Below are 72,089 nucleotides of genomic sequence, written 5' to 3'. Positions count from 1 at the left end.
ACCTGCTGTAGGGGGTTGGCAGGTATGTTGCATACTTTTTACTGTATTTTATTGCTATTAATTAATCTGCACAGTTAAACTAAAATCATCTGCCTTACAGGGCCTGATATATAGGTTTTTACTGTCACACTGTTTGTAAAGCTGTTTAGCTAGTTTCACTGTGTGAAAGGTATTAAGAGGAAATTTTACCTACTTGTTAAGCACCTATTTGTTTGTTCTGATTTCCTGCCAAGGAGTGTATCATATAACTGATTTGTTTGCAGTTAAAAGCATTCCATAGAGTCTCCTTGCTCCTTTATCTGTTTAAAACTTTAATTTTGTGGCTACCTGCTGTTCTTCTGCTGTGATAAATATTTCTATAGTATTTACTGTCTAAAAGAGTGTAGGCTAGTAGCTTTAGTATTGTCCCAGTTCAGATTTGCTGTCTCTGGGCCTGTTTGCTTTTGCAGTGGTTGTTCTGAGCACATGACCAGGCCATCTTGCATTAGCAGAAGCCTTTATTTACTTTCATGGCAGGATTGCGTTGATTGGCTGCTGGCTGGTGGAGATTCGATGGTCTGGGGCTTGGAGTAAGCACTCATTGGTTCTTTTGAGATTTTTTTAAAAAAGTTGTTTAACGTTGTATCTCCTGGTATTTAAGCCTTAACTTTGAGAGGATTTCTGTCTATACACACTGAGCAGAGAGGAGGAGGGACATTTACCACAACTCTGATCTGAGATATATAACAATAAGTATCCTTTTTTTTTACTTATTATTACTAGTTATTGGTTCTAGTAATTAATATATAGCACTTTTTATTGCCTGCTGCATACGTTTTACTGTATTTTATTGCTATTAACTAATCTGAATGGTTAAACTAAAATTGTCTGCCTTACAGGGCCTGATAAATGGGTTTTTACTGTCACATTGTTTGTAAAGCTTTTTAGCTAGTTTCATTCTGTGAAAGGTATTAAGGGGAACTTTTCCCCACTTGTTAAGCACCTATTTGTTCTGATTTTCTGCCAAGTGTATCATATAACTGATTTGTTTGAAGTTAAAAGCATTCTGTAGTGTCTCCTTGCTTCTTTATCTGTTTAAAACTTTCATTTTGTGGCTCACTGCTGTTCTTCTGCTGTGATAAACATTTCTGTAGTGTTTACTGTCTAAAGTAGTGTAGGCTAGTAGCTTTAGTACTGTTTGCCACCCTCCCTTCCTGTTGGTGTCTTGCTGCTATAATTGGTGGCTTTGCAGTTGCCCGCTACTAATGTAAATTTGATCTGGGACACTCCTCCCAGTCTTAGCACTCTTCAAGAAAAATCTTGATGAGGGAATGGGAAATAGGAAATACACCCCGGGGGATCACTTCTGTGGCTCTGCTTGACAGTGGCACAGGAAAATAACTTTCTTGGGTGGTGTAAGCCAGGGAACCTTGTTGGCTAGGCTTACTTAGGCCTTTGGGCCAATAGCCTAGTACCTACTTATGAACCTATGAACCTATGTTAGCCACATCAGAGACAGTCAGGGACACCTTTATAATGTCAGAACTGTTTATGTTTGACATTGGCAGGCTGAGAGGATGTGAATTATATTACATCATTTGATGTTACAGGATTGTACACCCTCACTTAGTGTCACTATATCTAAAACAGATTCCACTTGGTTTCCTACAACAGCCGACCATTGTAGGAGGGTATAACAGGGGCAGAGCTAGGATTTGACTCAAAGCAGGGACAGTTGAGAGGCATGCCTGTAGCTGTTAGACAGCAGAGTATCACCAACATGTCAATACTATAGATGTACAGCAGGTCTATTGTTGTACTCCCTATCCCCATCCCTCCATCCTCCCATCTGCATCCCATTATATGGGGACATCTATTACATGTCCAACAAAACAAGAAAGAGCCAGCACCCAACATCTCCTGTGGCTTGTTACAAAACACTTTTATTCCATGACATAATGGTCAACAATTCACCAGTATGGTTATACTGGTTTCGGCAAAAGCCTTCTTCAGCAACCAAACTTGAAAAAGTAAAAAAATGTAACTAACATTAATATCTCCCTTATATATGGTGTCTAATGACGCCCTCTAGTGCACATAAAAAATACTACCGTAGTAATAATAGTATAAATAATATGAATATAAACGATTATTATCATATTACAAACATAATCAACTAAGCAAGACAAAGAGCACTTTATATCAATACAAATATAACATTTTTTGTGAAATGATTTAAAAATTGGTCATTTAACCCAGGAGAAAAAAGGGCCCGCAATTTGATAATCCACATTTTCTCTTTGTTTGTTAACATTTCATGTAGTGTATGAGCCTCTTTGTTCCTAAACCTAATATGGTCAATGACCATAAAACTAAAGGACCCCTCGGATGTTTGAGCATATGTTTAAATAAAGAACTCAAACCTTTCTTGTTTTTGATGTCACTTAGATGTTCCCCAACACTTATTTTGAAGGGTCAGGACATTTGTCCCACATAAAATGCCCGACAACTACATTGGGCTAAGTAAATAACCCAAGTAGTATTACAATTGGCAAAAAATAAGATATTATATACATGTGGAGAGTTATGGGACGTGAAACTGTTTGACTTTAACACTCTTGGACAATAAATACAGTGGCCACATGAATAACAACCTGATATCAATTGACCAGTCATTGTCATTTGTTTAGTTAAACTCAAATCTTTGTCACAAACCCTTTTGTAATGGCTAAATAAGGATCCCAAAGACTGCCCCTTCCGAAAAGAATAGGAACATCGATCACCAATATAATTATTTAAAGTGTCATCTGATCTTAATAGATGCCAGTGTCTATGAATAATATTCATAAAACTATTGGTGTTTCTCCCATAAGTTGTAATTAATCTGAGTACCTGTGATTTTTCAGTATCCTGAACCCGATATGACAACAACTGCGATCTATCCTGTTGATTGGAAAACCGACTGGCCCTAGTGATGTCACCCACTTGATATCCCCTATTCTTAAATCTGGATGTTAAATCTCGTCGATGATGGTCGTACGTGAAAGAATTTGAACAAATTCTCTTGATCTGGAGAAATTGTGATTTGGGGATATTCTTGATGACATGTTGTCGGTGGAAGCTTGTAGTATGTAGTAGGGTGTTGAATTGTGGAAACTTCCTAAATGCTTCACTCTCCAAAGTGTCCAAATCTGTTCTCCTAACTGACACATCCAAAAAAGTGATATCTGATCTAGAATAGGTCAACTTAAATTCAACACCCCACATATTGCAATTCAAATATTCCAAAAATTCCAAAAAGAATTCCTCATCTGCTCTCCACACCAACCAACAGTCATCAAGATATCTCCTCTAAATATCCAGTTCATTTATATATATATTATGACTGGTGCCATATATCAATTGTTCCTCCACGTACGCCATGAATAGGTCCGCATAAATGGGGGCAAAAGAAGCCCCCATAACAGTACCTTGAAGTTGCTAAAAACACCTATCTTTGAAATAAAATAATATTATGGGTCAGGACCAATTTTGCCATGCAAATTAGGAGAGTATTAAAGCGTGGTTTATACATGTTAGCTCGATCTAACCAATATTGCAAGGCCATAAGTCCTGCCCAATGGGGGATGTTCTTATACAAGGAGGTGACATCTAAAGTACATAGGAGCCAGTCGGACTCCAATTGCATATCGGATATAATGGAAAGAAACTGGGTCATGTCCTGTATTCTAGACCGTATCAGTGGTAGTAATGGTTTTAAATATAAAGTAAGGAATTCCGACAAAGGCTCAGTCAAAGAGCCTCTGCCTGAAACAATCGGTCGACCGGGCAGTCTATTGGGATCCTTATGGATCTTGGGCAAAAAATAGATATACTGTTTTTTAGGATGGTCTACCTTAAGATGAAAACAAACATCCTTAGTGATAATGCCCTCATCTTCTGCAAGATTGAGGAAGTGATCAATATCCTGTTTAAACTTATTGGTTGGATCAATAACCATTTCCTGATAATGAGATTTATTATATAGTTGACGCTCACCCTCTGCTTCATAGTCCACCAAATTTTGAAAAACCACTGCTCCACCCTTGTCCGCAGACAAGATGACAATTTTCTTATTATTAACAAGATTTTCAACACATGATCTTTGCTGTTTATCCAAATTATCCTTCACCATATCTTGTTTGTTCAAATGTAAATGTAAATCCTTAAGAACTTCATTCTGAAAAATGTGTACAATGGGTACCATAGGTGGCTTAAATACTGACGACCTGAAGTGAAAGTTTCTAAATTCAGAAGAACAAATCTTACTCCCCTCAGAATTGTGAAAAAATGATTTTAAATTAAGGTTACGACAAAAATTCACAATATCTTGTGCAAAATGATACTCCTGAACAAAGAAACCTGGCACAAAGCTTAAACCTTTATTTAGCACCTCCAGTTGTTGCTCATCCAATATAACAGAAGATATATTGTGCACATTATTCATTTTAGTGTCTAAATTTTGGTCATATTTTGAAGAATCTCCCCAAGATCCATAGTATTTTTTATGCTTCCTGCCCCCTCATCTCTGAGATTTATGCCTAAAGGGATTCCCCCTGCCAAACTCTGCTCCAAATTGTTCCTCTTGGGAACAGGCAAGACTCTGGTACGGCCATCCTCCCAATCTGTGTTTGATGATGAATCTTCACCAGATGTGGCAGACTCCCTATTCATTTTTTTTAAATATACACTTGGGCCATGAGGCTCTCGATTTCTTGGGGGCTTGAACAGGCTTAACAAATTTAACCCTAGGACGCACCTCAAAGGGTTTACCCCTGTCATAATCCCCAACATCACGAGTGAACATCTTAACTTTTCTCTCTTTTAGAACAGAGTCCAATTCTAACAAATCCTTGCCTAGTTTATCAGTACAATTTTTATAACATGGCAGTGTCGAAAACTCTTCCAATGTTTTACTGGCCCCCAAAACATGAGCAGCTTGTTCCACCACCTTCCTCTCATAATAACTAGTCAATATATTCACAAAGGTCATGGAGACCTGTTGTTATGCCTCAGACCATTGGGCCAAAAGGCACTCATCTGGTTCAGCAACCATAGGCTGCAACCTAGTTCTTAATCCTCTTGGAACAATTTTGCTCCATTGGTATGCCCTGAAAAGTTTGAGGTGCCAGACATTTTTACTAAGAGTAGTCAGATTTTTGGTCAACTTGGCAAAAGCAGATCTACAATCCTGAGTGGGGTCCTGAACTCCAGAACCATTATTAGTATTACCTGACGCCAGGCCAAAAATGCTCAAATCATCAGAGTCCAAAGAAAGACCCTTGATGAGAGTTGCCAAATCCATCACTGACCAAAACTAATTCACAACAAGGAAAAACACTGCCCACAAACTACACTTGATAATTGCATCCAAAACAGCTGAGTTGCACTTTCATTAGCCAATGACATGGCACCACATTGCAATATTTAAGGCCTTCTTGTAGGCCTATACCACTTTCTTAGTCTTTCAGATGGACATTAGTGAGTTGTGGAGACTACAGCATCACATTGGGTAGATACAAATACTGCCCACTATTGTCATCTGTGAGGTATGCCCACAGTTATGCCTGATATGTCTGGCCAGTGTACCATGACATTGTGATCATCTGGTGATTTATTGATAAATATTGTGGATGGAGGTCAGTAAGGAGAAAACATGTGAGTGTCACATGTCATAACCATCAGAATACATATGCTAATGTGGTAGTTGCTACTCTATCAGCTCACTTTCTTTGTAGGGGCAAACTGTTAAATATGTCTCTATCGCTGGACCTTGCCCCACATATGGTTTTGTCTGGATCCATAGTTTTAGGGCACTGTGAGGTATAGTAGGTCTGTAGCAGCTAGCTTAACATACAACTGTGTATGCTCCAGGCTGCAGCTTGTGCTGTAGCCTAAGGCACACAGTGTGAATACTTTGGAGGCCAGCAAGCTCTACGTGTAACTGTGGCAGCAGTGGCAGCCCTGTTGTTACAGCCAATTGAGGCATATGCTTAAAGTATGTCTGTTATGCAACAGTGCCAATAACAGTGTAGTAGGCGACATATAGTTAGGCTATATGAATATGTGCAGTGTGTCCCTACCTGTGGGCCTTTGACTTTTAAAACTGTAGCAGATAATTCAGTAGCAGTAACCTCTGGGGATTAAAAGTACAAAACTCAGTCATTACTTACTCTCTTCACAACAAGGCAACTAATGTGTAACATACTGGATTCGAACCTATGATTGTGTGTGGTAAATCATCCTGCATACAAACCATTTAACAGACTGAGCTACTGCATCAGTGGCATTGGAGGTGTAATTGCCAGATATATGTGCAGACATACAGGCTGTGATACATGTCTGCATCCACCAATATGTGCATGGCTGTCAAAGGCAATTGTTCTGCAGCAGGGCCCCAGTTGAACATATGTACTGTGCCATGGATGCATTATCAGGTGTATTTAAAGATGTTGCAGACAAAATGGAACATTTACCTGCTATCCCAGGCCTCACATATTGCCATTATTAGTTATTTGGCTGTCTACTGGTGTATTTTTGCATCAGAGGCCCAGGTATACTCCCATTTTTCACATTAGGTTACTTTCAGTCTGTCAGTGGCAATCAGTATGTATTGAGGGAAGCGTTACATATTAGAAACACGAAAGATCTAAAATGTGAATGTATGTACATTGACGCATAAAGGTCGATGTACATATACAGAAAAAAACCTAAACGATGAAATTCAAAATGCCGAACATGTTTCCTAGCCAGAAGCACTGTGTTTGGGATAAGGAAATATATCCTTTACTCCACTGTAGTGCGGTCTCAGAGTTGGTATATTTAAGAAGGGGAGTGTGCAGGGGGCTTGCCCCCCTGCATAAGCATGTTAATGTATTTTTTTTTATTTTGTACTTACCTGTGTGGCATATTTTTCTGACGAAATATGTTCGGCATTTTGATTTTCGATGTTTTCCTGTTTCGCTGTGTATGTACATCGACCTTTATATGTCGATGTACATACATTCGCATTTTAGATCTTTCAGAGTTTTAATACAGACCAGATGGAAACACCTGCTTTAATCCCAATCTCTGTAGCCTAGTGGTTTAGTGAACTAGACTAAATCGACAGGGGCCTGGGTTCAAGCCTTGGCAGGCATGCTTATTTTGTACATGTGCCTAACACTGTGAGAAACACATAAGATCATTAATGCACATTAAAGAACTTTTAAGCAGGTTTGAACAACTAAGTGCTTTGCTTAGTTCCGTGCACACCTGCACTAAAAAATTAAAAAGAAAAAGGGGGTGATATGACAGTGGTGAATTAGGGCAAGCAAGGGAAAAACATTCTGAAAGGCAGGTAGGAATGTGCAGGAAAGGTGTAGGAAAGAACCATAGCTTTCCATTTCTTGTACAGCAACAGCTGTGCAGTTTGGCATATTCTGAGGATGAATTTGGACTCTCAAACCCCAGAGAGAGAGAGGTGAGGACAACATAAATGTGTTGTTAAGCCATTTGGACCAAATTAGTTGTGTCCAGTAGACACATTTGAAAAATGGAGAGCTATGAATGGGACGATATTGTTTGTGGGACAGGTGCCCTTTTGTTTTATTTTATTGTTTTAAAGAAGGAGAGAGTAGAATGTTGGGGAGGGGATGTAGATACAAGTGGGGAGGTATGTTGGGTAGGAGAGGATGCAATTGCAGACAGACAAGACAGCAGACAGGGGTGGTGTGTGACACATGAGGGGATAAACACCTTGGATGGGGAGGGTGTTGTGGAATCTGAGAAGCATGTGCCTCCAGACAACAGCAGCAGCATGACTGACATCCCCACTCAAGATGGCTGTGCTGGAAGCTGGGCACCAGGATGAGCAGGCCCACCAGGTTGTAGAGTCTGCCCTCAATCCGGTGCAGGTGTCATTCATAGCTCTTATGAACTATCCTGCACACCATGGTTGGTAGTTGATCTTGGGTGACTAGCACACCTCCACCACTGCTCTTGGGGGGATATGGGCCCTGCCCCCTGAGTCAGTTCCACCCAAAGGTGGTGCAGAGCCAGCGGAAGAAGAAAGACACGACTGGCCTGGGTCCCAGACATGCTGGTAGCCGGTGCCATAGCCGGCTGAGATAGGATAGGATGATCATCAGGAGCCAGCCTACTCTATTGTGCTATGGTGATAGAGGTATAGCAATGTGTATGGGTTAGTTATGAATAAAACAATTTGTTAGTAATAACAGCATGCAAGAAAACTGGAAATAACCCAATCACATTTCAATAGATACTGTATGGAACAAAACAATAAATATCATAACAGTCAGTATATTAACAGCATGCCAGTAACAGTTATGGCATAAGGCCAACCACATAGGTAATTCAATAAGATATGTTAATATGCAACCATTATAATACATAACAATAATAAAACACATGCCTCAAAATAAAGTTTAATGTAACAATAGATGTCAGTAATAAACCATAACCAATGGATAACTATAAAAAATAAATAAATGATGATAAGGGATTGGGAGACAGAGAAATAAACAGTCTATTAATGCCATTATAGTCTATTTTGTGGAGAAGAGTACTTCTATCTACTTTACAGGTCTGTCTTTTCTTTATGTTTACAAGTGGAGTATAGCTGCTATAGCATGTACATACCTCTCAAGCTATCCGCATGGGGCAGTATGGGCCAAGCAATATCAACTGCAGATAATACACTACACAGAACACTTGCACATCAGATAGACCTATATAATTACCATGGTGCACTGTGAGCTGATGTAGTGATACATTCCTGGTTAGATACTCATGTCGATGGTAAATGTGTGACAGAGGGATTACGCCCTACTAATTGCATTCCATGACAGAGTGACACTTGAGAGACATGTATGTGTTCAGTACCAAAACTATACTACTATCATGCCTTGCGTGACAGGCATGGGGAGAGAACCCAATAGCAGTACAGGTCTATGTCCATATTCATTGCAATACAGTCAATACTGTTTTATTTTAGTCTACAAATGTATCAGTTGTAACGGACTGCATTTAACTAGTTATGTTTCCAGCTAGCCGTAACATTTTGAAATCACACTAAATTGAATATGGACCTAATGTTTTAGTGAAGGTCTGTTAGAACCTTAGGTTTAAAGCTGTTGAGATTATTGACTGAAGCATTGCATTTGGAAATGTGAATGTAAACAGGATTGCAGTACTGTTTGACACTGAATTGCAAAGCTATCACATTGAAATGTTTGGTATCAATTTAATGAATTAATTGAAGGAGTGTTAATTAGACATTGGGTAGGGTATTTAATGAGTTGCTTTACACTTGAAACTTTGTCTGAGGAAGTCTCACTACCAGTGAGATGAAAAGCACTTTACGTTATTTTTGCTGTTTGCTGTTTTTAAATCAAGAAGTGTTCGTATTGTGGACTTAGCTACTAACTACGCCTTGGTATTTTTAAACTTGACCTTTTCATAGATAATTACATACATTTGGTTTCTATTTTTATCATGTCTGGCACATGTCACTTGCTGAGCTCTATGCCACTAATACCTGCTTTTTATGAAAAATAAAAAAATATTAATTTATATTGACAATGCAATTGGACAGTGCAGGGAGTGTGTTGCTCATTTGCGGACACAGTTAGTACCACACTCCCTTCACTGATTCAATAACCATGTTCCATGGCTATTCCTTGGCAATGCACCATGATTAATATGCATGGAATGCTGCTGAGGCAGAGCCATGTACATGGACATGGTAACAGTCCATGTAGGCTCTACACAATGCCTACACAGACTTTATTAAATCCTGGGGAAAGTCTACCTAAGCAAATTTCAGGTAAATTTGGCCTCCAAGGCCAGGGCCAACCACAAAGCATTATTTAGCTATGTATGCAACCTCAAAAGCAAGGCACAATTATTTGCAGAGCTTATTGTCAATGGAGCCACTTATAATGAGCTAGAAGATATAGCAAACCTAATGGCAGACAAATTCATCTCTAGCTTAACTCCTCTTTCCCCCTCAATTGCCCCTCAGGAAATACCATCTAATATAACTTCCCCTACTATCACTAGGGTGCAGGTCCTCAGTGCTCTCTCTCTAAGGTCATAAACACTGCATCAATGGGCCCAGGCAATAACCCAGGATGTCTTCTAAATAGCATGAAACATGACCTATTATGCCCTCTGGAATCACTATGTAATTGTAGCCTTCCAACAGCCTTTGTGCCTAACAGCAGCAGTCATTCCTCAGAACATCTATAGGTCCATAAGTCTCACTAGTGTCTTATGCAAAGCCAAGGAAAGAATTATCCTGGAAATTATCAATAATGATAGAAGAAACCACCAGACACTGGATCCAACCTGAGTTGGTTTTGTCAAAGGCAGGTAATGCCTACTTAACCTTGTGGACTTCTTTGAGACAGTCACCAAAGCAATGGATGAGAGCAAAATGATTCACACTGCCTACTTTGACATGGCCAAGGCATTTGACAGAATACCCCAGTCAGGCATTGTTGACAAACTCAAGAGGTAAGTATCAACCTTCATGTCACCTGCTGGATAGCCAGCTGACTGACAGATAGGACTCAGGAAGATAGAATTAGGGGGTCCATCTCTATAGGGAAGCCACTCAGAAACAGTGTCCCTCAGGGACTGGTCCTTGAACCAGTCCTTTTTGGTATGTACTTCTCTGAAGTCAAGGACAATGTGAAAGGCCTGTGGCTTACCAAATTTGCAGATAACTGCAAATTAGGAGCATCCATAGAATTTCCAACTGGCACTAATATTCTACAGGAAGGGCTAACACAGACAAATAACTTGTGTCAGAGCCATAGATTAAAACTAAATGGCAAGAACTGCATAATAGCATCCTTCAGGAAGTCATTCACCTCTGGTAGTAATCATATTGACAACACAACCATAAGAGTCAACTCAGTAGCTAGGGACTTGGCGATATACATAGACAGTAATCTAATCTTTGACCATCATATGTGTACACTAGTGAAGAAATCACTCTATGTTGTGCAAGATATAAACAAAGGTATGGCATTGTTCTACTGTATTCAGTATTCATCTGACCTGTGCTTGAGTACAATGCCCCTTTTGATATGTACCTAACCAGGCACATCCAAAAACTGGAACATCCACCGAGGTTCCTCAATTAAAAGAATACAAGGCATCTGTGAGTGATAAAGTTGATTTTTGTTTTACCTTCTCCATTTTGTTTTCTGTTATAAGAAATCTGCTTGGCCTGGTGTTTTTGTTCTATGTAAGAGGTAGACAGTTAAATTAGCTAAGCTGCACATTTTGCATGTTTTTTTTGTTGCTTAAATTGTTTATTGGGTGATACTTAAATACTTAGTGAATTTCTGGACCCTTGTCTTTTTCTGAAAATATTTCAAGCCTGCATAAACTAAAGCAATGCTGGTGATTCCCTGCTGGGTGAGGAAAGTAAACATTTTTTGCCTGTGAGTGATAAAGCTGCTTTCTATTTTACCTGCAGCATTTTGTTTTCTGTTTTAAGAAATCTTCTTGGCGTGGTGTTTTTGTATATGTGACAGATAGACACTTAAATTAGCTAAGCTGCACATTTCAAGTGTTTTCTTTCATTGGTTAAATTGTTTCTTGAGTGATGCTTACACACACAGCGAATTTCTGTGCCTTTATATTTTTCTGAAAAGATTTCAAGTTTCATAAACTAAAGCACTGCTGGTGAATCCCCGCTTATATTTCCCATTCACCCTCCTCTTAGTTGATTTACTTTTTAAACCTGATGATTTAAATCTGCCAATCCTTACTCTAAATTGAGATTAATAAGCTCCTCTCCTTCTACACTGATTTTTGTATCTTGAATTATTTATTTGCCTTTCCTTGTGCTTATATTGAAAAAGTGCATTTTGCCTCTCATTGTCTATTCTACTGATTTACTTTCTCTTAATTCATTATCTAGATAGCTGTTGGATAAAGTACTGTATTTTCACACTGTAGCAAGCACTTGTTTTTGTACCAGGAGATCAGTACATTTTCCATCTAGTGCACAGGGAGGTAGCCTGGTCTGTTTAGATTGGGGAAACACCTGAGATTTCTGCATGTAGTTTTATTGGATAGGAAGGCTTATTAATCAGCTTATCTTGTTTTTAGTGCCTTTATAAATTCTGCACAAATTGAGAAGCTCTTGGCTCATTTAGACAAAGCAAAGCACTTTTATTAAATAATCACACTGTTATAAGCTGTTTAAAGGACATTGCTGTATCTGCATCTTTAAGTTTGTTTGTGGTAGCATTTTGTATCTTTTAAGTTTGTTTGTGGTAGCATTTCACTCCAGGCTCTCCTTTACTGTGCTTTTATATTAGGAGGACTGTGATTATTCATCTAGTGGCAGTAGGCATTTACCTGGTCTGTTTGAGCTAGGAAGCACACAAAAGGGCTCTAAGCATTTTTTTACATTTCTCTTATATACTGTGACTGTACTTTATCAGTTTTAAAAAAAACTGCATTGTGTGCTGCTGCTTTAAGTAGTTAATTGTACTGTATTACATTATATCTGTTTGTTGTAGGGCTGTTGTAGGTAGTTTGTGTGAGCTTGTTATACTTGGTCTCCAAACCAGTTATTCTACATTAAGAAGATGTTTTTCTGCACCCTTGTGGCAGACGTGTGCTGATCTAACCTGTCTGAGTTGGGGACTGCTGGTGGAAGGCATATTGTGTGCTTTCCTGATTGGTAGTTAGCTTAAAGCTTGTTTCATTTTGTTCATATTTAAGCCTCACATTTGCATGGTGCTGCTCTTTGTGCAGAGGCAGTTAGCAGTGCCCTGCAGAGATGCAAAAGCCTAGAAGCTCATTTTTTCCTAAATAGCTGTCAGTAAATCCCATCTAAGCTTTTCTGCTGCTCTAGGAGTAACTTAGTGGCACACTGAGCAGTGTTGCCTTATTGATCAAGCTTAGCCTACAAAAAGTATATGTCCCTCTTGTAGTCTTGCTGCTACAAGTAGAGTCCTGTCAAATTAACCCATTCCTTTCCCTAATAAAACATACAGTAAGAGCCTGCTATCATGTACAGGCAGTTTCCCATCATATCACTGGCCAACCTGATAGACATGGGCATCCTAAGGCAATGTAGCAATTGTATCATATATACTGACAACCACTTACTCTTGAAACAAAGAAAATACTTTATATGAGAAATATAGTTACATTATGAAATTGGAGGCAAGACTGTCACATAAGGACAAATGGAATTACAAATAAGTTGTTAACACACCCATGCTTCCTACACTAAATAAGGACATGACCCATAAAATCATATATGTGAAGGTACTCACTAGTAACTTACCAAAACATCAGAGGCCTCTCAAATAGAAACCACTTACATACATAACAATGCAAAAAACAGCCACAACACATGATAACACACACACCAGTGTCTCAACAAATAAGGCCATAAGGTGTAACACCACAAAACCTAATGTATTGGTCGTAAGTAACTCCAGTGTGAGACACATGGATGTTCCCCCTCACCAGGCTGGTTAAGAAGTGGATTACTGTTAGCTGCTTGTCAGGTGCCAGGATCCGTCAAGTCACTCAAGCAGTCAGGTCACTTAAGCACGAGTACCGGTATGACTCAGTCATAGTCCATTTGGGGTGAATGACTTGAGATGTACCTCATTGGACTATATGAAGAGAAACAGGACTGAGCTCTCAGATTATGTGTCACAGGCAGGTATAAGCCTAGCCTTAAGCAGCATTCTACCTTGTCCAAAGACGATGCCACAATATAAACAAAAACTGATTTATTTTAACAATTGGCTTAGCTTCTGGTGTCAGTACAAGAGGATCCAATATCTGTCAACCTGGTAAGACATGTTCAATGGGCCATGCTGTTTTGTCAGGGATAGTATGCACCAGTCTCCACTAGGCTTTCTGATACTGACAACGGTATTAGCCACCTCTACTGTGCCTTTTTTAGCCAGTGTCAAAACAACCAATCTCCCAACACAACACAATCCTCTCTAGATAAACTCAAGGTACTGGTGCTTAATGCTAGGAGACTAAACAAGAAGCTACACATCATAGAAGCACTCCTCACTTTGGAAGATACTGACATCTGTGCAGTCCATGAAAAGACAAGAAGGGACTCAACCATCTAAGAAATTTATTAAAAAAGCAGATAAATTTAATAAAACAAGAAATCTTTTGAGTTACAAGAAGCACTTTATCAGTCTTAAACATATAGAAGACAGATTAATCGTCACAAAGAAATGTAAGTTGCATCAGGATATTTATAACTTTAAACACTGATATGTTTTATTTATTGGCCAAAGGAGCAAAGGCATGTGATAGCATCACCAATTAGTTCATATGATACAATGTTTCAAACCACTAATTCAGTGGCTGTAGACACTGCAACAGTTTCTAAAGCCTTGCAAAAGTGTAGCAAAGCTGTGTGTGATTTAGACTGCTTTGCTATGGTTGTTTCTGCTGGCATTTCTAGTGAGAAAAATAAATCCACCATTTCTGCTGATGATAAATGCCTTGTCCCCCTTGTGAAGAAACTAATCTAGTTTCCCATGAAGATAACAATATATTTTTTTAGGACCCCCATGAATATGCTTACAGTTACTGATACAAATACAGCAACCTCTATAAGGAGGAAGTTGGACCAGGAGAAGAAATCAGTGAAGAGAGGGAGCAGCGTTAACCACACAGACACAGATGGGATCCCACACCTTCACGGAGGTAGGACCAACAACCAGAAGCATTTATGAACAAATAACAGTTATTGGTTCTACTATACATAATTTATCGAGGTATTCCTTTTCTAAAGATGAACTGATACTTTTAGATAAAGGGCTCACCTTTATATCATTTGGTGAAAGGAATATTACTGACTCTTTAATGGACCTAAGGCTTTTTGTACAAAATGTTGAGCTAAAGTTGCTACATAAAAATTAATCAAATTTTGGTGATCAATTAAAAAGAACGAGTACCTTTATTCCTTCAAGTACATCTACTATGAAGGCTTTTCATGATATGTGTGAAGAGTTTTATAAAATTTTTTTGAAGGTCAGTGCAATCATTTTTATAATTTGAAACTTGATGAAAGGAAAGCCCGTTATAATCTTTGTGCTAATAGTAACATTATTATAAAGCAAGCAGATAAAGGGGGTAAGGTTGTAATTATGGGTAAATAACAATATTTTAACTGGATGTATGACATATTATCTGATACTAATACATTGAAGAAAATTGATAAATCATGTTTGGATAACCATATTTTTAAAGTTAATTCCTTTTTATATGATTTACTTATGGAGAATTCCATCACTCCTGATATATATAATGATTTATATACTGCCGGCCCTATTACCCAGTTGTTTATGGGCTACCTAAAATTCAGAAAAACCCAGATGTTCCACCTGTGAGACTAATAGTTTTGGGTAATCCTTGCACCACAACAGCTATTTCAAAATACTTAGATAATTAATTATGTGTATTTTTGCAGTTTAGTAAAAGTTGTATTAAAGATTCCAGTGATTTTCGCAGTACTGTTTATTCATGGTCTATTGGTTACTCACAAAACAACTTTATTTTTGCAATGTTGGATATAAAATCTTATTTACAGTAATCCCCAATGAATTTGGAATATAATCGATAAGGGAAATTTTATGTGTACATAGCAAATTTTTGGGAACTAAGACTGAACTGCTATGCTCTATGCTTGACACACTGTTTTAAGTAATAATGTATTTATATTTAATAAAGAATATTATCACCAACTTCTGACGGTAGCTATGGGCACCCCAGTAGCTAACATATATGCTAACCTAGTCCTTGGTAATTGGAAAAAAATATATATATGATTATTCCTTAGGAACATATACAAATCAACAATTCATTTATTACAAGCACTTTATTAATGATATTTTTTGTGGACAGGTAGTGTAGTTGAACTGAAAACATTTGTTACTGAATTGCAGAATACAACAAATTTTCTTATATTTGATTTGAATTATTCTGATGAGAAGATTGTTTTTTAGAAATAACTACATATAACACTTAATTAAGGAAAGATTGACACTACCGTTCATAGAAAACAATATTCTATCAGATTTCTACATTATAATAGTCTGCATCCTAGGTATGTATATAGAAGTGTGGCAAAAAGTCAATTTCTTAGAGCTAGCAAACTTAATATTAATGAAGATAGTTTTTTACTTGAAATGGCCAATATGACCAAGGATTTTAAAACAAGGGGTTATAATAGTGCATTGATTGATGAAACTGTACTGTTAGCTCTTATGGAATGTGTGAATTTTGATAAACCATTGATTTCCATTAGGGAAAAGTGTATCTGTGAGGAAGAAGCAGGTTAATAATTCAGTAATATATATTACTAAATATAACAGACACACTTTATTGATCAAATCAGTTATATATAAAAATTGAGGTATTTTTCAATCTAACCCTGAAGTCAAGAATATTGTAGGTGATTTACCATCTTTTACCTTTAAGAAAGAAAGGAATCTGAAACAACAATTGTGCTATAAAGAACTGTCATTTGATATACCACATACTTTGAAGTTAAATACTAGAGGTACTATCCCATGTCACAATTGTATTTATTGTACTGAAATTGATGTTGATACTAGTTCTAGATATCTATTACCAAACAGACATTTACTTTTATGACTTTTGCTACATGTTTTACAGAGAACATTGTTTATCTTGCCAATTGTGTTAAATGCAATAATTTTTATATTGGTAAGACCAACTAGAATTTAAAAGAATGAATAGGGTCCCATTTATCTGAAATAAGAAGAGGTATTGATAGCAATGCCCCAAGAAAAACATATTATTATTAGGGGAAAGGACTATAATTTCAAATTTAGAGTTATTCAGAGGGTATACACTAATATAAGAGGTGATGATTTGATTACAAAAACTGAGATAGCCAAATACAGATGGATACATTTTTTAGGGCTGATATGCCAGCAGGACTTAATGTTAGGAATAGTGTTAAACTCATTCTAAAACTTAAAAGGGAATACTTATGATATGTTTTTGTTTATGTGTGTATGTGTTTTATGTAATTCTTACCGGGCAGCTGATTACATATCTAGTTTAGCACTTATGTACTTTTACTTGTTTAATTGTCATGTGACTTATTTATTGTTTTTTGGTATTCAATTTTAATATAAATCAAAGAGTGGCAGAATGGTTATTTTGTACTTAGCACAAATAAAGAGTTTCTTGTAACTCAAAAGCTTTGTTTCTTTATATGTTTATCTGCTTTTTAAATAAATTGCTTAGACAGTTGAGTCCCTCTTTGTCTTTTCATGGATTGCTGTTTTTTCTGGCAGACACCTTCAGACTGGTTTGCCAGCACGATCCACTGGAACTATATCAGGTTGAACAGACAGTTGGCAAGACACCCATCTAAGTTATAGCCAGATATAGACCACCCCCCTCTATGACTCAGTATACCCATTCCTCATACTTGGATCTACCTGATTCCATTAAGGTACCCCCCTAACACCCTGATCCTTGCTGACTTCAACTACTCCACCATAGACTTGGTGAACTGTTCCTGCACTAATGCTCTCACTCAACGATCCCTTGACTTCATCAGTTCTAATGCACTAGACCAGCTTGTCTCATCCCCCACAAGGGAAGATAACATTCTGAACTTGGTTCACACCAACATGGGTGACTGCTGCACCACTCCCATAGTATGTTCTTCCCTGGAGAGATCAGATCATTGGACTGTCTCATTCGAAGTTTCTATCCCACCCAACCCCCCAACTGAAATCAAGCAAATAAAGAATTTCTAAAAAGCTGATTACAACCTCCTAAGGGAGCGTATCTGTAGCTTCACACCACCGCCCCCCTCAGAGGATGCAGACATCTATGCTAAACAGTATGCCAGTGCAGTATACAAGCACCTGTAGAAGTGCATGGATTCAGCCATACCCAATAGAACTAAAACCTGCTCCTCAAGGAAACACAAACCTGTTTGGTGGGCATCCTCTATCAACAGACTTTACAACAAAAGAAAGAAACTATTGTCCAAGGGTAAGAAGGAACATATTCCAAATTGAAAAATCTCTCTCCATAGCCTTAACAAGGAAATTAGATCGCTAGTGAAAGCCTTCAAAGCCAATTATGAATCGAAACTAGCTTCCAAAACAAAGGTTAATCACAAATCCTTCTTCACTTAAGTCAGGACCTCCATGGCAAAGCCCAGGTTTGTTCTGAATTTATACTTATCAGTATGACTTACACCGATCCTGTTGACTTAGCCAATTTGCTAGCAGATAGGTTCAGTGCACATTTCACTCCCCTGTCCACCCCAAAGGCCCTTTTGACATCTTTGATACTTGTCCCACACTTCACATCTCCATAGATCAAGTGCTAAAGGCCCTATCCAAGGCAAAAACTCAGCTACCATGGGACCTGATAGTATCCCAGGCTGTATTCTGCCCCATCTCCAGCAAGAACTGGCTTCACCACTGAGCACCCTATTCAACAACAGCCTAAATACAGGCTTCATTCCAGCAGAGTGGAGAACTGCCACTGTCATCCCCTTGCAGAAAGGTGGTGCCACTACTGATCATGAAAACTATTGCCCCATTACCTTGACAAGTCTGATCCATAAAGCCATGAAGCATACTATTATGGATGTCATTAACAAAGACATAGGCAATCTCCAACCACTTGACCCCACCCAGTTGGGATTTGTTAAGGCCAGATCTTGTCTGGTGAATCTGGTTGACTTCTTTGAGATTTTCGTTAAGACCCTGGATGAGGGAAAGTCAGTACAATCAACTTACCTTGACCTGGCCAAGACCTTTGACATAATCCCCCACCTGGGCATCATTGAAAAGCTAATACAACTTGAAGTAAATCCCTATCTCATCAAGTGGGTGGCCAACTGGATCATCGACAGGACCCTCAAAGTCAAAATTGGTGCATCCACCTCCAATAGCAGAACTGTTAGTAGTGGAGTTCCCCAGGGATCTGTCCTGGGACCCCTACTGTTTGGCATCTACTTCACAGAGGTCCAGGAAAAAACAAAAAGGCCTGTGGCTGACTAAGTTTGTGGATGACTGTAAGTTGGGTGCTGTCATTGACTCCACAAATGATGTTAACATACTGCAAGAGGGTCTCACAGCAACTAATAACTGGTGCCAAAGTCATGGCTTCAAGAAAAACACAACAAATGTATCATCATACCATTTGGCAAAAACATGGACCCTACTGATTACCACATCAATGGCAACCCCCTAAGCACACAACCTGTGGTAAGAGACCTGGGCACTCAGGTTGATAACAACCTCACACTCGATCATCATGTAGCAGCAGTGGTCAGAAAAGCCTTTTACTTTGTTCACCTCATATGTAAATGGACTGCATCCAGAAAAAAGGAGGTTATTACCTCTCTATACTCCTCCCTCATTAAACCAATAATTAAGTATAATGCCTTTTTTGGTATGTGCCGCTCCAAACATCTGCACCAACTGGAAAGGCCACTGAAATCCCTCACAAAGAGAATCCATGGCCTCCAACACCTGTTCTATGCAGACAGGCTCAAATCAGTATCATTCTATTTGGTATCATACAGATTGCTCAGGGGTGATCTGTGTCTTGCCTGCAAGGCAATCTTGGACCCTGCCCTACTAGAGATGCTCCATATCCATAAGTCTAACTCCTCACGCATTACCCACTCAAAAGGCCTGAATCTAATATGCAACATCAACAAAACCTGCTTGAGAGACAGGTTTGCCTCCCAGAAGCTGCCCAGTCTCAGGAATAGACTTCCCATACATGTCAAACAGAGCACCTCACTGACCGTTGTCAAGCGCATCCTTGATGAGTGGATGGAAAACCACAAATTTGTCCCAGGAGTTCCACCTATGTCCCTCATTGACAGGGGTTACAGGTGCTGACTGAGGATTCTTTCTGGGGATAAACTCTTGGCTATGCTTGTAAGGGCCCCAGGTCCATTAACCTAGTAACCTCCTATGATCCTATGAGAGTTTCTTTTGTTTCTGATCTCTGTGCAGTCACCGAAACATTGTTCAAATGTGTGGAATGCACTCCAGCTATGCAGGACTACAATGCCTTCCATATGTACAGACCACAAACTGGGCATGAAAGAACCAAAGGAGGAGGTGTATCCTTGTCATTAAGGACAAGTACACATCAAGACTGGTCAAACTGTATGATTCTCTTGAGCTACTCCATGTCCAGTTAACTATAGGCAACGTCCCCTACCACATCATAGCTAGCTATAGATCTGCTACTATGAAACAGGTAAAGCATATTGCATACTTAGACTTACTGGAGTTACTTGCCATACAGCCAAACACCTTACACTTGAGTGATTTTAATTATCCTACCATCAACTGGGAAACATACATGACCACAAACATGCTGACTCAGAGGGTCTTGGACTTTGTCAACGCAACTGTTCTTGAACAGCTAGTCAGCACACCCACAAGAGGCTCAAATGTTCTGGATATAGTACTATAGTACTCACTAGCATGGGAGAGCATTGCACCCCCCCCCCCCCATGTGATGTCCTGTCTGGTAAGATTGGATCATAAATATGTCTTGTTTGATGTAATAATAAAACCAGATACCGCATCAAGCTCAAAAATGCTTAAGAATTTTTCAAAGACAAATTACCTCCTACTAAGTGATGGTATAAATAGTTTAAAACCCACTTGAACACAGATAACATGGACTCCTATGCAGATGTTTACACCAATGCCCTGTATAACCACTTACGTAGTATAGAATTGCCTGTACCTGATTGGATTAAAACCACGTCTAGCCAAAACAACAAGCCACCCTGGTGGACCCCTGCTATAAAGAGGCTATACAATAAGAAAAAGAAACTAATGCCCAAGAACAAGAGAGAACTGATGCAGCAGAGGAAGAAATCTCTCTCTAGCTTAAATAAACAAATTATAAATCATGTTAAGTCTTCCAAAGCTAATTATGAAGCAAAAATAGTTAACAATAATCACATGACATTTTTTTACTGTGTCCAAAATCTAAAAGGGAATATCCAGCTATGTACTGAAGTGGTTGTGGATGGCACCAGCCATACTCATCCAGAGGTAATAGCCAACGTGCTAGCTGACAGATTTGAAGAAACCCTCACCCCCTATCTCCTCCAGACATCCCCCAAAGTATACCTGCCACCACTCCTCAGATTATTATCACAAGATGGCAAGTCATCTCAGCTCTCTCCAAGGCCAAAAACATGGCATCAATGTGACTGAACAACATCCCAGGTTGCCTTTTAAAAAAGCTTAAAACATGATCTAGTAGACCCACTTGGATCCCTGTTTAACCACATCCCTGAGAATTGGATGTGTTCCAGCAGAAGGGAGGACAGCAACAGTAATCCCTCTGCACAAAGGGGGACCCTCAAGCACTCTGGGAGGTATAGGCAGATAACCTTTACTAGTCTCACCTGCAAAATCATGGAAAGAATCATTATGGACCTTATTAACAAGGACATAGGTAATCTCCTAACTCTGGATCCAACCCAGTTCAGATTTGTTAAAGGTAGATCATGCCTGTTAAGCATGGTTGACTTCTTCGAGAAAGTCACCAAAGCCCTGGACAAGGGGGAGATAGTGCATACCACATATCTTGACCTAGCCAAGGCATTTGACACAATCCCCCACTCAGGTATTACAGATAAACTTTCCCAATTGGGAATTAACCCCTACATTGCCAGATGGATAGCCAACTGACTCACCAACAGGACACATACTGTCTGGGTGACTTCACCTCTACCAAAATACCAGTCACCAGTGGTATATCATAGGGCTCTGTGCTGAGCACCTTGCAGTTTAGAATTTATTTCTCAGAAGTCCAGGAAAACTTGGATGGCCTGAGGGTGATCAAGTTCACCCATGACTGCAAATTGGGAGCAATCACTGAGTCCCCCAATGATGTTAATATAATATAAACAGGGTTAACACAGACAAATGATTGGCACCAAAGTCACAGATTAAAGCTAAATGAAAAAAAATTCATTATTATTCCCTTTTGGGAAAGCTGATATCACTACTAATTACATTATACACAGCACTCTCCTAAGTGTAGATCCAGTAGTACATAATCTGTGTACTCAGGTTGATAGCAATCTGAACTTTGGCTACCACATATCCAGAGTAGTAAGGAAATTCTTCTATGTGGCACATCTTATAAGTAAAGGCATCACATCTAGCTATAAGGATGTTATAATTCCATTATATTTAGCCCTCAACAGAACAATAATTGAGTACAATGCTCCCTTTTACATGCACCTCTTCAGACACCTGCAACAATTGGAGAGACCACGGAGGTTTCTCACCAAGAAATTACAGGGTACACAAAATACATCTTACATGGAAAGATTGAAAGCCCTGTCACTGTATTCTGTCTCCTATAGGTTGCTAAGGGGTGACCTGTGCCTGGCTTATAGGACAGTCTCTGACCTGGCCCTGATGGGAATGCTACATGGTTGTAAATCAAACTGCAGAAGGGTTACTCACTCCAGGGATCTTAACCTAGCTTCTGACATGAACAGGTCATGCTGGAGATATAGATACATCTCCCAGAGACTGCCACATCTCTGGAACAAGCTTCTAGTTCACATGAAACAGACATTCTCCCTGACCTTCTTCAAATGCAACCTAGATCAGTGGATGGGTGACCACAAATTCACTACTGGTGTGGTGTCCATGTCCCTCCTGGACAGAGAAAGTTAGTATTAACTACCATAGGCCCTTACCTCTGTGAGCTTCACTCATCTAACCACCAACAATTGCAGCAACTCAGGATAAATATGGCTAGGTATGTAAGGGCTCTACAGCTGTCTGCCTAATAACCTCCCATGTACTTATGACTCTATGTCCTACGCAGACTCTCTTAAAGCCCTATCTCTATAATCTGTCTCCTACAGTCTTTTGAGGGGAAATATATGCCTGTCATATAAGACATTGTCAGACCCCACCCTGATGGACCTCCTGCATATCTGTAAAACAAACAGCAACAGACTAGAATAGGAACAGCTGGAGAGACAACAGGTATGTATCCCAGAGACTACCCCTTTTCTGGAGCAGGCTCCCGATCCATTTAAATTAGAGCCCCTCCCAAACCCATTTCAAGAGTAACTTGAACAATTTGATTGGGAACAGGAAATTCATCCCTGGTTTGGAGCCCAATGGACACAATCAGCCTGTAAATGCCAGGCACATCCTTGTAAATGTTTCAGCTCCCAGCCCTCAGCTTACATTTATCAAGGATACCAGAACTTGCCAGAGATTTGGGAAGCATGGCTAGGCTTAAAAAGACACTACTGGTATTTAGTCTTACATTTTCTATCAAGGAAAAATAAGTTGTGTATAAAGCTTAATGTTTAAATCTAGCAATATAGTAATTCACAATAAACTGAAATGGCAAATGCTTCTAAAGATATATAAATCTTATATGGAAGAAATGTCTGCCTGCCTACCCCTCCAAAGCAGGATGTGTACCCCTCTGATGTTAGATTGCGATGAAAGTACGAGTACAACTGGCTGCAGGCATGCATCATACAGCTGAGAGTCTGGGAAATGAAACCAGAGCACCTGGATAAAACTCACAGACACAGGGAATACATGCAGACTCCACAAAAGAAGGCATCACAGCCAAAAACTGAACCAGAGAACCAATCCCAGTAAGGTGGCAATGATACCTGTTGAGTCATTGTGCAAATGATCTGTTGATTTAAAATATATCTTATCCAAATCAGCACAATCAATTATTGTGTACAGTACTGATGTCTGTGATAAAAAGCTTTAAAAATGATGGCCAACTTGCAACTTTTAGATACAGTGCAATCGCTCTCTTCGCACGCACACACACACACACACAAACACACACACAATCACACACACACACACACACACACCTTCATGTCTGAGCACCATCAATTACAGCCACTTGTATGACTGTGACTGTGCACACAGACACTTGACAATGATCGCATGAATAAACAAATACATAAATTAACTACCTTACAGGAATTTGTTTCGTCAACTCACTGTTCTCAGAATACTGATTGTAGCCAACTGTAACTCCACTCCCCTTCCTCATACTTCTTAACCTCTTAGGTCAAGAATCAAGTAGAAAGCTAAAATATAATGGGTGACAAAGGACCAAAATCTGAGACATATATCACCCTTACAAATTTAAAACTTTGCTAGAATAACAGACTTTGCACTGGCATTCCCTTTCTGTCTGACACTCTGTGACTGTGTTAGTGACTGTATCCCTCACTGATTAGCAGGAAAAGTACAAGCTTTGCAAGAAGATTGCAATATGAGGCTAATTCATTGATATTCTGTGACATCAGGGGCAGCTCACAGCATGTATGCCCTTACACATGCACACAGAAAAACACTCTTACTTATAATAAAATACTTACATTCCTGCATACTAGTTAAGTGGAACATGGTCTAAACCAGAAAAAAAAAGAAGGAAAAATAAACAAGCTTCTATTGCTCCTATGCTCACATTTCAGCAATAATTCATTACTTATGTCTTTCACTTTTAGTCTCACTTTAGTATGAGGCAGTCACCTGAGGCAGCCGGAGCCAAAATAAAAGGCTCTTTGCTGCTTCATACAGGACTCGAGGTCAATGAACCATTTTTTTGTGAAGAGGTATAACAGCTTAAGGTGCAACAATCACAAGAATTTTAACTAAAAGCCAAAAATAATAGGCAAAAAAAGAGCAAAATTAAGGACAGGTTTGAAATATTGGTCAACTTATAAAACTCAAAGCTGGTAGAATAACAAATTTTGCATTAACATGCATTTTCTGAAGGATATGATTAAAACCGTACAAAACAAAGCAGAACAACCATTTCATGATGTGACTTTAATTCGCATAGATTTGCCATTTGCTGGAAAATCATAAATTATGTAAGGAACACTACAGACCAAAAATATGAAACAAAAATCTGGGAACTCAGTGAAAATCTGGACAGTTGAGAGTGTTATGCACTATAGGCCAGAGGCTTCCAATGCAGTCCAGACATGGTGCTATAAGTATCAGGTGAATGACTTAAGCAAGTACCTGGTGGTAGGGGTAGCAGAGCTAAATTGAACCCACGTACTACCTCACCCTCGACCTTCTAAAAGACCAGCTAGTCAAGAATGGCTACCCAAATTCAAATATCTGGTTTTGCCTGCCAGTGGGGAAAATAGCTCACCTTATATATTTCTGGTTGTCAAAAAAATACAACTTAAGCTTGTTTCTAACTGACTGCACTTATTCTCAGTGCAGTCTGCTCACTATCTCACTATAAGGACAAGTAGCAAGGGATTTAGGAATATATCTATATCTATATATATATATATATATATATATATATATATATATATATATATATATTAGTATATACACACACACAGACACATATATATATATATATATATATATATATATATTAATATATATATATATATATATATATATATATATATATGTGTGTGTGTGTGTGTGTGTGTGTATCTGCTTCACTAGTGATGCTGGTGCCTACACACGAAACAAGACTACATATCCTGAAAGGGTTCCTATTATATAAACGAAGACGCAATCCTTTCGAATGCGTCTTGATTGAACTTGAAAGCACAAAGCAGCAAAATAGTGAAATGGCATACAAGCGATTTCTTTCTCTGGGAAAGAAATCGCTTGGCCACCTCCATTACTTTGCTGTTTTGCTCACTGTAGTGTGATCTCGGAGTTGGTATATTTAAGTAGGGGGTGTGAGGGCACATCCCACCACATCGGAGGGTGTGGGGGGGGCAATGCCCCCACTTTATGTAATGTCTTAAAGTTCTTATTTTTTATTTTCATAGGTTCATAGGTAGGTACTAGGCTATCGGCCCTAGGGCCCATACAAGCCTAGCCAAAAAATGTACCCTGGCTTTCGCCACCCAAGAAAATTATTTTCCTGTACCCCTTTTTTTGTGGAACAGCATTTTTTTCCCTGGGAAAAAAAAATTGCTATTCCAAGTGTTCGGGATTGTAAGCTTTCACTTACATGGGGTCGATAATCAGCGTTTGCTTTTTTTAAGCATTCACTGATTTAATATAGACCCTACTGAAGTGCCTTCCTCTACACTAACCTCTTTCCTCTCCATTGGGTTCCACATGATACTTACTTCTTCCTCCTACAACACAGAGTTATGCATCTGGAACTGACAGCAGCAAGTGTCTGCAGTAAGTTCTGGGCTGTAAGTCACCACAGGGTCCTATTATAGGTAATCAGTCCAGTCTACATAAGGTTCATCCTGCGCTCAATTATCTGTACCTCCCAAAAGAGTTATATTTACTATGCATAACAGCAAATTAACTGCATATTTAACATGTTAACACAAAGTTAACAGATTAAACATTAAACATGAAATAACATATTTGCCCATCGGATGCATCCCCCACTTCCCCGTGTCCAATTGAATTCTTCAGCCAGTTTGCATCTTTGAAGATTGTTTTCATCTATATCCTGTTGATATTCCATCATTTAGATACTTTCCATCTCATTCAACTATACTTTGTTTACCGTTCTTCATATCTCCATGCTCGGCATTGCATTCTATGTATGTATGTATGTATCTACATTTTCCTTTGCTTCCTTCCACCATCATTTTTTTTCTTTTTTGTACTTCCTCCCCTCTTGCTCAGCTTCACAAAACCATTGTTTCTTATTTCGCATTTATCTTTTCATCCATCATTTTGTCGGGTGTTAGCCCTCCCTGTCCACGTCTTCTGTGCGTATGCAGCTATATTCTTTCCTCTTTCATTTACATATGATTACTCGTTTTACACGCAGCAGCTTTATTATTATAAAATACATATGTAAACATTGCAATATGTATGACCATTTTTAGCATCCACTTTGTTCCTGGACAAGGATATAGCTGAGATAAATTCTCATCTTTTTTTATTCTAGCATCATTATCATTTAACATTTGTATGTGCCCCAGGTTTGTGCTTTCACAATGCCAGATTAATTCAGGTCAAAGTACTATAGTCAGCCAGTGTCATTATTTCTGAGTTCCTTAACAATGCTTTCCATTAGTTTACAGATGACACTAGAAAGGGTACTTGGTATATGTTGTCAGTACATCCTTGTGTAAGGGGAACTGTGACGCCCATCCTCCAAGTTTCAAGCATATACCCTATAGAGATCGATTTAAAATGGAATCAGTTTGGCAGCATTTAGTGCTGGTTACAACACAGCATGCTATGTTCTCAGGACCCATGAAGTTAGTGTTTTTTGTTTTTAAGAGGACGTATGGGACCTAATCAAACATGATTTTAAGGGGATCTTGGGGATGACTAGTAAGGAGGGAGAACAGAGAGGTAGAGACGAGATTCGGAAAAAAAGTGGTACTAAATTTGTGGTACTGCTCAGAATAGGTGGTACAGTAAGAGACTGGCACACGGGAATGCTGAATTTTATTTCTAAGCTTCCTAATATTGATAAAATGGCTTTATTGTCATATATGCTAGTCTTAATTATATGTTTTGTAGGTTTTAATCATTTACATAAGGTTTTTGCTGACCTTTTTAACACTGCAAACAGAATGGTGGGATTTGAGTTTATTTATTTTCTTTTTTTTGTTGAGTTTTTTAATGTTGGCTTTCTAGCACAGCAGCTTGATCTTAAAATTGCCATCATACTTGTGTTGAAAATCAACATATTCTTCAGTGCAGTAATGAAGGTAGTAGAAAAAGCATGTGGTATAAGCAACTGTTTTTATTAAAAGCAACATATTCTTCAGTGCAGTAATGAAGGTAGTAGAAAAAAATGTGGTATGAGCAACTGTTTTTATTAAAAGCATCATATTCTTCAGTGCAGTAATGAAGGTAGTAGAAAAAGCATGTGGTATGAGCAACTGTTTTTATTAAAAGCAACATATTCTTCAGTGCAGTAATGAATGTAGTAGAAAAAACGTGGTATAAGCAACTGTTTTTATTAAAAGCAACATATTCTTCAGTGCAGTAATGAAGGTAGTAGAAAAAAACGTGGTATGAGCAACTGTTTTTATTAAAAGCAACATATTCTTCAGTGCAGTAATGAAGGTAGTAGAAGACAACGTGGTATGAGCAACTGTTTTTATTAAAAGCAACATATTCTTCACTGCAGTAATGAAGGTAGTAGAAAAAAACGTGGTATGAGCAACTGTTTTTATTAAAAGCAACATATTCTTCAGTGCAGTAATGAAGGTAGTAGAAAAAAACGTGGTATAAGCAACTGTTTTTATTAAAAGCAACATATTCTTCAGTGCAGTAATGAAGGTAGTAGAAAAAAAACGTGGTATGAGCAACTGTTTTTATTAAAAGCAACATATTTTTCAGTGCAGTAATGAAGGTAGTAGAAAAAAGTATGTGGTATGAGCAACTGTTTTTGTTATTGGATCCTGTTGGACTATTAACATTTTCTCAGGTCATCCAACAGTACTAAGAGGTTGGTCTTAGAGAAATTTATGAATATGTTGAGGTTGAATGCCTTCTTGGATGGTGTTCTTAGGGGAAAATGTGATGGCATAGTTTTTAATTTGATCGTGGATGGAGCAAGATCTGGTCTGAAGTAGACTAATTTTATATTATTAATAAATGTAAGATTTTCTAAAATATTATTCTTCACATGAGCCCCACTGAGATCTCTTTCTCTGTTACATCTATTGTCCTATAATAGCTGGATGATATGCCCAGCCTGTTTTTGCTACCTGTCCATTCTCCTACAATGTTCCTTATTGTAGCAGTTCATTTTTCTGTCCTGCCACCCACTTTCTTACTGTGTGCATGACAGTCAGAATCCTGGTAAACATATTTGTCATTAAATACATTTTCATAGCTATAGCAGCTTCTTTCAGGCCACATATCTTGTCTTTAAACTGTTTAGACTGGATTTTTTTCTATGCTATGATTTTTTACACTGAAGTACTTTTATTTTTCATGTTTTTTCTCATCTGTAAAATGTGAGAATGAGCATGTCACTCTGCTTGTGATGATTACAAAACTGAGTCCTTCTCTTAATGAAGTAGTTTATTGAGAGTTTATTGAGTAGGAATGGTAATGTTATTACTTAAACATTTTACACTACTATAACTCAGAACAGAAAGGCTGAATGTGTTGAGTGATTTAATGGCCTCAGTAATAAATATAAACTTTAACAGGACAGCAGTAATACCTAAATCAGTTCATATTATTCTATATCTGAGACACCTCCAGGTACACAGCAACCCCAGGAGTAATAATTGTGTTAAGGAGAGCTTGGAAGCAACAGAACACTGATTGCAGGTCCTTCACAGTTGGATGACAAATAATCCTAGACATAAACAATCAGTACCAGTGCTAAACCTCCCTCCCTTGATGCCTAACTCAGTTTTAATAATGAAGAAAAGGATGCCTTTCTCAGAAAGAATATCTAGTTGAGGTACAAGATGGTACAAGTGTCAGTCTAAAGATTTTGAAAAACATCTTCTCTTACAACAGGAGCAGATAAGGGTTCTTGACTGCCTTTGGTCTCAGCAGGCAGTGATACAAGTTTCTCAGATATAATTTCCATAAAGATATTAGTTGTCCATCCTAGTAAAAAGGCTGAAATCTTTGTATTGCTCAGATAATTGTCTGTCTCCTTTTCATATTCCTATTGTCTGTATGAAGTTTGCCTGGATTTCATACACATATTTCCTAACAGAAGAACCTTGGCTAATAGCTACAGTATACAACACAGGACTCCATCTGTCTCAGCTATTCCTGACTTTATTTTATTTCCAAAACTGTAGTTCATCCCATAGACTTCATCTCCACATGCAAAATTCATAAGTTTGTATTTTGACGAAACTCTGTTTCTGAACCCATGGATTTTGTTTTTAGACAGGTAAAAGCAGGTCAAATGTATATATCAGCTCTTGTGATAATAAGTATTTCTATTGAATAGAAACCTGTCATCCATTGAGCAGTAACTGGTTAGCTAAATTAGAAACATCCCAGTCGTGGGTCTTCAGTCTCACCATCGATTTTTTTTCATCTTCCTTCCAAATCTCTGTCTCCCTTTCTGCCAGACCACGGGATAATGCATTAAATGGTGTGGTATTTCCATGATAACTTTCATTTTTATTTACAGAATTTGCAGATTTTATCCTGGAGAAAGAAGATACAGAACTGGACTGTATTGTTTCTGGAGTAAGGTGTGTGCTGAAACTCTGACTTTATTTTTTTATGGTAGCAAACTTCATGCATTACACAATAGTTCTCTATTATTTAGTGCTACTAATTTGATTTTTGTATCTTTCAGGTTTGTTCTGAAGAAGAATTCTGACAAATCTTCAGCTTTAATATTCATTTTCTATTTACAGCATGCATTTGTACGTCTTGTTTGTTTTGTTTCCTTATCTACTTTGCATATGCACTTACCAAACCAGTAGAAGTATGTCGTACATTGGTCATGCAGTTGGCATTGTTGCCTCATAGTGCTAGAGTGTCCAGTTTATTTTCTGATTCAATGCTTTCTGTGTGGATTGTGCATCTCCTTCATATGTCTGCATGTGGTTTTGTAGGGGATTTCAGTTTTCTTCTCATCCTAAAGACATGTCATAGGTGAACTGCCACAGCAATGAGTGTTATGTGTGTGTGTGTGTGTGTGTGTGTGTGTGTGTGTGTGTGTGTGTGTGTGTGTGTGTGTGTGAGTGTGTGTATTCCGCAGAAGACCAACATCCTATTCAGGACTACTTTTTGTATACTGCACTCTCTGAATGTCAGGATATGCAGTATCTCCACTGTGACCCTATCCTGAAAAGATGGGTTCAGGAGATGAAATGCCTGAATAAAAGAAAACCAGAAACATTTTTCAAAAAACTGGATAAGTGCAATCTACATGCCATCATGATAATGACACTTCACATCACTCCTATGGATGCAAAAGTACATTTGCCAGTACATTTACTGATAACTTTCTGCTTGTTTAACATTCCAATCATCCATCTTTATTATTATTCTATATACTGATCCACACCAAACCACCATACATACAATTTGGTTAAACCTGTCATTCTGCAAAGCCCAGAATGAAATTGGAGAAACAGTTCAGTAATACAGAACAGCCTTTGAAAGTCTCTGTGATTCATAAACCTCACCTGCACACTCATCTCCGACAGTTAACACTAATCTTGTGGAAGGATATAAACTTTAGCTCAACTATTTGAAGCCAGGCTTTTAAGACACATTCGTATTTTTAACAGACTTATGCCTTTCAGTGATTATAGCTTAATTTACTTCATATGTACTGATACAAATTTTATAACTTAGAACATCACTGTTTGATGAGGTAAGTCCATGTTGGCAAGCTTTCCTGAAATTGTTAAACTACTTAGTGAATCAACATTAGTGAAACAAACAGATCTGGTTCTGAAACATCTATGTTTGACAATTGCTGGAATATGAGTACTAGCTATAGTCCCTTTTACCATGCCAATTTCACTTTTAAATCAAAATTTTTCATGTATGACAAGTACTTTTTATAATTCTTCACTTTCAGAATATGTGTACTTTATTTTTTTCATGGTTAAAGTCAAAGTCAAGTCAAACAAAACTTTAGTGTCATTCAGAACTACACAGCAGTGTAGCTGAACGAAATTACAAAAGTTAATTTTATTTGTCAAATTTCTTTACAGCAAGCTTTGCAAGTACACTTGTAATGAAGGATAATATTTAATGTCGTGCCTTATAAGCATACCGCTCAATCATACCAAATTCTTCAGTATTTACAGGTTTTGAGAGCTAAATAATAGGGTGCCACAAATTCACGAGTGGCCCCTTTAATTCCCGATTTTTCTTTATAAGGTTTTTTATTATTATTATTATTTTTTTTGTACACGTAGTTGTGGCTGACATCATCATGCATTAGCTTCCTGTGGCACTCAGGCAGACTGCCAGCCAATCAGAGACACTAAGACTGTGTTTACAATACATTAGCACGCTGCCACACTAGTGTTTGAATCTGCTGATCTGGTAATTTAGAAATTGGATTATTCATAGGAAATTAAATGTAGCAGGGCACCAGTGTGCACAGCAGGTCAGGCAGTAGTGAGCAAGAAGACAGGTGCAGATTTAGTGTTACAGTTTAAGTTTAACTTCTTAATTCTGCCAAGCCAAATCCAAGTTGACCAACTTACTTCTGCGGACTGCAGTAAAGAATCAGAGCCACACTCCCAGTCTCAGGATGGTGGCTCGAGTTTGACCTCTCTGGCTTCAGGTAAGTAAAAAAAAAAAAAAAAAAAAATGTTATGCCTTAGACTGTTATCGCATAATGGAAAACTGCCTGGGTGTCAGCAAGTGAAGGAAACAGTAACAGACAGTTATATATATATATGTATTCCGTAAAGTGGCTGGGTGCTGCTTATCGCAACAGAATAACTGGGTAGTGGTTAACATTGTTGCCCTTGCCATAAATACACCCTTGGAGCTCAACACTAGAAATTCAAATGAAGTAAGTAACTGATGTTATTTCCAGACTAGTTTGTTAAACCAACTGTTTATTTCTGTAGTCTGTTCCATTCCATTTAAATGTAAAAACAAAATATACTGAGCAACCTTTTGAAGATAACCAAAAAGATAACAAATGTACACACTGTTAAATAACAAATTAATACAAAAGTGGATTTCTTAGCTGTACAAATCCATTTTCCCATTACAGCTGTAATTTACATCTAGCCATTTCTTAATTAATAGAAAAAATGGATTTTTTGAAACACTTCCACCGAGAACTGCAAAGCACACACTGTAAACTCGTACTTCAGAGTAATGAAAATCTAGTAGACATCCGTGACTTCAGATTCAAGACACATTCGCCAGCCTTCCACAAGCATTAGGAAACCATACATCCCACTGCTACACAGTGAGATTCCCTTCATGGCTCATGGTCTGGTTATCTGTCAGGACAACATACAAAATTAAAGCTGTGTAAAGACTGCCTTAAGAACCTTGGTCTGTAAAGTCACCTGAGGCCTGCTGCCCTCCACTCATCATAAGCAGAACACTCCTCTTCCATAACCCCCCCCTCACAAAAAAGAAAGAGTATGCAGTATCACCAGTAGAACCAATGATGAGAAAACAACTGCAACAATGCAGGGGAGTCAAAATGGCATGCCACCACAGCAGGTTAGCAGTCAGTAATGCAGCACAATTAATAAAATACATACAAATGTGTGACTAGGCTTCCCAGTCAGGAATCACTGACAAGAACAGCAAAATCTCTGCTAAAGAAATCATCTGACCTTGGTGAACTCCCCGGTCTGGATCTTGCAGACAGAAAAACAGATTAGAAATGTAATAAAGTGGAATCAAAGGAACAGGCCCTTTGCAAAGACAAAAATGTTCACCTGTAACCAACCAAACCAGACCATCCACACTTGTCCTGTCATTGTATCACCCTATACCCATACCAGTCTCACAAAGTCACTACAGTCCTCCTCGATTAATAAATATCTGTTTTCCTGCACATTGCACACCCTTACCTGGCTGGTGTGATTCCACATGCCCTGCAGTGACAGCTGCAAACTGCCGACTTTGGGTTAGTAAACTCCAGTTAAGAACACAAAACCAACATCTTAAAGCAGCCATTACTAAAGCTGAATTTGTCAAGGATTTTTTCTTAAGAATTTGTGTTATTTTACAGCAGCAGTCAATTTGAACAGCAGCAAAATAAAAATTCCCTTTCCAAATCCAAGCATGTGTGTGTGTGCGTGTGGGGGGGGGGATTTGGCAGGTGTTGAAAGTTAGAAGAAACCTGACCAACCTTCTATTTCTGTTTAGCTGTAATTAATTGTCAAAATTGTTACTGGTTCAGATAGATATAAAGGGTTTGGGGTCTATTTTTTCCCAGTTGCCACTTCTTCACATGACATTCATATTAGAGGAGACAAGCTCTGCCTGCATATACTTATGTGTTGCATTTTAGGTGAGGTAATGTAGCTTGCAGCAAAAGATTAACCACCTTGAGGAAGGAGTAAAACATAATGTGGTAAAATCGGTGTGCATTGTATAGTACATTAAAAATGCTGTTCTGGGAAGGCTTTATGAAAAATTGAAGAAAAAAGGTAAGATATGGTAAGTTTAGAATGCTAGAAGTGAAAGAAACACAATATGTTTACAGAAACAGGAATAATGTTCTAACAGGATGCTTTAAAAGGTGGACATTTTTCAGAATAAAGTATGATACATGTTCAAATGTTTAAATAAAACATTATTTTGATTATATTTTGTGTTTAATATTTTTCTGTTCTTCAATTTGTGTTTGAATGATGGCATCCCCACAATTCCATTTGGAGTGGGCAGGGCTACAAAATTATATATGCAAATTTTGGGTCTATATTGAAACATCAAACGCTGAAAACAGCGAACAATGTTTCATCAACACATTTTCAGCGAAAGCTGAAAATGTCGAAACCACAGAACAGTGATTTTGTTCCTAGGGAAAGAAATTGCTGTTCCAACCAAAAAAAAATAAATAAATAAAAACATTAAACACTTCCAAACACATGCACACATACCCTAACCCTAATTGTACCCCCCAATAAAAACAGTAAACAACTAAATACACATATGCACGTAACCCAACCACACATCTAATGGAAAAAAACCCAGTAAACATTTTAAAACATATGCACTTACTTTAACCCGCACCCTAACCCTAAGGACAGAAACTCTTGCACATTTACATGAACAGTTCCAAACACATACACACTTACCTTAACCCTAATTCTACCCCCCCAAAACAAAAGTAAACAGCTGAAAACATATACACATGAAACTCAACCATACATCTAACGCAAAATAAAAAACAGTAAACACTTTCATACATATGCACTTACCTTAACCCACACCCTAACCCTAAGGTCAGTAACTGTTGCACATTCACGCTCGGGAGCTATACCAGACAAGGGACCACAATGCACTGCAGAACATGGCAAAACAATGAAGCGGTCAAGTGACTTCTTTCCGAGGGAAAGAATTCGCTGAACAGCCGCTTCCCTGTTTTGCCTGTTTGCTCTATATGTGTCGACGAAAACACATTCAACAAAATGCGTTTTCGTCGTACTAATAGGAACCCGCAAATTTTATGTTAATCAGCATACAAATTTGTACCAATTTTTCATGGGCCTTTGTCCAGATTTTTGATGTTTCTAGGTTGACAGGTATGCTTATAATCAGGTTTTATAACAACACCTGATATTGCAAAACTGCATTAAATTTTACATGAATTTTATTTTACCAGTAATGATTACATTGCTCCTTTCTCAACCATATTATTCATAGACCTGTCTTCTGTTTTAATGTATAACAGGACTGGGTTGCTACTTTATAGAGTCAAGATCTACTCACTATGTAATTGAAATAATTGCTTTGAATACTCTGTACTTTTCTCATCAACAAATGTGAACAATGGCTATTAAACACCCAGAAAACTATATTGACATTGGCTTTTTTGGAAGATTTGTTTCTTATTTTCACAGGCTCTTACCATGTGCCCACTTTTACTGCATATATTGTAGATGTTCTACTAATACATTCCCCAGGATTTACTAATCTTCCATGTAAGATTAGATTAGTCATACACGGAAATGCCAGTCTAAGAATTTGACGGCAGTGTGCCATGCATATTAATGAGGGTGTGCTGCCTCAACTCTAAAGCTTACATGGAGCATGGACTAGTGTAGGGGGCATGTCGGACTGCCGAGCAGTCCAAAAATCCACGCCCCTGCACTGACAAAACCCAAGAAATGTCAAGTTATATGAACGAGTCCGCTCACATGTGTACATTGTAACACTACACTCCCCCATATGTTAAACCTCATACAAATTTAAAAATTAAAAGAAATTTTTTTTTTTGTTTGTTTTATTTCCGATATAGCTACCTGTATTTGCACGTGTTTGTGCAGGATTGCCCATTGCTTAGCTACAGTCAGCAGCTTAGACACCAAAGAGAATAATAAGAAAAAAATATGCAAATTAAGCAAAATAGCAATAGCGTTGTGGTTAGAGCCTTCTCACAAAGAGGGGGCATTCCCGGTTCGATTCCCACTATTGCACATTCCATTTTGTGTTGGAAATCTGTATACAAAAATATTTTCTGATATTTATCATGTATAAGTTTTGTAAAAAGCATTCAAATGTTATATGTAGTAGTGAATGAATTTTATATATATATATATATATATATATATATATATATATATATATATATATATATATATGTATATGAAGGTGAAATGGTTATACATTCTGAGGCATGAGTAACTTATTTTAAGCAATATAAAGCACTGCTAAGCACATTTTAGCAGTATTTAGCATATTTAAAACCGATTGCTCATAGCTGAGCATCGTGTTAACAAGCGCAATATATTTGCGCATAGATGCGCACCACGCTAACCAGCGTAAATACAATGTATTTGCATGTAGCTGCGCACCGTGCTAACCAGCGCAATGTCGGGCAACGTCGAGCAACGTTGAGCAATGTTGGGCAACGTTGGGCAAAGTCGGGCAAAGTTGAGCAAAGTCGGCTAAACACGGCCACATCTCCTTTACTGTACCTTAACGTTTCAGGTCTGGCCAGTAGGAAAATAAAAAAACAGTGACAGGGCTCGAATGCAGGATACTGTGCACTACAGTCACAGTACATAACCACTAAGCCATGACAGCATTTCATAACCATGCACTTTCAACAGACACATATCTATCAAAGTCATATTAAACATTGCCAACATTAGCTAAGCAGGTGTGCCTAAAGCTGAGTTTTTTCAAAACTGGCCAATCACAAATAAGTGCGAGAAATGAGGCATATTTAAGCTCCACAGGTGGGAATACTTGCCATAACTGGTTGTAGCTCCCTTCTGCAGTCAGCATGGCTGGTGTTGGAGAAGACACTCGATTTCAAGTGCAACACTGGGGCATTGAGGAGACCAAAGTAATGGTTTGGCTCCTTGTCCACAATCATGAGGAAAGACTCCTGTGGGGCCAGTACCAGGGCACCCAATATAAAATGGAGGCCTGGAACAGTCTACCTCATGATCTCACCAGTGCCACTGGCATTCCTCAGACTGGTGAGCAGGTCAGGCACCATTATTCTGACCTGAAGTGACATAAGGAGGATCAGTTGGACCCGTGGATCCAGGAGTCCCATGCGATGCCTAATGCCCCAGTACTGAATAAGTAGCCATTGTATTAAGTAGTTAAGAATTGCTATGTTTGTCTATACTATGGATAGGTATGTCTCAATAGCACTGCATTTACTTCACAGCTGCAGGTATCCAGGCTATGAATCAGCAAGCCCATGAAGATAGGTTGCAAAGGCTGCATCATCAGGCAGGTTAGTAATTATTCTGCATGCACTGTTATATAAAATAAATGAGAGAGCCTTCAAAAAGTGTCTTAACCAAATAAATAAAGGTGTAATAATCCTGCTGCCAGAAATGTAGGGAGCTGTTAACATATAACTGATACTTTCACCTGAACATATCTAGATAATTATATGAAAGTAGAGCTGTCAGTGTACCATCTTAGCAGTAGTGTGTGTGAGCAACTCTCAAAATATGTAGCAGTAACATCTGCATCTTGGACAGTTTGTATGTAAGATACAGCTCATGTATATAATGATCTAGAAAAATCCAATTGCACAATATAAGGATTTTGGGTAGTGTAATAATACATGTAAGGGACATATAACTGCAGTTAATAGGAATGTAGTGAAAACTCGAAGGATATATAAGTTGTTAATTGAGCTATCCTTTTCCACCCTACTCTATGTGCATAAAAAATGCAATTCCACACCTCAATCGGTATGTCTAATCTCAAAACATTTGTTGGGACATATGTCCTATTGATTTATAAATATTTGCATTTATTTCTATGCATGTGCCCTGTTAAAATACCACAATACTGGTGGCCTGTTGCCATCAATTCAACCTGCATGCTGTTGTAATGTCCACTATTGTTCTATATATGCATGCGTTATGCTTGCTTTTCAACTGTTGAAAATCTGGTGTGTTTGGTTAATGGGAATACTTCTGCATGCTGTTATAACTAATTGGGAATGCTGTTGACTGTTACTAACCCATATCTTTATTAAACCTTCCAAAACATAGTTCATATGGGAAGGTCGTTCCCAGTGGACCCACCTGTCCCACCTCAGCTGGCCATGGCACTTGGCACCAGCAGGTCCAGTGCCCAGCCTGGGACCTCCTCCTCCATTGGCCCTGTGTCACCTTTGGGTAGAAGCGCTGCAGGGCATGGGGCTCAGCCCCCCTGTGCAAGCGTGGGCAGAGGAGGGCCACCTATCACCCTTCGAATGGTCCGGGCTGTGGTGCGTAGAGAGATTGAACGCTCTGTTTCAGAACCTCTACGCCAGCTTGAGGCATGAGTGGTGCAACTCCCAGGTCAGCCTACCCTTCCTACACAGCCCCTAGCACAGCCACCCTCTGGGCTGTGAAGGTGCAGTGGTGACTGCCCATGGGTGGGGACCTCAGTCCTACTGTTTCCATCTGTGGGCTCATGGAATTGCGATTTCCATATATCCCTCCCCATCAAAGGTGTTCACCCACCACATGTGTCATATACCGCCCCTGTATGCATCTTGTTTGTCTTGTCTGTTTACCTCCCCAACCTACCTCCCCAAATATACCTACTTCCCCTACCCCACATTCCACTCTCACCTGAAAAAAAAGGGCAATCTGCTCACAAAAAAAAAAAAAGCCCCATACATAGCTGGCCATTTTGCACACATGTCCACTGGACACATAAAATGTAATTTAATTGGCATTACAACATACTTTGTTGTCCTCACCCCTCTCTCAGGGGTTGAAGGTTTCATAGCTACCTTCAAATTTATTCCATATGTACAGCTGTTGCTCTTAAAGAAATGGGCAGCAGTGGACATTCCCAACACCCGTCCTGCACATCCTGAGCTACTTTCCATACTGTCTTTCCCTCTTTTTGCCCCTTTTTCACCAGTTTCCTATCTCCCCATTTTTCTTTTCTTTCAAAGAAATGAGTGTGGGGGTTAGCGGGATTAAGCACTATTAAGCAGTAGTTAGCGGGTTTGTGCGAGTGTGCACTTGTTTGTGCTTAGCTAAGTATTACTAAGCATTGCGCAAACCCCCGCAACCCTGCTTACAACTGCTTAAAAGTGCCTTAGTCACTCTGTATGTGAGGGCCCTTGTTCTGCTCTGGAGCAAAATAAAACACCTCTGTCAGTCTCAAACCCTGGACCTTGTACACACTACAAAACATGAAGTACCACTAAGCCACGGTAGATATACAACAAGTTGGTGCTGAAATAAATATATCTTGCATCAGAATGAGTGAATGTAAAGGAAAAATAGGAATGCCATACCGCACAACGTGTTCTGTGGATCTTTACCAACAGTTGTTGTGGGATTACATTACATGACTGTGATAAGAGAAGTAGCCATTCTAGCAGGAAATAATGTTACACCATCACTTTACAACCCCACACAGTATCACAGCAGGACAAACACTGGCATATCTGGTTAGGGCAGAGGCCATACCTCCCAACTGTCCCTAATTTTCAAGTATGTCCCTGATTTGACACAAATTCTAGCTCTGTCCCTCTGAATTCCTCCTAAAACTACTGACTTTGGCCAGAAAGGTGGTGAATTACACTTAATGAATAAAGACAATAATTAAGAGTTAGACATTTCTTTTACTTCAGAAAAGGTGTATTAATTCATATGCTCTGATTCTCTCAATGTTTCAACTTAATGGCACTAACATTTTAAAGGTGTCCCTGACTTTTTCTTTACTTATCCCTGAGTCTGTTCACATATGTACCTGAGTGTTTGACAGGTCTGGCAGAGACAGAAACACAGAGGCATATCAGCCTTTCTGCTTTTACACACTGTGCAAATAGCTTTGGAAGGAGTTTCGGAAGCATACCCTTATGTAGGAATACAACACTGAAATACAAATTAAAGTAGCCATGTACTGGTAGCAACCAACTGTAACAATGCCATTGCTCTATTGCTGAAAAGACCTGTGTGGTGCACAGCAAAAAATAACAGGCTATTCTCTGGCTACCATGTGGATAGGTCCACAGTTGGGAGTTATGCAGCCAGACTAGTTGCCTTGATAAACTAACATGTACACAGCAACCCTGTAAGTCCAGCAAGATAAAATCCATGCAATAATACTTACTCTGTCTGTACTTCTGCACCCCTACCCAAAAGTAGAATATACCTGTGCGTGCAGGGTCTACCAAGGATGTAGGTAAGCATACTCACAGTACTGAAATGTGTCCAGTTTTTCTGAGCAGCTTGTGCTAATGTCAACACTAAAATAGCACAAACTGTTTAGAACTGAGTAAATGAATATTCACAGTATAGCAGTCCATAAACAATTCTTGTGCCAAAGGAATACATCTCAATAACTAGCTTTGTGTGGCAGTTAATTGTAAAAGTTGAAAAGAAAGTACATCTATCCATGTATCTTGGGGTAGCATGTTGAGGGGTGAGTACATTTCTACACTGATAAGTGGGTACTGGAAGCAACAACATTAGGTCTGAGTACAAAATATAAATTTCTGGCTACACCCCTGGCTTCTGATATAAGAACTATACCAACCTTCTGTCTTAAACAATGATGTCCACAGCAAACAAGGATGATCTCCATCTTGGAAAGCTGAAAGGGCCACGCTTAACTGAGTTAGCAATTTATAGTACTGGGTTGCTATGACAGTGATTACTGCAATTACTACACAGCAGGCTGTATGCAATTAGCAAGTGGTGGCCACTAATTGGTGCAGAGGCCATCACATGTCCATGTGCAAATACCTACAAAAGCAGGTGTGAGCATGTTTACCCGACTTTTCTCAACTTTGCCTGAATTTGCCCAACATTGCCCAACTTTGTCCGACATTGCGCTGGTTAGCGCAGTATGCAGCTATGCACAATTGTACTTAAATATGCTCAATACTGGTAAAATTCGCTTAGCGGTGCTTTATATTGCTTAAAATAGGGACTCATGCCTCAGGTGGTGCTGCAGGGCTGCCTATGTCAGATGCACATATTACACTCCCTATACATGTTTGAAAACAGTTAGTGTCAAGTTCAGCATCCCTTTTTACTGTATGTGCAAGTCAGAGAGAGATGTCATTTCCAGGGTTCCTACCCTACTGAGTCAGTGTATGTGCTATGCGTTGCCTATTTGCCAAGGCCAGGGCATACTGGGCACGCCTCCTTCTGCCTACTGGGGCAGGCTCAGGTTGTTCCTCCTCCGAGTTACGCTGTGCCTGTGGTGCAGGCCTTGGCAATGGTGGGGGGCTGTTTGGCCCTGCCCCATGTTGTTCCTGCTGCAGTTGTTGCCACAGGATCATATTGTGTAGCATGGCACATACCATGACAATTTGGGTACATGTAGTTGGTGAGTACTGCAAGGCTCTGCCAGATGTGTCCAGGAACTGTGACTTGAGCATCCTAAACACACACTCAATTATGTTTCCTGTTTGTGCGTGTGCCTCATTATGGAGTTCTTGTTTGGGTGTGTGTGCATTTCTGATGGGTGTCAACAGCCACGGCTCCAGTGCATATCCAGCATCCCCCACTAGGTGACCATCAGGGATCCCCATTGGCAAATCTCTGGTACAGCTGCGTCAGATGCCAGATGTGGGAATTGTGATAACTTCCAGGGCAGCCAGCAAACACATTCATTATTATGCCCTGGGCAGCATCGCACACAACCTGGCAGTTGATGGCGGGGAAGCCCTTGCGGTTCATGTAGACCCTACCCCGCTCACTGGATGGTGCTCTGATTTGTATGTGTGTGCAGTCTATTGCACCCACTACCTCAGGGTATTCTGCTATTTAGTGGAAAAGACGCATATTGCTGGTCAATGCCACATGGGAATTGAGGAAATATACGTGCTCACCGACATGTGCTGACATGGCATCCAGGAACTGGTGCAGTACCCTGGATGCTGATGCCTGTGAAATCCCTATCATATTACCAGTTGGTCTCTGAAAGGTACCTGTAGCTAGCATTTTTAGGCCAACACATACCTTGGTATCTACTAGGATGGGTTCCCCTCTGTTGGTTCTGTGTGTGAGGCGTGGTTGGCACACCTCAACAATTTGCTGCAGGAGGTCTCTGTCCACCCTATAGTGCTCCACTATCTCCAGCTCATTTAGCCCCTGGTAGGTTACCCTGGGTCTGTACACTCTTCTCTGTCTCCTCACTGTGGGTTGCTCAGCAGCATTCACAACATCACCACCCAAAGCACCTTCCACATGTTGGTTTATGATAGCAAGAGCAGCCCCTAACATTTTGTCTTACTTTAAAGTTTTTAAGGTTTCCCTCTTTGTATACTGCAGTGTTGCAGAGTTCTTGGGAAAAAAACAAGGAAGAATGCTGTTAGCAAAGTTTAAAGTGCTGGGCTGGGTTGGGCTAGTCTGCTACCTGTGTAATTGGCTGATTCTGATATATTTCACCTGGCAGCTCTGCTAGTTCTCCTTGGTTAACTTCCTACTACTTCTTTTCCTTCCTTTTCCATTTCTGTTTCTGCCCAGGGCAGCACCATGCAAATGAGCGCACATGAGCGCACACATGTGCACACACTGTGTGCACTTTTGCAAGAAATTTCAGATATATTCATGGTGTACACCTTTGGTTTCTGGTTTTCAAAAAGGACAACTGTAGACACGCCTCTTGCAATCCTAAGCAACTCAGGGCAAACACAAGATACTGTGCTCCAATAAGCTTACAGCCTTTCTGACACACTCCCTCATGATGTTACCTATATTCTACTCTACTACTCACCTACTCCTACACTTACACTCTTGGGAAATGGCTCACATGCTGGGGAAAAAAATTGGGATTCACTATCCTTATCCTCATTTGCATAGGATTGCCTACTAATGCATGGTTACATCTCTCACACTGAGCTTCCCCCCTTAGCAACCACTACTCAGAAGCCATGTTGTCTTCAGCTTGCCATTCACCTGCATGGCATGATAAGCGTTTTAGTGAAAATGGCTATTTTTGGCTATTTTACATTATTTTCTGTTTTTTTAAAGCGCCGCACATTTGCGTAGTGTTGCGCTACGCTTAAACATCGGAGATCGGGGAAAAAAAAGTTAGATTTTAATAATTTTAAACATTTATAAATTTCAATGGCCTTATATTTGGCCATTGGCATGCTTCCTCAACTGTATGCATCCTTTATTTTGATCTGTCATAGCTCTGTTTAGCTATTTGCAGAAAGGTACTCCATTACCAAAGGAGTACATTTCTGCAGATAACACTAATCTTCCACGGACAGGTTAGTGTTTCCTGGATTGCAAATTTACCTCATTTGCATAGCTTTCAGCAGCAAATGAGGTAATTTGCATACTATGACACTGTCCATGCAAGAACAGCTTTAGCAGCTCTCGTGCACGCCCCTGCTAGCTGTACCTGGATCGCACGGCAGACATATTGCCTCCGTGAGCTCCTACACTCTTTTTGCACTCCGTGCAAGCTTTCGTGAATCCAGCCCATTGTCTTAACTAGTATTTCATAGTGCCCTGCTACCGTCTCTGGCAGTCTACCAAAGCTCAGAATCCCTAACACTGCCAGTCTGTAGGTGTGATGAACCAGTCACCTGGTAGTACATGCACTGTTTACAGACCCACAGACAGGACCCTTTCACTTTGCTAGTATCATAGTAACAGAAGGATCTTTTGGAAGACTAATCTTTACTCTTTTAAGGTAAAGTCTAACAACTGTCCTGGTTTAAATGGTCAGCTCTCTATTAATGGCATATATTGAGGTTAAATACATTAGAAAGATAGCTATGGTTTTTAAATTTAACAGGTTGGACAATTTCATCAGTTTTATTTTCTGGTGTAGAACACTGCTATGGTACTAAATACATTGTTACAAAATATTTTTTGAAAGAATTTCATGACTCATACATATATATTTTATATATTTTTTACATATTTTACATTGTTTATCTTTACATACATAATTATACATATCTTTCATGCATTTTTAAATATTGGTTCATACTATTTATTTAAGTCAAAGACTGCATGCATTTTATTTAAATAAAAAAAAATGAACTTTAAAAGTTGAAGAGTTGTTATATTTGGTTTGACTTGTTAGTATATGGGCCTTATTTTTAAGACTTGTTACTTTGTATTTATTAACTTGTAAGTCTTTTACCTTGTAAGTTTCTTTTTAAAAGAACTACTTGGCTTTGGAAACTATTCTGGCGGCTTGGCTAACACATAACTGCATTTAACAATTCTGATTGGTTTAGGATAGTATAAAGAAAAGTGGAAATGCTTCCATGATTATTTTATTTATTTAACATTTGCTAACTTGGAAAGTCCAACTTGGAACATAGCTAATTTTCAGCAGTGGCACAGGGAGGAATGCTCCAGATGTGTGTCTTTGAACATGGCAGGAAACCACACAAACACAGGGAGGACATGCAGACTCCACACAGAAGGCACTCCAGCTGAGAATCAAACCAGAGAACCTCTGTCTGTGAGGTGACAGTGCTATCGCTGCACCACTGCACCATCCTGATGACATTTCAAACACTGAGATGAAAGCTCTTAGTTTTATGTTTTTATTCATTTGGTTTATATTAGTTTAATTAATAAATTAATCCTTGTCTGGAGGAGTTTGTGGTGTGGTTAAGTCTGCTGTGTTTTTATACTAGTTTGTGCCCTCTTTTCCCCTTACCTGGAGATCCTACGTTTTTGCCTTAGTGAACTTTGCCAATCGAAAGACCACGTCTTAATTAAATTCATTTCCTCAAGATAAACTAACCAAGTGGCTAGAATTTCGGGGAAAGAAACTGACAGAGTCTAGCATGGTAGCTTTTAAAATGTTTAACTACCAGTGTTTTATGCGGAAGCTTGTGTTGAGATGTACATACAGTTTAGATGAATTTGCTGCATCAGTACCTACTAAGAAGAAAGACTGTGTAAAAAGATTGTTTCCAAAGTGTCTAAACATGCTTCAAGGAGTGCCTTTGAGAGGGCTGATACTATTTCTAGAAATGCAGCAATGTCAATGATGGTAAGCAGATATATTTGATTGCATAGCCGACACCTTTCTGATGAGTTAAAAATGAGAGTATGAATGCTCTACTTAATTCAGTTTGTGTATTTGGTACAGCAGCTAATCAGATCCTGAAACACTGGTATGACAGAGATAAACTGATGCAAGAGGTGTCTGGAATGTTCCATATTCTGAAGTGTCCTTCAATAAGCAGGATAGTTTTTGGTGGCCCAACAAACACAGGTCCCAGCTAAACCAAAACAAGGCACTAGAAGGAAATTATAGAATGATAACTCTACCATACCTAACAAGAGGGGTTCCTTTCCCAGAAAGGATACCCCCCTTCTTTCAACAGATGACTATGCCAAGGCTTATTGCCTGCCATTCCCAGGTTCCCATCTGGATGTCATATCTCAAACGTCAGCTCTCAATAAGGTGGCCTGGGTGTTAGTGTCTTTTTTGACAAATAGGGGGTCAGCATCATGCAAAGAATTTACAGGTAACAGTAAAAAGTACATCCACTGTCATTTAGGGGGATTCTGCCTTATGTGCTGGACCAAACTTCTTATTCCCTCTCATACTATGATGCATGCTGGACTCATGGGTTACTGAGTCACTCCCTTCCTCAGAGATAATAATAGGCTCGTATTCCAGAATTTTCCTGGTGTCCAAAAAAAGAGCTGTCATGCATACTAGTCTTGGACCTATCCTTTATGAATACTTTTATCAAGGTCCTCAAGTTCAGGATACTCAATCTGCAGACAGTGCATCCTCTTCTTCTGGACCACTAATTCATGGTGACCATAGACTTAAAGGATATATATCATCATATTCCCATTGGTCATAACTTCGAAGATATCTGACATTTGTTTTGTCTGGTTCTCACTTCTCTGCAATTCCCTTTGGGCTGTGCAATGCACCTCAAGTATTTACAAAATGCCTTGACAGTAGTGGTGGCTTACTGCTGGATTCATGGTAATCACCTTTTTCCTTCCTTGGATGACCTGTTTCTCAGTGCAGAGTCTGCATCTATGTGTTTGGAATCACTAGAAAAGGTCTCATCCTTACTATTACATTTATTAAAATTTGTTAAACTTTTTTAATGAATCATTTTTATTATAAGGCTGTTGCACTGAAGTAAAAATAAATCTATTGGTTACCATCAGTCATGTGATAATTAAATGCAAGGATGTAAATGTGATTGCTTTAAGATGAAGCATTGTGGTTCTGATGAAGTCCATTGTCGATTTTTTATGGACGAAAGCTTATGTACTAAATCTTTAATTAAAATTGTTATTAGTCGATGCTAGAAAAATGTCTTTTTTACATTGTGTGTGGTGCTGTTTCTCTGGTAGACAATTGGCACCTACAAATGTGTTTTGTATTTTTGTTTTATCACTCAAAAAGGTTGCCTTACTCACCTAGCTGGAGTTCAAGTTGAACCTCCAGAAGTTGTGCCTGACACACTTACAAAGAGTCATCTTCCTGGGGTGCTTAACTGGCACCAATTAAAGAATGGCCTTTCTTCCCAAACATTATGTCCTGTCCCACCAGATGATGTTTCAGGAATTCTACTGGAGGAACTTCACATCAGCAAGAGAATTCATAAAAATTCTAGGATTGATGGCATCCATAATTCTCATGAAACCACTGGCTTGTCTCCACATGAAGACAATACAGTGGCATGTACAAAATTGTTGGACCCAGCATTTACATTTTCTGGAAGCCCAGTTGCCAGTGCTGAACTTCATCAAACAAGAGTAACAGTGGTGGAGACCACAGTTAAATATCAGTCCAGGACTTCCATTCTTTCCACCTGTTCTGGCGCAATTTGCCCAGATAGATTTATCCTACTTTGCTCAGGGAACTGTGTCAATGGGAGAGCAAGTGCAGGCCGCTTGGAGGCCTAAGGATGCATGGAAACAATTCAATATCAGGGAAAAGTTGGTGGTGATCCATGCCTTGAAAGCCCTTCACCACATATGGACTCTGGGTCCCCTCCTTATGGCTGTGAACAAAATTACAGTGATGTGGTACATCAGCAAACAAGCTGGTACATGATCCTACCTTTTGTTGACAGTGATGGTTTGGGAACTGGCTTTACAGCATTCTTTGACTCTTGAGGCATCATATATCCTGTCAGAATAAAATGTTACGGCAGACAGACTAATCAGATCCTTGGCAGATTTACATGGGTGGTAGCTCAAGGCAATAGTGTTCCAGAATATAGTCTAAATGTGGGGAAAACCTCAAATAGAACTGTTCACCTCCTTTCAAAACAGACATCTGGAGAATTTCTGTTCCAGACATCCTTTCAGCCATGCTTAGAGGACAAGCAGATTATTGTTCTCTTGGATGGAATATTCATGCATGTGTTTCCACCCTTTCCACCCTTTCCACTGATTCACATGGCACTTTTAAAGATACAGAAAGAAATGCCAAATATCATTATGGTGACCTCCTGTTGGCCCAGGCAATCTTGCTTCCCTCTTCTAATAGTATTGGCCAAAGGCAATTACCACATATTTCCCACACTCTGGATTTGCTCAGGCAGCCTCAGGGACAACTGGTGCACTCCATTTGGAGCAACTACAACTGACAGCCTGGATGATCCAATTATGACTCCATTTGGATACTAGTTTCATGAGGATGTGCAGCAAGTGTTACAGAAGGCCAGAAACCCTAGTTCTAGAAAAGCTTATGTTTACAAAAAGATGAGGTTTTCTATGTCGTGCTTTACTGGGAAGGCTCACCCAGACTCTGCTGCAGTTTGCTTTGAGGGAAAGGTGGTTTGCTTTTTATTTGTTGTATTCTGTATTGCTTTGTTGCTTTTTTCTGTTTTATATACTGTGATTTATTTTCTTTACACTGTGTTTTAGTTGCATTCTGCTTTTAACTGCATATTAAAACTTGAAAAGGCATCACACCTCTGTCTCTTGTGAGTCAGACAGAAATTAGAACAGGTCAATTAAGGAGTCACACATAAGTTAGAAGAGGTCAGTTAAGGTTAATCATCTGTGAACTGAGGGGGTAGAGCTAGGAACTAAACCTTCTATTTTAGGGGTAAAATAAAACATTTCACAGCTTTACTGGAAAGGCTCACCCAGACTCTGCTGCAGTTTGCTGTGAGGGAAAGGTTGGTTTGCTTTTTATTTGTTGTATTCTCTATTGCTTTATTGGGTTTTTTTTCTATTTTGTATGCTGTGATTGGTTTTCTTTACACTGTGTTTTAGTTGTATTCTGCTTTTAACTGCATATTAAAACTTGAAAATACACCACAGCTCTGACTCTTATGAGTCAGACAGAAATTAGAACAGGTCAATTAAAGAGTCACACATAAGTTAGAAGAGGTCAGTTAAGGTTAATCATCTGTGAACTGAGGAGGTGGAGCTAGGAACTAAACCTTCTATTTAAGGGATAAAATAAAACATTTCAGAGCTTTACTGGAAAGGCTCACCCAGACTCTGCTGCAGTTTGATGTGAGGGACAGCTGGTTTGCTTTGTATTTATTGCAGTCTGTATTGATTTATTGCCTTTTTCTGTTTTGTATATTGTGATTTGTTTTTCTTTACACTGTGTTTTACTTGCATTCTGCTTTTAACTGCATATTAAAACTTGAAAAGACACCACAGCTCTGTCTCTTGTGAGTCAGATAGAAATTTGTCCCACCCTCCCAACCGGTTACTGTTGTGTTCTTAAACACCACTGTCTTTCTAGTTGCCTGCCCCTTATTTTAATTTGACCATATATCTCATTTCCTCTCTGCTTTTACTGGTTGGTGTGAGTAAACACAAAATTATCATTTTGTCAAATCACTCCCCTTCAACTATTTAAATTTATTGACCATCCTACTGTATTCCAGAGTGCCAGAATATAAAATTGACCACCCCTTTTCAATCTATCTTGCTGTTTTAAAAATAGTGACTCTCCACTAAAACTTAACATTTTAGACATGTAAAACGTAAGTTTTCTACTTTCACATCTAACTCCTCTAGTGCACACTGCAGTATTTAGGATAAACCATTTTTTCATCTTACCTTTAAGCATTTATTGCAAGATCACCAGTTACTGGAGAGCCCACATTCTGCCTCTCAGTAGTTATCTTGGGATTAGTACTTCTGTTTTCTCCTTGTGAGAGAAGGAGCGCAGTTACATTATTTCCTGGAGACTGCTGATCACCAGAAATTTTAATAACTGCTTTATAGGTGACAGCTTGGAATCTTTGCTTATATTCTGATCCTGGTGAGAGTATGAGCAGAGTGCATTGATTCCTGACTCTTTCTAGTTGGAGAGTGAATGTCTGTGCTTAATGTACCTGATTGGTCTGGTTGCTATTCGAGGCATCTACCAGAAAAAGGGTACAAGCCTGCAGACCTTTGCAACATCTGGAACAAGACTGTGGATCACCAAACAGGCCATGGCCTGCTCCTCTTCTTGGGATTGGTGCTAACATTTTGCTTCTGGTGAGAGAAGAAGCAAAGGAGTATTGTATCCCAACAGAGTGAAGCTGTGCATTAGTAGTAGCCATTCATGTGACTCCCTTCTTTTCATCATTCTTGACAAGTTCATTCTTTATTTTCAATAAGTACTGCTTGATTTCTTCATAACATTAGAATATCTGCCTAAATGCTTCATCCTAAAATTTTCAGGGTCTATGCATTAGTTTCCTCTCAAGTGTTTGCCAGTGCTCTGTACAGACTCAGACACTTTGAGTAACATTTTTCCTGTAAACGGCTTCAGTACTTAATATAGTGAGTTCATGTCCAGGCATGTCTAAAGGTCAGTTCCTTGTGCTTTCTCCTGTCAACCTGGTGAGCTTGGGCATCCTGAGGCAATGTAGCAACTGCCTCATGTACACAGACAACCCTCTCCTCTTACTTCCCAACATTTTGACTTTTGAGATTCACATATATAGCCAAACTGGAAGCCAGGCACTCTCTAGCCAAGACTGGATTAGCCGGTCAAGAAGAAAAGGTTTACACCTGCACCACACCACATTCAACACATAGCCCACCAGAATTTACACCACCACAACCCTCACATAGTAACACAAAACACACACCTACTTCCGTTTAGGATTTCAGTAAAAATCTGCCCAAACAACAGAGACCACTGAAGCAGAAACACAAACAACCACCACATCCCAGCACAAACCATGAAATACATAGCTCCCATAAACAGTGTGCCACTCAACCAGAGGCCATAAGGCAAAACAGCTTATCCAATACTCTAGTCATAGGCGACTCAATAGTAAGGCACACTGATGTCCCACTCACTAGGTTGAATAAGGAGAAAGTTACGATCAGCTGTCTGTCTGGTGCTAGGATCCGGCACATAACGTACCCACTTAGGTCACTCCACAACAGGTACAAATATGACTCTGTCATTGTCCATGTTGGTGTGAATGACCTGAGATGTACCTCCCTGGACTACATGAAAAAAGACATAGAGGAGCTCTTGGATTATGTAACCCATGCAGGTATGACCCTAGCTCTGAGTACTGTCACCCAGAATGATACCACAGTACAAGCAGAAAATGATTGACTTCAACAATTGGCTATGTTTTTGGTGTCATTCGAAGGGGATCCAGTATCTGTCTGCCTGGGATAACATGATCGATAGACCTCAATGCTTCACCAGAGATGGCCTGCACCTGACATCCCAGGGATTCCGGATACTGGCCAAGGCTCTTTCCACCCTTATAGTGCCTTTTTTAGGCAATGTCCTGAAGACAAAATTACCATCATAACAGCTACAAGCAAACAAAATCTGAGGGTTATGCTACTCAATGCTAGAAGTGTAAAGCTCAAAATGCACTCACTCAAAGCAATCCTTAAAATGAGGAACATCAACATCTGTGCAATGACTGAGACCTGGTTCAAGGCTCCGGAGAGCACTCCAGCACTACCAGGCTATAATTCATACCAAACCTTTCACCCTTAAACCTGGACTGAAGCACTAAAGGCAGTGGTGTCTCCATATTCATAAAGGATATGGACACCTCCAGACTACTAGCCCAACATAACACATCAGAGATACTTCAGGTACAACTAACATTGGGTAAAAGTGCAATCCAAGTTGTAGCCTGCTATAGATCCCCCACCATGTCCCAAGGCTCCCACTCCACATTCCTAAACACACTGGAAAATATTAGGGTACAGCCCAATACCCTTATACTGGGAGACTTTAACTACCCCTCCATTAACTGGGAAAATTAGTTATGTACCAACACACTTTCTCAACATTTTCTGGAATTCATTAATTCCAATGCCCTGGACCAACTCATTCTTACACGCACCAGGGGTAGAAACACCCTTGACCTGGTCATTACTAACATGGACAACCGTTGCTCTACACCAGTAATCACCTCCTCCCTGGTCAGACCTGACCACAAGCTAATCACCATAGATATAGGTTCATAGGTTCATAGGTTCATACTAGGCTATCTGCCCTAGGGCATTTATAAGCCTAGCCAGAGTATGTTTGGCTTTCGCCACCCATTTTAAATTAATTTTGCTATGCCCTTTTTCGAGGTTAGTATACTGTGCTTCTGTCTAACAGTGACACAGAAGTGATACCTGGGGTAAACCTATGATCTCCCATCCACTCATCAAGATTCCTCTTGAAGAGAGTCAATGAGGGACTCTGCCTAACCTGGACTGGGATTTTATTCCATAGTGAAGGGAGCCTCTGGGTTATGAATCTGTCCCTCCAGCATGTCCTATTTATTTCAGTGCTGAGGTTCAAGTCTCTCGAGCGTGTAGCTCAATGGGATTTGGATTTTTTGAGGTGCAGCATGTCCCTTAATTCCGGGTTGGACATGGCCTTATACGTCAGGCACAGGTCACCTCTGAGCAGGCGGTATGCACTGAGTAGAGCTGGAGTTTTTTTAACCGGGCAGCATATGGCATCTGTTTGAGCCCTTTGATCCTCTTGGTGAGGTACTTTTGGGGTCTTTCCAGTTGCTGCAGGTGTTTGGTAAGGTACATCCCAAAAGGGGCATTGTACTCGATTATGGGCCTGATGAGGGATGAGTAAAGAGGCACGATGACCTCCCCTAATCTAGATGTGAATCCCTTCATGATTAGGTGGGATATATAAAATGTTTTTCTAACCAGTTTGGCCACGTGGTTGTCAAATGAGAGATTGCTATCAACTTGGATCCCCAGGTCCCTAATGACTTCTTCTGTACTTAATGGATTACCACCTATGTGGTAATTTGTGAGCACTTTGTTTTGCCAAAGGGATGACTATACACTTTTTGGCGTTTAGCTTGAGGCCATGGCTCTGGCACCAGTTGTCTGTTTCTATGAGGCCCTTTTGGAGGATGCTTGTGTCGGCTGGAGAGTCGATTATGGCGCCCAGTTTGCAGTCATCTGCGAACTTGGTCAGCCACAGTCCTTCCGTGTTGGCCTGTACCTCCGAGAAATATATACCAAACAAGAGAGGTCCCAGGACTGAGCCTTGTGGGACACCACTTGTAACTGGTTTGGAGTCTGACATGGCTCCAGCAATTCTAACCATGTGGGTTCTGTCCTTGAGCCAGTTTGCAACCCATCTAGTGATATAGGGGTTTATATTTAAGCTGGTGAGCTTATCTATAATGCCTGAGTGGGGTATTGTATCGAAGGCTTTTGTGAGGTCCAGATAGGCTGTGTGGACCACCTTCCCTTCATCAATGGCCTTGGTGACTGTTTCAAAGAAGTCAACCAGGTTTAAGAGGCAGGATCTGCCCTTAACAAAGCCAAACTGGGTAGGATCCAGTGTCTGTAGGTCCCCAATATCTTTATTTATGAGGTCCATGATGATCCATTCCATAGCTTTGCAGATCAAGCTAGTCAGGCTTATGGGGCGATAGTTTCCAGGGTCCGTTGAGGCACCACCTTTGTGGAGAGGGACCACTGTTGCTGTACGCCACTCTTTGGGTACATATCCTGTAGTAAGGCTGAGATTGAACAGTAGTTTTATGTTTGGGTTTAGCTCTTCGTGGAGTTCATGTAGGACGCAGCCTGGGACACCGTCTGGTCCCATTGATGCTGTGTTTTTTGCTTTGGAGAGGGCGGCTCCCACCTGAGCATCTGAGATGTCGGGGGGGGCAGCACTCTGCTGGGATAGATATTTGCCCTTTTGGTTTGCTGGAGAGGGAGAAGTTTGCGCTGAACCTGTCAGCTAGGATGTTGGCAATGTCTGTGGGATCAGTGTATTTTTTGTCATTTTGGACTAATTCTGAGCATATCTGGGAATTCCCACCCAGGTTCCTAACATAACTAAAGAAAGCCTTGTGATTATCTTTAGTGTCCTGTGCAATTTTTCTCTCGAAGCTGGCCTTTGATGATTTTATGAGTGCCCTTAGGTTTTTGCCAATACTGATCAGAGATGCCTTCCCTTTTTGGGATTTTGCTCTATCATGTAGTAGCTTCCTCCTTCTATTGTATAGTTTGTTTATGGCTGGGGTCCACCAGACAGGTCGTCTGCCTTTGGAGGATTGGGTCTTGGTTTTATTTGGGATTGCATGATCCATGCATTCCTGAAGGTGTTCATAGAATGCATTTATAAAAGATTCTGCGGTCTGGGCCGTATTTTCCACAGGCCCGGGGGCTTTGACGGATTCCACCTCGGTTTTGAGGAGTGTGAAATTTGCTTTAGAGAAGTTTTTCACTGTGGTTTTCTGGGCAGGGGGTGGGGTCGGGATGTGAATATCCTCTACATCCCACCCTCACCCCCCTTAAAGGAAACCTAAAATACTTCTCCAAAGCCAATTTTGGACTTCTAAAAACAGAGGTGGCTAACTTCACGACACCCATGCAAATGGAAAATAGGTGCATGACTTCTGAATCATACACCAATGCACTGTATGAGCACATACACAATTGCATAGAATGGGCCATTCCAAACAGAACCAATACACTCTCCTCCAAAAAAAGGAATCCAATCTGGGTTCCCCATCATAAAAAACTCTACAACAGAAGGAAAAAACTGTTGCAGAAAAGGTTGAATTCCCAAGACTGGAAAAACTCCCTTGTTAGCCTCAGCAAAAAAAACTGAGATCCATCATCAAATCCTCTAAAGCTAGCTATGGAAACAAATTTGCTGCAGATTCTAAAGACAATCACAAGGCACTCTATAGTTATGTCAAGAATCTACATGGCAATACTCAGATCTGCTCTGAGTTACAGCCCAATGGTAATACATATACAGAACCAACTGATATTGCCAACATATTGGCCGACAAGTTCAGTGCGAATATTACCCCCCTGTCACCCCCTAAAAAGCCTATCACAATACCTGAGAAATGCCAATTTCCTATTATCACAGCTACACAGGTAAAAACCACACTGACCAAAGCCAAGAATGCAGCTTCCATGGGACCTGATAATATCCCTGGCTGTGTTCTACATGAATTACAAAGTGAACTGGCACCACACCTGAGTACCCTGTTCAGTCACAGCCTCATTTCAGGCTTTGTTCCTACTGAATGGTGCACTGCTACGGTCATCCCACTCCACAAAGGGGAAGCAACTACAGACCCTGGGAACTACCGTCCCATTAGTCTGACAAGTCTGATATGTAAGGCTATGGAGCGCATCATCATGGACCTTAGAAATAAGGACATAGGGAATCTCCAAACTCTGGACTTGATGCAGTTTGGGTTTGTGAAAGGTAGATCATGCCTGCTCAACCTGATAGGCTTCTTCAAGTCTGTCACCAGAGCTGTGGATGAGGGCAAGGTAGTTCACACAGCCTACCTAGATCTTGCCAAGGCCTTCAACACCATCCCTCACTCAGGAATCATACATAGACTCACTAAACTAGGCATAGACCCTTATGTCATAAGATGGGTTGCCAACTGGCTCACTGATAGAACCCACACTGTGAAAGTAGTGGACTCCAAATCTGACTACCGACCAGTTATAAGTGTTGTCCTAAAGGGATCGGTCCTAGGTTTTCTCCTGTTTGGCATCTACTTCTATGAAGTTCAAGCCAACACAAAGGGACTCTGGCTGACCAAGTTCACAGATGATTGCAAACTGGGAGCCATTACTGATTCTCCAACTGATGTAGACATTCTACAAAAAGGCCTCACTGACACCAATGACTGGTGCCAAAACCATGGCCTTAAGCTCAATGCCAAAAAGTGCATTGTTATTCCCTTTGGGAAAAATTCAGTGTCCATGAACTACCACATAGGCGGTAGTCCACTAAACACCAAAGGTGTGATATGAGACCTGGGGACACAGGTTGACAGCAACCTCTCCTTTGATAACCACATTGCCACTGTAGTCAGAAAGTTCTTCTATGTGGCACATCTCATTACAAAAGGTTTCTCATCCAGGAAGAAACAGGTCACAATGCCTCTCTACCCGTCCCTCATTAGACCTATTATAGAATACAATGCCTCATTTGGTATGTACCTCACTAGACACCTACAACAACTGGAAAGGCCACAAACATATCTCACTAAGAGAATCTTAGGCCTTAGACCCATGCCCTATACGGACAGACTCAAAAAACTCCAGCTATCCTCTGTCTCTTATCGCCTACTTAGAGGTGATCACTGCTTGACCTACAAAGCCATGTCTGACCCAGAGCTGCTAGATATGTTACACCTAAAGAAATCACAATCCCTCCATACCACACACTCCGGGGACCTAAACCTCATTACCACAATAAACAGAACATGCTGGAGGGACAAGTTCCAAACCCAGAGACTTCCCATACTCTTGAACAGATTTCCCATTCACATCAAGCAGAGCACTTCACTGGCCCTCTTTAAGAGAAGTCTCGACGAGTGGATGGGCAATAGGAAGTTCATCACTTTAGTGGCCTTGCTTGACAGGGGCACTGGGAAGTAACTTTGGGCTGCATGATGCCAGGGAACTTTCTTGGGCTAGGCTTATATAGGCTACTGGGCCATTAGCCTAGTACACACCTATGAACCTAAGAATCTAAATGAGAACAGTACATCCCATGCAGTTAACAACCCTCTGATCTTGAAATATTTGTGTGAGTTACTTCAGGATGGCTTATTGTATGCATCCATTAAAGTGCACTTAGAGGCTATCTCTGCTTGACTGTCTTTGAATCTCACTCTTTCTTCTTCTCTTCTTGTAAAACAGTTCATAAAGGGGATATTGCATATGAAACCCTCCTCACAAGCAAAGTCCTCCTTCGTAAGATTTCAAATATGTAATGGAAAAATTATCTTGGTACCTTTAAAACCTGCTGCTTTGGCTATTCCAAAGCTCTTAACATGGAAAACTGTTTTGTTTATTGCTCTGACATCTGCAAAGTGAGTCTACTGTCTGTAAGCAAACCATTGCATGTTGGTTATCCTCTGGTATTGTGTTTTTTTTTTTTTGCACCCATCATGGCAAGGTGAAACCAGGCAAGATAAAGGCACATTGCACCAAGGCCTTTCCTCCAGGGGCTCTTGGACCCTTATCCTTGCTCCTCCCAGGTTAGATAAGCTTTGGGAATCTGCCTGAATGCCAGTAAGGCAGTATGTTTGTAGAAAATAGTACAGATGCACAAGTTCTACTTAACTGTAAAAGTACATGTTCATACAACACACTGCTTTACTGGAAGTACCCACCCACCACTCAACTTTTTGGACAAACAAAGTTTGATGTTTGGATTGCTGTTGAGCACTGTTATATGGCCTTTATTTGTGTGTGTGTGTGTGTGTGTGTGTGTGTGTGTGTGTGTGTGTGTGTGTGTGTGTGTGTGTGTGTGTTTGTGTGCGTGCGTGCGTTTGTGTGTATGTACGTGTATATATGTGTGTGTGTGTGTGTGTGTGTGTGTGTGTGTGTGTGTATATATGTGTGTTTTGGTTTAGAATAGTAGGTGTTTACAAAGCTTGTGTTTCCATTTTCTCTTCCTGCTGGACCCTAGAAAACTGAAAGGTTCCTATCTGTTGGTCTGTAAGGCAGTCCTTATACTGCCAAATGATTGATCCATCACACCAGTTGACAGGCAGTGGGAGGGGCTCTGTATTTTTTAGACTATCAGAGGAGGATAGCAGGGCACTACTACCCAAATTTCAGTAAGACAGTGTGCTCTACAATGATCTACTGTTAAAGGTAAGTAGGACTTATGCAACTATACTTTTCCTTGTTGAAAATTGTACTGAGAAATAATATGCTGTTCTCCAAACTCATACAGCATGCATCAAACATTGTTGAGATATGCAGTCTTGGCATTATGCCATATTTTTCTTGTCCTTCATCAGTTGGCTAGCTATATAACTTCAGTGTTGTTCATTTGGATTTGCATCTTCTGCTCAGTTAAAGCTATATTTAAGGAGATTTCAACTGCTATATTTGTATTTCACATACATTCCTCTGTCTCACCCATTGCTGTCAAGTTCAAGTTTCTTACTTCAGCTACATAAACTGATCACTAGGTCAGTAAACTTTCAGATGTGAATTTAGTTTGTATCTTTGGAGTGTCTTGTTAGATTTATAAAAAAAAATATTAGGGAATACAATTCCCAATTGCACTAAAATATTTTCATTCAGATTTTAGGAGTCGAGGGACTTTTCAATGAAGAGAATATTTAAGCTCCACAAATAATGAGAAACGTTCATTTAGTATCTTTATTCCTATTCTTATCTACAGTAAACCCCATGCTACTATGTCATGATATTCCTCACAGCGTAGGATTCTCATATCAGATTTAATGAAAGTGCCTACAGCTTCCATGTTCTTTTATTTTGTTCTTATTAATGTGCCAAAAATCTTTAAATGTTTAAGTCTTTTAACCTTCATCACTAATATAACATATAATGCCTTAGGATAAAAACTCCAAGTACCTTAAATGACTTAACATCTTTTATTTGTAATTCAGCTCTAAAAGAACAGTTGTGGTAGCTAAAACAGCATAGTTCAATAAACGAGGAACTTGTAGACGCACAGTTACAGCAGAGATAAGAATGATGAAAGAAGGTTCATAAACTGTTTGAAACTGATACTAATTACAAGAACATCACAGAGCTCTGAAACATAATGAACTGGGAATAATTAATTACTGAATACCGAAGATCTTACAAATAGCTAAACGGTATACAAAATGTGAAAACAAAAGCCACAAAACAATGCCTATGATTCTAGAAATAGATCTGGAAACAAAAGTATAAAATCTCCTTTATAAATTACAAAAAATAATGAATAAATGAGAGTTTATGGATCTCTAAAGGAAGACTTAGAGCTTCACCCTCCAAATAACTGTATTTTTGAATGAACTCATACTAGTTGCCAATCAAGTAATTAAATTTGCCAAAATCCTCTCACATTCTTAATTAGGAGATTGGTTTGTACAGTTACAACTTAGGAAAAAGGCTTCACTGGGTTTGACTTAGTAATATTGGACATTGTACAATGACTGGCTATTAATATTCAGAAACGAGCACACTGATTGCCAGCCCAACCAGCATGCCCATTGTAAATCCGAGAATATACCAATGGGAAAAGGTCCGGTTGCCCAGACTTTTTCCCATTAGTATATCTTGCAATTTTTTTCACTTTTCTTTTTTTTAAAACAAACAAACAAAAAAAAAGAAAATGGAAGACCTGAAATAAACGAGAGGGACGGCACAGACAAAAATAAAAGGATGATCAGGTACGCTCTGTAAAACTGCAGACATTTATTGATTATCCTTTTATCTTGTCTGTCCCGGCTCTCCCTCATTTGTTAAAAGTCTTCCGTTTTTTTTTTGTTAATAAAAAAAAAAAAGCAACAGAGATCTTCCTTTCTCTGTTGCTTCCTTTGCACAGCACTAATGTACTGCGTAAGTGTGGGAACACAAGTCCCATACGTATGTGCAGTACATCAGATAAAGCCCCAGGATAACACAAAACCATGGAAGGGCAACACAGAGGTATTATACAAAGACATTATTTAAGAAAAGTAAGTATTTTTTCTTATATAATGTCATTGTATAATAGCAATAACTGACTCCGTGGTTGTGGTATATTGAAATTTACCCACGGTTGGCTTTATTTAATCACTCGGGCTTTGCCCTCATGATTAAACCACACCAACTGTGGGTAAATCTTCAATATACCACATCACATCGTCTGTTATTGTTTAAGTAAATAGAAGAAAAGTTTGGAAGTGAGATGTCACACAGAGTACAGAGGATGTAAATTCTAATGGATAATGATTTGAATAGTAGCTGGAGGAGGCAAATTGGGTGTAACTGTATCATATGGATATTGAGTAATACAGAATAGCATTATGATTTTGCTATAATTTTTAAATTCATGTATCCTCCAGTTATCTGCTTAATCTAATCAAGGCTCACAGAGGACTTGCTTAGAGAGAGAGAAAGAGTTCTCACCCATTTCAGGACAAACACACATGTGGTACATGTATCAGCAAACAAGTTGAAGGATTTCCAATTCACTTATGTCTTTGGAATATGGGAGAAAAGCACAGAATTCAGTTAAATCCCACATGGACATAAGGACTCTGTGCCGAGTTTGCAGAGTAGGCACGCCAAGGGAGAGGCTAGCTGTGAAAACTATGCTGCCGACTGTATCACCATGCTTCCTCAATGTTTAGATGATAGGCATATTCTATAGACCTGAAGAAGCAGAGAGTAAAGCTGTGCATGTTTTCCAGGGTTATAAATTAGTGCAGTGTTTCAGCTGTTGAATGGCATTTTTAAGAAACGTGGGGAACAGTTGCTAAAGCAGTTTTGAAAAGCAGTTAGTTTTCTTTCCATTTCCTTTAACAGCAATAGTTATGGTATATGTGTACAGTCATGGCTGGCCTTAGGCATAGGCCAACTAGGTGGCCGCCTAGGGCGCCACTGTAGCAGGGACGCTTTTCCAGTATTTATTTGGTGTAGGTAGACCAGGTTGGGGGCACCTGGGTGGTGTGGGGGGGGGGCGCTGCGGGGGCCTTTTGCCTGTGTACAGTGAAGGAAGCATGGCAGAATGACCACTGAGTGTAAGGCTTTGTGACATTAACTTAGTGAATAACAAACAGTTCAAGAAGCTGGCATTTAAATAAGGTCAGAAGCTAAATGCAAGATAGTAACACCAAATACGGGGAAGTGAGGGCTTTGAGCTTAGCACAGATTAAGACCCTGAACTACTTTCACCTGTGTATTTGGTTAAATGTATAAATGCTAATAAATACGTTATCAAATGTACTGCAAACTATACAAACTAAATGATGTGTGCTATTCTCTTCAAAGAGCTCAATTAATTCCTAAGCTGGAGGTATACATTTTATCTGCTTTGCTGTAAGTGAGTATTATGAGCCCTTTAGAACTGTCTAATATAATGATGAATTGTGATTTTTCTGTTTTTTTATATACTTACTTGCTGAAAGCTAAGATAATGGCTACAAAAGATCTGTTTTAGGTAGCAGTGGTTACAATGTCAGTAGTTCAACAAGTAGTGTACCTTTTGTGATACATAAGAAGAGATTGGGCTTTGTTCTATCACTGTAATGCAGCATAAGGGGTATGCTACAATCCTAAAATTCCATCAGTTTTGAGAAGACATTAAACTGACGTACCATCTTGCCTGAGTTGGTAACCTTGATATATATAAAAATAGTATGTCACTTATGGAAAAGGCAGGAAGAATTTTTCCTGTTTCCTGGTCAAAGTTCCCTTAGACATCATGAATAATTTCTCTGGTCTCCTCCGAAAATATTCTTTGTCTAGTGGGACTAACTCAATCAGCAAATCTAAATAAATAATAAACTCAGGTAAGATGTGCAAAGAACACACATATGATAAGAATAGAATATTCTGTTATGTTTTCAAATCATTATATAAGACAACACAAATGTGTAATAAAATAATAAAAGCCTTAAAATCATTTACATTAATCAAGGTACTATGAGAAAATCTAGATGCTAAAGCAGGTACATTTTGCTTTGGAAGACCAGTCTCCACGTAATTCTCAAATGTTAAGGATTGCTCGCCATACAATGGATGGTTCATAACTAATACCATAAACAGTGATTGCATTTATTTTAGTTTATATTTTAAATTCACATTACATTTACTCTTCATTCTTAGAGTCTATGTGTTTGGATTATAATCTATTCTATAACCATAATCTCATGATGTTATAACTTTATTTATGTGGTGTTACATTTTGCTTTTGATGAGTGTACAAACAAATAGGGTTTGGCTTGTGTCATAGCATGCAGATGTCTTCTGAACAACCCACTTAATTTTAATAAGCAAACAAGAAGGAAACCAAGCAACTAAATAAAATGCAATGCCTTTATCTTTTACCTTGATGAGTTTCTTTACTAGTGGTATCCACCAGTGATTAAAGGGGCTGTGGCAGAGGCACATATTGTCCTCCTTTCACAAAATATTAATTGCTATCACATCGCCTACTGAAAGTGTCCATCACTGATTAAAGGGGTTAAGGCAGTGGCACATATTGTATTCCTTTCATCAAGAATTCCTTGCTACTTCATCACCTACTGAAAGCTTAAAGACTGTTCCTTCAGAATCTATGTTCCTGACATCGGCTATACAGAATACAGCATAGCCCACAAACGTATCTGGAAAGCATTTCCAGAAATAACTCTGTATAAATTTGGATTTCCTTGATCTGTCCAGATACTGCCTCAGTTATCTAATCCAAATCATCGACTAATGGTGGTCAGTTAGTAGCTCAGCATCTCTTTTGACCTGAGTAATCAGAACATTTAGCCACAGTTTTGATTACCTGACAACAGAGTTTACCACTGACCTTTGGCCATGGTGTAATGACACAAAGTACCTTAGAAGTAGTCTTATAAGTAACTATGGTGTCTGTGAAGGATGATACTCAACCAGTACAGAAGTACAGTACGAATCCAGTACACAGGTTCACATCCCAGATATCTCCATCATTTCCTACATCAACAGTACAGCCATCCAGTAGGATTGTGTCCGAATGGAGAGATGAAAAGTCAGCAAGCAAAGGAGAGTAGTAGTGCTGAAATTAAATTCATCCTCAAGTCTTGATGAGTACCTTCACAAGGTGGAACCTGTTTTCACAAAATCTTACCAAGGTGACACTGATATATAGACTGTATTTATGCAGCATATATCATGGACAGAAATAGGTCAAACTTTAAGAGAGATAGCTGGGTGTACAAGACCCTAGATTAAAAAAGTGTCAATCCTGGTAAGTGCACTGGTGCCAGGACTGGAAAAACTGACAGTGTATAATCCTCAAAATATGGAAACATTCCTACAATGGGGCCAGGCCAGGCCTAGGAGGATGGCCCCACTGTTGTTTAAGGAAGTAGCAGTCCACAAAAATCACAAAAACTGACAGGCCAAAGAAGAGCCATAAAGACAAATGAATGGACTATTGAGGATAAGAAAGAAATTATGTATTGTTACTATTATGCAAAAAGCCCAGAATTTCCAGACACAAAATATACACAACAATTAAAAGAGAAATTAGAAGAAAGAAAAATACTTCCAAGAAAAACTGTCAGAAGCTTCAAATGAAAATTTGCATTCATTAATACAACATATTTGTGAAAAACAATAAATAGATCAAGAAAATTTGATCTGTTTTGAAAAAGAGCATCTGAGGAAGTGCAGAAATATAAACAACAAAACCTAGAGATATTTGAAAACTATAAAAAAGAAATATGGACATGGGAAAGAAAGAAAGATTTAATATAGTGCAATATTTATCCAAAGGAGAAAGCCAAATTAATCAATATAAAGATGGCAGCTGCAAAGATACTCGAAGAGAAATACAGGCAAAGGCGTCCAGATATAGAAGATTTCACAATAAAAAAAATCATATCACAAAGATGGAACATAGAAAAGAAGATTAGTAAAATAGAAGTTAAAGAAATAGAAGTTGAAGTTATGGCGTGCCTATGAAGTAAAGGATTTGGTAACACAGATTACATCACAGCATGACGGAGTGAATCCCACCATGCATATTAATGAAGGCACGCTGCCCGAGCTCCTAGGCTTACACGGAGTGTGTCTGAGAGCAGAGGTCTCAGAATAAACACGCCATTGCAATGTAGAACAGCAGAAAGTGGGAATAAATGAGTGAGATTACTCATAGGTGTGCGCATATCCCCATGAACAGTTCCCCATGTGTACAATAGCAACAGCACATAAAAATCAAATGAAGGAACCCCTTTATTTTTTTTTTAAAATCCGAGTACAGCTAACCGTAGGTGCACAGGTGTGCCCATCACTTAGCTATGGTTAAAGCAGCTTAAAAGGTTGAAGAGAATAACAAGGAAGATATATGCAAATGAAGCAGCACAGCAATATTGTAGTGGGCAGAGTATTTGCTTAATAAGCAGGCATTCCCGGTTAGAATCCCACAGCAGTAGAGTCTATTTTACATGGCAACGCACATTCTAACCAATATTTTTGTTGCAAAACCCACTAAATAACATATATTTATAAAGTGGAGTACTGCAGGAAATGCACATGTAAAGTGTCAGTGTCATAATGAATAAGGCACTAGTAAGCAGGTTTAAGCACAAATAAGAAGTAGTAAGCATATGTAAGCAAAAGTAAGCATGTTTAAGTGTGTTTGCGCAGGGGTAAGCACTTCTTACACAGACTAAGGAATTTAGAAGCTAAATCAGTGTAAGAAATTGTAACCGGAAGTTAGCAGGGCTTACCGCCACGCAAACCCGCTTACAACTGCTTTAAAGTGCCTTAATCACTCTGTGTCCAATGGCCCGTGTTCTGCCCAACAACAAAATAAACAGCCTCTTCAAGGCTCGAACCCAGGACATTACAGTCATAGTAGTTAACCGCTAAGCCATCATAGCAGTACCTAAGATTGAGGTTTCAACAAACAAATCCTCACCGTAGGAAAATCAAACTGAGCATGTGAAATGAATCCATGTACAGTGTGATGTTGTATAACCTGCTACATAACATAAATATGTGAACTGGAGTACTGCAGTAAGGCCAGATGTGAGGTGTTATTGTAATAAAGTGTTGAAGTTCCCAGAACCCCATACAGTGTACGTACACATGAATCACAGATACCAGACACATATATAACATGTAACAAATAATAAATCAATGTCAAAAGGAAAATATAATTCTAATTAAATATTAAGCAATGCTAAGCATTGCACAGCTCAGTTTACGTGGTGTAAGCAATGTGTAGGCCGGCTAACTCAATCTGCCCAGTGGTATACCCCTTTAAGCAATGCCAACATTAAGTAAGCAGGTGTGCCCATAGCTTAGCCTTTTCAAAATGGTCCAATCATGGGAAAGTGCAGGAAATCAGGCGTATTTAATCCCCACAGGTTCCAATAATTCCCATAACTGGTTGCAGCTCCCTACTGTAGGCAGAATGGCTGGAGTTGGGGAAGGCACTCAATTTAGAGTGTAATGCTGGGGCACCCAGTAGTCCAGATTCATGGTATGGCTCCTGGTAAAACACCATGAGGAGAGACTACTGCAGGGCCAGTACCGGGGCTCTCAGTATAAAGTGGAGGCCAGGGACAGTCTCGCCCGTGATTTCATCAGTGCCACTGGTATCACCAGGACTGTTGAGCAGGTCAGGTATCACCATGCTGACCTGAAGCGGCAGAGAGGTGATCTCTTGGAGCAGTGGATCCAAGAATCAAGGCAGATGGCTGATGCCCCTGCACTAAGTACCCATTCTACTATGTAGATAATGATTGCCTAGCTTGTGTATACTATGGATAGGTAATGGCTAAATATCACTGTATTTCCCTGACAGCTGCAGATGAGCGGGCTGTGAACCAGGAAACCCATGCTGCTAGGCTGCAAAGGCTGCGTTGTGAGGCAGGTTAGTCATAATCTTGCATGTACTGTCATAAGAAAAACATATAACAGTTCTAGAAAGTGTTGTACCAGTATAAAAATGTATTGTGTATGGTATATACTGAATAAACCAGACAATGTGGCAGGAAGACTGTCATATAGGTTGTGTGGAAATGAAGGTGTAATGTCTTGTGAATAAAAGTATAATCCCTGGAGTGCATGTACATTCTGCTTTCACATGTTGTTGTAGTGTTGCATTCTGTAAATAGTACTGTTGTATTAAGCAGTATTACCCACACTGTTGAACACAGTTAAAATGTGTAGGTGGTTTAGTATAACAATGTTGGAAGTCCCAAGAGGTCAGTCATATAGAACAACTGAGAGAGACTTAGAAACCATTGGAATGCTTCACACCAATTCCCTGATAGCACAGTGTACTGTGATGTCAGCTGTAATATTTTTACCACACACAGCAGGGTTTTAAATCCCGGGAGTGGTAGTAAGTTGGATGCATAACCATAACCCACAACTGTACAGAGTTTGTGAGAATGTTCAGATAGAAAGCTGTATGCATAATTAGACCCAACAACTGTACAGACTTTGCTAGAATGTTCAGATAGTAAGCTGTAAGCATAATCATAACCATCAACTGTACAGAATTTGCTAGAATGTTCAGATAGTACGCTGTAAGCATAATCATAACCATCAACTGTACAGACTGTGGCAGAATGTTCAGGTAGTAAGCTGTATGCATAGTCATACCCCTCAACTGTTCTGATCTGTCCAGCATGTCCAGATAAATGGCCCATATCTGCTGCCCAGTAACCTGTTCCCCTGATAAATCAGTGAGATGATCCAAGAAATGTAGGCAGCTTATACTGACATATAATGGATAGTGAAACCTGAACATAAAAAGAGAATGTATATGAAAGCAAACCTGTCATTGTAGCATCTCCCCAAAGTGTATGACAGCTATTCCAAAATATGTCACATTAACACCTGCATCCTGTCAAGCCTTGACCAGAGTGGGTGCAATAATGGATTGTTTGGTATGTGTATAACACCAACATGGAATCTGGGATTATGTGTAGTATTCATCAGGCAGTGTTAAATATTTCTCCACAGCTATAACATGGAAGAGGTGTAGACTGTAGTTACAACACAGTTCACTCGTATACTTGTCTACAAGCATGGAATCTGGGAGTATGTGTAGAATTTGTCAGGTAGTGTTAACAAAGTTCTACCATAGCTATAACAGGTAAGAGGTGTAGACTGTGGGTACAACGCAGTTCACTTAAATACTTGTCTACAAGCCTGGAATCTGGGAGTATGTGTAGAATCTGTCAGGTAGTGTTATCAAAGTTCCCTCCACAGCTATAACAGATAAGAGGTGTAGACTGTAGTTACAATACCGTTCACTCATATACTTGTCTGCAAGCATGGAATCTGGGAGTATGTGTAGACTTTGTCAGGTACTGTTAAAAATATTTTCTCAACAGATATAACAGGTAAGAGGTGTAGACTATACGTAAGACACAGTCCACGTATATACTATTCTACAAACATATCATTGTACAAAGTAAGGCCATTGGGTAGTGTAATAATACATGTAAGGGACAGATCACTGCAGTGACTAAGAAAGCTGTGAAAACTACAGGGATATATTAGTTGTTAATTGACCTCTCTCTCTCACCCCCACCATATGTGTAACAATAACCTAATTACACACCTAAATGGGTACATGTACACTCCAATCTTTTGTTGGGACATATGTCCTATTGGTTTATAAATATTCACATTTGGTTCTATGCATGTGCCATGTTAATATACTCCCATATTGATGGCCTGTTGCCATAAATGAAACCTGCATGCTTTTGTAATGGCCACTGTTGTCCCATATATGCATGTGTTCTGCTCACCCTGCAACTGTTGTAAATCTAGTGTCTTGGGTTAATGGGAATACCTATGCATGCTGTTATAACTAGTCCTGAATGCTGTTGACTATTACTAACTGATATCTGTCCTAAAACGGCAACACCATAGTTCATATGGGAAGTCAAGTCCCAGCGGACCCACTTCTCCCACCTCAGCTGGCCATGGCACCGGGCACCAGAACATCTCGGGCCTAGCCTGAGACCTCCTCCTTCATTGGCACTGCACCACCTTTGGGTGGAACCACCTCAGGGGATTGGGTTCGGCCCCCTGGGAGCGGGGGCGGAGAGATACCTGTTACCTGCTGTCAGGTCCGGGCCGTGGTGCATAGGGAGCTCAACAGGGAGATTCGAGACCAGCTAGGCCAGCTTGAGGGCCATGTGGCACAATTAGAGGGTGAGCCTGCCCCTCCTACCCAGCCCCCAGCACAGCCACCTTTGGGGCCGTGAAGGTGCAGTGGTGACTGCCCATGGGTGGGGACCTCAGTCCCACTGCTTCCATTTGGGGGCTCATGGGCTTGAAACTTCCAAACACCCCTCCCCGTCCAAGGTGTTTACCCCCATTGTGTCATATACCACCCCTGTATGCATCTTGTTTGTCTTGTCTGTTAATCTACCCAACCTGCCTCCCTAAATATACCTACTACCACTCCCCAATATCCCACTTTCACCTGAATAAAAAAAGTGCAATCTGTTCCCACAAAAAGTATCGCCCCATACATAGCTGTCCATTTTGCACACGTGTCCACTGGACACAAGCAATCTGATCTAATTGGCATCACAATGAATTATTGTTGTCCTCACTCCCTCCCAGGGGATTGAGTGTCCAAATCTAACTCCAAATTCAGTGTATATGCACAGCTGTTGCTGTAGAAGAAATGGGTAGCTATGGACCTTCCCTACACCCTTCCTACACATCCCTGGCTATTTTACCACTGTCTTTCCCTCTTTATGCTCCTTTTTTTCACCACTTTTCTATCAACTCCTTTTTCTTTTCTTTTCTTTTCTTTTAAAGAAATTAGCATGAGGGTAAGCGGGAGTAAGCACTTTTAAGCAGCAGTAAGCGGGTTTAAGCCTGTTTGCAAGGGGGTAAGCAATGCCTACACAGGTTAAGCAATTCAGAAGCTAAAAGAGTATAAGACACTGTAACCGGTAGTTAGCAGTGCTTATCTCAGTGCAAACCTGTACAAACCCACTTACAGCTGCTTTAAAGTGCCTTAATCACTCTGTATCCAGTGGCCTGTGTTCTGCCCAACAACAAAACAAACAGCCTCTGCAAGGCTTAAACCTATGACCCTGCACACTATAGACAAAGTGATTTACCACTAAGCCATGCCAGATATACATAAATCTGATGGTTTTAGAAACATATCATCCAGCCCAGTCATGCAGCAGCACAGAGAATGTATACCAACATCTAGATGTATGTATTTGTGTAACTATATTAATATCTAAACAGATACTTATACATGTCTATATATATATATATATATATATATATATATATATATATATATATATATATATATATATATATATATATATATATATATTTATTTAGAAATATATACATATGTATATATATATATATATATATATATATATATATATATATATATATATATATATATGAACATATATACATGCAAATGCCTACATTGACACATATATATGTCTACACCTATATGTCTACATATACACAGCAAGGTACATAAATGCATGCAGATATATCTCTATGTAGGTATATACGGACATAGTTATATATATGTAAGCAGATAAATATATCTATATAAGTATATGTAGCCATACATCTGTAGATAGCAATGGTAGATTAACAAAAACAAATATGTCCACATGCACCATTAATGGGTTTGAGAGGCCCCAACCAATATACATCTTGTACAAATAGGCATATCCCCCCAACAGTCAAACACGTCCACCCTGCAATACACTACCAAGTGTTGCAGATCCCATAACCAGGACCTGACATGACATGGGCACACAATGTTTAACAGTACTGCATCCCACCTGTATGATATCAGGCTGGTATTGGTAGCATATCATGCAGTACACTCTGGCTCCCATAGGTAATCTAAAATGTGGAAGCTATCAACATCCCCAGGATACATATACACAGACACATATATGCAGATACTGATATATATATATATATATATATATATATATATATATATATATATATATATATATATAAATATATATATATATAACACCAAACAAGATGCAGCAAGGATAAATGAGCTGTTGGTAAAACAGTTCAAAAATATATCATAAAACATCCAACAGACCAAACAATGTTGTAGGAAGTTACGACTTCAGTGCTATTTAAAAGCTGGAATGTCCTTTATTCATAAGATAAGCGCTTTCATGGTGTCACCACCACTTCTTCAGACCATAACAGAGAACAGTACTTCACAAAACATATATATATATATATATATATATATATACACACACACACACACACACACACACACACACACACACACACACACACACACACACACACACACACACACACACACACACACACACACACACACACACACACACACTCTCCAATTAATTCAAATAGACCAATAACAAACTTCAATGCATTTAACATTCTTAAAGACATATATATATATTTACACTATGCCTACAGTCCACACCTGAACACCTGGGCACTGTATGGGCCTCTCATACAAATGACAATTAATGGCTGCAACATTTACCCAGTGAGAGGTCATAGGACAAAAAAACACACACAGGTTTGTAGAAATGGTAAAACTTTACTTGTGTACTATTACAGTTCTATATCCTGTTGCTACTGTAATTGGGATTGTCTTCACAGACATGGTGTGTGTTGGAGGTCACATCTGCTTTCCACATGTGTGCCATTGGCTACTGACAGACATCCTAAGGACATCATAGTAAAGTACCGCTACTAGCATGTACTGCCCCTGACAACTGCAGCAGAGATATTGGCCAATATGTGTGGACATTCTGATACACTCTGTACAGTCCAGAGGTATACACAGAACCCCTTAGTGCAAAACATCTGTACCATGCCTGACAATATGGATGTTACACATTCACACACCCCTGTCTGGCCTGACATGTAATAACCACTGGTACAGGGGTGCCATGGCCACATACTACCCACTAGATATTGACATACATCTGTACAGCATCCCACTGCTCTGTCTGACATACATGACTGTTAAGGGAGGCCTGGCAGCAGTACATCTGGTAAGTATCTGCACATGACATCTCACTGGGTAAGTACACTAAGCTGCTAGGCATGTAACAATGCACTGTGCAAGCTACAGGCAGACTGGCTCAACACTGGGCTACATCTCCTATGGGGGAATGCATATGTACCTGCATATATAGCAGGCTGTACATGCATGTCACAGCACAGGGTAATATACACCTGTGTGAAAGTGCATAATCACAACCAATGAGAACACAGCCACAGCCACATATGGCAAGCTAGCATGATATTACAGTATATGGACTATCTGTTTGACACCATCCTCATATGTGCCACTCACACACTAACCCTACGTATACTGGGCAGCTACACAGTTTGGTTTGATGGCTGACTGTGGTAAGGGACATGTGTGTATATGGCCCTACAAACATGTAAGCCAGTACAGTAACATACAGTGGAACAGCATGTAATATCAGATAGGACGGGACCTAGGACGATGACAACTACCACAGTCTGTACACAGGCCAAGGTACATATTAACAATACACATACTGTTGACATTCACCATAAGTACACAGACCTCAGTACTGTACAAACAACCACAGTATGTCCAGGTTATGTCATCAAATGTAACCCTTACTGTACATAACATGTGTAGCAGTCTGACATCTCACTGGCTTGTTATCAGATATGATGACACTAATTATGGTGTACAGCACATATGCACCTCTTAATGCATGACATATGTACAAAGGTTGACTGAGTTGTGGCTGGAAACACATGCACAGGGCCAGTATTGACACGTTGCTGTGATAACATCATACATTTACTTTTTTAACTGGGTTTGTTGCAACATATGTCCTATGAGGGATATGAAGTCAGTAACTGTCATGGCTTTCACCATTTATAGACTGCGGTCCTCACACTACCTTCTGCAGTTCACAGATACATGTTCTGTGGGTAACACATGACACCAAAGGCACCAAACACTGCCCAGTCTGCAGATGACCCTACAGATGGGGAGCCCTCATAAACATACAACTGACATGGCAGGTATACATACATGTAGGACAGCCATATCAGCACACACCCTGTTAAACCAACATTACTCCAAGGCAGTATAGCAGCACTTACAGTCTGTAGTCAGGTCAGGCACATCCCTCTCCTGTGTGTTGGCCTGTTTCCACAGTGTATGTGTTCAGAGATAAATCCCCACTCCATCTGAGATGCTGTTTGCCAAACAACAGAATGAGTTCCTGCTCAGAGTGAATGAAAAGGACCAACACAAACATGATGTTCCTAGATATTGGAGTGTGTTTCTATGCAATTGGCTATGGGAATGTTACCACAGCTGTTCCACATGCAATCAGCTAGGGGAGGGCTGCAATTCATGCAGAGGCCATCGGCTGAGTATGAGCATTACCTAAAATACACATGCTGCTGCCTAAGAAAAGCAGGTATAGGTCTCCACATCCACCAGTGAGGGAGTGAGAGAGGCAGCCAGAGGCATCAACAAGTCAGGGAGGGGTGGGAGAGTAAAACCTAAGCATGTTTGTGCCACACACCTACAAGCACAGGGTATCAAACCCCTGATGACTATGTAGTGCTATCACAATTCTATGCAGTTGTTGGATGCGCCACATAGGGTACCTATTGTGGAGTCTGCAGAACATATATGTGATGATGAGTGGCATCTGCAACAGGGATATGGTAGCTATATGGTAGGTGATGTACATGTGCCTGTCCTCATGAACAGGTGCCAGCGTCAACACAGCCACACTCTCACAGGGACACACACACACTGACACACTTGGCAGGGCCAGGGATACAGCTCATCCTTAGTGAGATTGCCACAACACATTACTGTGCAGGTATCACATGCACCACATGGGTCATACAGAGGTTATATGGGCAAAGGGTATGGGGAGGTGCCTGACATCAACATGCTTCAGTATGCCACTGGGGGTTGTAGTGAGTGTGGATGTGATCATACACATCATACAACACACACACATGAACACACAGGCTGCCAGTACTGACATGCATG

This window comes from Protopterus annectens, chromosome 1.part2, assembly GCF_019279795.1.
Source record: "Protopterus annectens isolate FY-2018-M chromosome 1.part2, PAN1.0, whole genome shotgun sequence".
Classification (NCBI taxonomy): domain Eukaryota; kingdom Metazoa; phylum Chordata; order Ceratodontiformes; family Protopteridae; genus Protopterus; species Protopterus annectens.
This window is presented reverse-complemented; position numbering follows the sequence as displayed.